Below are 69,296 nucleotides of genomic sequence, written 5' to 3'. Positions count from 1 at the left end.
TATCTGCTTACTCCAACCTATATAGTTGCTGTTATTAATTTTATAGGCTAGTCTAAGTACCAGCTCTTCCATCTTTGGAGAGATAAACTTTTAAAGTAGGTCTACCTTCTGTTCGTCTGTCTTCTTAGCGCGGACTATTAGCTTATTAAGCTCTCCCTTCTAGGACCAGTAATTACGCTTGCCTTAGGGGAAATGGTTAAGCTTATTCTTTATAACCTAGGTTATATTAAGGACCTTATAGTAGGTAGTAAGGTCTTTAAGCATATCTTCCTTAGTAGGCCATTTCCACGTAAATATATTATTTGGGTTCTTGTATATAAGCTCTAGGCCCTACTTAATAAACTTATAGGCCTTATTCTCTAGTATATCTAAGATATAAAGGATTTAGGACTAAACTATATTAAAGTAGTCTTAGTCCTGGTTAAAGACTCCCTTAATTTTAATATGCTAGGTCTTAAAATTAGCTTATCGTTTTAGTAGGGTGCCTTTTCCGCTAAATATTAGCGGGTCTTTAGATCTCTGTTTTTTCTACTAGGTTACTACTATTATTATAGGGGTTAATTGTTTTAGAACGGTAATAGTCTCTACCTAGGAGTTAATAGTTCCTATCTAGGAAGCAATAAGGGCACTAAGGTTTTTGTTGGCTTTTTTATTGGCGGTGTTTGTGTTATACATGCACTATAGTCCTACTTTAATATTATTAAGGAACTTATTAGTATAGTTAATAAGGGTAAGGTAAGCTTTACTAGGCTTAAAGGTCTTAGGGTACGGTGGGGAGCGGCGGATTGTCCACGCGATATTAGGGTATGTTTCTGTAAATAGGTCTATAAAAACGTCGCGGGGGTTCTAAGTTTTGGCCATTTTGGCGTCGTTAGTATTGCCTATCTAGGTGCTAGGTAAAAACTAAGGATTGTTCTAGGACTATGCTGGGGATGTATTGGTTTTAGCAGAGGCGCGCGTAGGTCGTGATTGCTCTGGGGCGGAGGTTAATTGGCTAGGGTATGGGGAATTAGTGATCGTGATAGGGCGCAAATTGAAGATACTACAAACTGTCACAGTGCTGCAATGAAGTAGACTGAATAACTACGTTGTGGTATAAAGAGGGGAAGAAGGTGGAAAGGGGGTATTGTATATAAATAGTAGGGCCGGCCGCCAAGTCGCTAGTGGTGGGCTAGCTAATAGTAGGGAATAGTACGAGACAGTATGAAACAGTATGCGTTAGGTTAGTGCCGTGATAATACGGATATTAATATTACGTAAACTAGGGCCGTAAACGTCTAATTCGGCATTGGCTTAACTGTATTAATTAGATTAGTTACAGTTAAGACCCTAATTAGCTTAGTTAACTTCTATATAGTAAAAGCAGACACCCCTTTCTTACTTTGCCTTACGGACATAGATAGGTTATAGGTTTACTATAACAATATTACGGACACCTTAATCGGCCCTATAACTGCCCTAGGAAGTAAGTATATTACCCTACCAATTATATAACAATTTAGACACCCGTTTCTTATATAGGGAGAGACTTTATAGACCTATATTTAGGAATCTTTTAACTATAACCTATGCTACCTTACTAGTACGGAGATCTACTGTCTATACCGCCGTTTCGGCTACTTGTCAGCCGAAAAGCTATATAGAGTCCTTAAACGCTCTAGACACGACGACGTTAATAGGAAGGCAGTTAATTACCTAACTAAATACTGCTCCTTTTGCCAGAAATACGGACGTTCCCTAGGCTAATTTAAGTTCACCCTTTATAAGGACCTTAACTTTAACTACTTAGTGTACGTAGACATTATGTATATTAATAGCAGCCTAGTATTATATATAATTAACAAGGCAACCTACTACTAAGCCGCCCGTTAGTTGCAAAATATATCCGCAAAGCATACTTAGGATATTTTACGGACCTGCTAGATTAACACGTACGTTAAACCTCCTAAGTATATCACCCACAACGCCGGTAGGAACTTTATCAGTAAGAAATTCTAGTAGTATACTATGGCTATAGCTATATCAACAAAAGCTGTTCTAGTTAAGGCGTATTAGTCCGTTAGGCTTATTAAGCGAGCTTACCTAGCTCTATAAAGAGCTTATTAGATTATTACGGATAAGTATAAGGATATCTAAAAGGAACTGGCTTTATAGATGGCTGTAAAAGCCGTTAACAACACCGCTGGCCCTAATAGACTAGTACCCACCCTTTTAGTTTACGGAGCCTACCTAAGAATAAGCAATTTAGGCTCCTCTACCCCGTCTATTACGGAACGAGCAGCTATAATACGGAAGGTAATAGCTAAAATAGTTAAATTACGGGCTAAACAAACTATTAATAACGCCCTGTACTACCGTAACGGACCTAATACAACCTTAGTATATAACCTCCCGCTTAACTCTAAAGTCCTTATATAGCGTAAAAGCGGCAGTTAGAATAAACCTTACCGTCTACTAGCCGTAGAAAATAAGATATACTGCGTACAGCTTCCTAGTAGGCTAACTAGCTTTAGAAACACGTCTATAAAACCCTACTTTCGGCCCGAAAACACCTATAACGTTAAGCTAGATGAACTAGAAGCAACCGCTAAACTAGATAAACTAAAAACGACTGCCGAATTAGATAAACTAGAGGCACCCTTACCTACCCTAAAGGTCCCCTAGAAACTCACTAAACCTATTAAACCTACTATAAAGCGTGGCCAAGGACGCCCCTATAAGAATCCCGTAATAGAGAACTACCTAACCTCCGCAGGCATATTCGTAATGTAATCTCCGCCTATAGATATATTAGTTCTAGTATAGGAAACCCCTTTTACGGACTTACGGCGTAAAGAGATTAACGGACTACTTAAAAAGGGTATCTTTACAATTATAACGGAGAGAGACGTTCTATAAGGCGTCTATATATTTAACTTACGCTTTGTTAATAAGATTAAGCACCCTAGTACTAATAAAGCCTTTAAGAAATTAAGGCTTATTATATAAGCTTATAACGACTAGGGAAAGAACTTAGTCCTTACGCAATCGCCTATAATTTAACGGGTCAGTTAACGGATTATACTTATACTTACGCCTAGACTACAGCAAACTAAATCCGTAGCCCTTTACTTACGGGATATCTTATAAGCCTATATATAGTCTAATACCTACCTAAGTAGGGATATCTTTATACGACCACCCTATAAGCTTAACCTATAACTAGGAACAATTTTATAGGTTATAAAACCTCTTTATGGAGTATTAGAAGCCGGAAACTATTGGTTTAAGACATACTACTAGCACTACGTTAGTAAACTTAAAATGGAATAGTTGACCTATAACCCCTGCCTCCTATACAGCCCATTAAACGGCCTTAGTATTATTGGACTCTAAATAGATGATACCCTCTTCTTAGCAGACTAGATATTTATGGACGCTAAAGAGACTAAACTATAAGAAGCTAAGTTCCTAGTAAAGCCGTAAGAGTAGTTAACTAAGTAGACTCTAATTAAGTTTAACGGAGGCTTAATTATATAAAAGGGCAACTTAATCTAGCTAACCTAGGAACACTAAGCTTAAAACCTAAAGCTCGTTATAGTAAAGCCTATGGACCTTACTAGTTCCCGTAAAAAGACCTATAAGACCGTAAATATTAAGGACTAATACGCTGTATAGCGTATAAGAGGCGCCTATATTACCACAGTCTGCCAACCTAAATCTGCCTACGACTTACCCTTTACGGCCTAGGCAGTAGATCTATAAGAAGAAAATATTAAGCAGCTTAATAAGCGTATTTAGTGGTAAATTAATAATATAGTAAGGGGACTTACTTTTGTACCACTAGACCTAAGTTCCCTTAGCTTACTAGCATTTATAGACGCCTCCTTTGCCAATAATAAAGACCTATTATTATAAATCGGCTTTGTAATTATACTTACGGACTATAATTAGGACGCAAATATACTATATTAGTCTTTAATTAAGTGCAAATAAGTAACCCGTAGTGTACTAGCTTCTAAACTATATGCACTAGCTTATAGATTTAATATAGCAGCCGCAATCAAATTAACGGTCTAGAAGATTCTATAACTAGAGTAGTTACCCCTAGTTTTATACACTAATTTAAAGTCCCTTTACAACTGCCTAGTTAAACTAGGTACGACATAAGAGAAGAGGCTTATAGTCAACCTAATGTGCTTATATTAGGCCTATAAACAACATAAGATTATAAAGGTTAAATAGATTAGCAGCGGAGATAACCTAGTAGACGCTATAACTAAGGCAAAGCCGTATTAAGCCTTTAAAACCCTAATTAACACAAATAAGCTTAACCTAAAAGTTATAAAATAGGTAGAATGGGACTAACGGAGTACCTACGGTACGCCTACGGCCCGTTAAAAGGCCGTACGGCTTATTATATGGCCTATTCTACGGACCGTAAGCTATTAGGTAGAAAAACGGTAGAAAGCTGTAATGGAACTTAGTAAACTTATATAACCTGCCAAATTCTGCCATATTCTGCTATAGTAGTTAAATTAACTAATTACGATTTTCTATACCGGGCATAAAAAATCGCCATTGGCTCGCTTAGCACTAGCGCCTTAGCGGCCCTTAAAATCTAACTTATGGCTCGTCTACTGCCCGTTAAAAGGCCGTATGGTTTATTTTACGGACTGTAAGCAGGACTTACGGCTAGCTTAAGGTACCGTTTAGAAGGCAGCCTAGACGGCACCTTAGGGGAGATTTCCTATATATTTTCCTTTGTGTTTTATGGTTTTATTAAAGCAATTACGGAGGCTGTATATAGGTGGTTTTATTTTTTAAGTACTGCTAGTGTATAATTATAGCACCTATTGTACTAAACGCGTGCTTACGCGTTCGGTACACCAGGTACGCGTTTACGCGTTTAGTGCACCAACCACTCGCTTACGCGTCTAGTGCACTTATAAAGCACTAACTAATTAGGGGGGAGGTGCATCAGTATATAGACCACGTAGTCTGCTTTATATAATTGANAGTCACCATCTAAACAAGCATACAATACTACATGTATTTCGTGCCCGTGGATACGACTCACTCGTGCTATTAAGTTAGTACGAATAGGATTATAGGCGCCTTTTATAAGGGCTATATAGCCTCACTAGTAGATAACAGTTTAATTGCCTTTAATATTATATATTGCCCCCTAATACAGCGCTACTTAGCTCGCCAATACCTCTATTTAAAAGCTTATCTCTTACTCTATATATTGCATCTATAATAGAGCCCGACTATGCCCCTAATAGGCGTCTATCTAAGCAGAATACTTAAAGTCCTCTATCTAGCCACTTTAGGGGGTCGCAGCTCGGCAAGGTCACGGAAAAGCTCGGCGAGGTTATAAAGTTCAACGGGGTCAGAACTTTAAGTTTGACTTTGTGACCTTGCTTAACTTCTGACCCTGCTCAGCTTCCGACCCCGCCGAGTTTGTGCATATGCAGCGCATATACCCAAAAAAATTAATATATAGAATTTGAAGTATTTAAAGTATTTAATAAATAACGAATATAATAAAACACTTTATATGTATATGCAGGGCATATGTATCCCCTAGCTGCAGTATAAAATACGCGAGCTAAGTTATTAAAATATGGCCTGTGCATACGCGTCGTATATTTATAACAACAGCGGTTATACTATAACTTCTCCACGACACCACACGCCACGGGTATGTTCTGTATAACCTATATATAAGCGTTGCATATGCTGATATAGTGCTAGTTAAATTTGACTACTGAACTTTATTCTTGTATACGCCCTGCTTACGCTTACTATAAGCCTTTTAATTGTTGATTTCGATAATCCGCAGGTAGCTGGCGCTAATAACCCTAGTACCTTCGGCTACTACTATGGTAAGTATATGCTTTATATATGCCTATAAGAAGCATATACTAATAGAAGTATATAGGCCCGATCCCTAACCTTAACCCCGACTAGGTGACACTAGGTTAGTTATAGAGAACGCATATGTAAGGCATATGCTTATAGTAGATAAAGTACGCGCCGTAGCATTAGTAGCTGGTGGAAGGCGTAAGTAAACTAAGCGCCGCATATCTATAGTATATGCTAACCTTATACAGCCCTAGCTGTGACGGTATAGGACAACGCGAGTAGGTGCTAGAAGAGCTTAATGTAAAGAGTGTGTATATATTAAGCGTAAACTAGACCTACCTAATCCCGCGTCCGTGTTGTCTGCTATTAACTTTATGGTGTAGGTTGTATATCTATATCTTCTATATAGCATATGCTGACAAAAAACATAGCTGTGATATTGTAGTAAATGGCACGTAGATATACGGCTGGGTCTTTACTGCCTAGCTAAGCGTATATTCCGTATACGTATAGTATCTGCTTTATCTACTAATATAGTTGTAGTACCGCCGCTATGTTTGTAACGAGCACAGCGGTGCCTGTATGTATTACCGTATAATAGTAGCTAAGGTATATGCTTACTATATATAGTAATAAACCCTTCTACTACTAATACGTTGGCCGCGGAGCTGATTGCGGGAGAGAAGTATGTGCCTAGTATATGCTACGTATATACAACGCTAATGCAATATAGCGCCCTAAAGTGTTTCGTTTTGTCTGGCGGCTAGCGGGATACTAGGTACCTATATAAGCCTAGGTAGGTTATATATATGCAATATATATATAGTACTAATACTGAATATAGCCGTGGCCCTTTGGGGTTGAGGATTGCGGAGTATATAGATGCCTGCACTTTAATCGCGTATACTTACTCTATACCTAGTATATACCTAGCCTAAACTAATTGGATATAGTGCCTAAGACTAGGGGTTTGCCGCCTAATTTAGTAGGCAATTCTATTGCAAGGTAAGAGCACTAGTGTCGCTTCTGTATATGCGCACTATACCCTAATATGTCTATCTATTTATATATCTATATACTTATTCCCCCTAAGTTTGATTTTAGACCTAATGGTACTTATAGGCCTAAGGGTAGCGTATATAAGGGACAATTACGGCTACTACTGGGACTACTGCCCGATTCGGAAACAAATACTCGTCTCTATATTTAGGATACTGGCAAAGTCCGACTTTATATAGGCCCTGCATATACGTTACTAATACCACTACTTAGTTATATTGCTAGCTTATACGCGTATATACTACGTATATACAAACCCCTAATGTTTTCTACTAACTATAGATTAATATATGCTTATACTAAGCGTATACTAATATAAGAGAAACAGTGTATTGGCCCGTCCACTCCTTTAACTGGCTCGAAGCGCAAGGTTAGTATTTTACCTGTATATATTTGGCATATGCTAACTATGTGCGCAGCGTAGCCCGACTCCCCCAGGCGACCGCGAGAAGTCTCTCTCGCCGTCTACCCGCCGCTAAAGGGGTAAGTTTTCCTTATATATACCCTATATATACACTACTAATATTTAGTAGTAGGGGGCAGAAAACTAGCCGGCTGTTATTGTGGTGGTAGTGAGAGCTCTAGTAAGTCTAGTTCCTTCTATTGCGTATATTATGCTTATGCTTTATATAAGCTATAGGCGGAACCCACTAGTCGTCCTGCCTCTCCCGCACTATATAGGAAGCTAGTATTAATCTTTAAGTCCTGGCATACGCTAGGCCTATATACTGTATACGTAGTGCGCAGTACATATAGTTGGAGTTTTGGTAGAGTTTATTTAGTGGATAGGCTAGGCATATACCTAATATAGGGCACCGGCTAATAGGCCTATATTAATTAATTCTTTATTTATGGTAATAGAACTCTACGTGATATTTGCTATATATATACCTTGCATATATACCTATATGCTAATACTATGCTTTTACGCCCACTTCTTAAGCTCTGCTAGTTCCTTTGCTTTATTATATACGTCTTTAGCCTGTTTTAATTTGTTAATTTGTCGCTTTATATTTTCTATATATAGCGTATATGCCTCCTTTTTTAGCTCCTCTGTAGATAGGTAAGACCTATACCTCTTACCTATAGTCCGGGGGGTTTAACTTTAAGATAGTAGTAGTATATGCGCTGTATATGCGGTGGATATGCGTGACGTATCCGATACTAATGTAATATTATTATTTACTGTACTTATCTGTAATATATTCTGTCTACTAAATATAGTAGGTTTAGGGGTGTTAAATGGGTTCTGAGGATTCTAGGGAAGATTTAGCCTAGGATTTCTAGCTTGCCGCTTAGCTGCTTTCCGCTGTTTCTGCGCTGCCTAAGCTTAGTATATACTTTATATTTGCATCATATATATATATATTGTTTCCATAGCTATACTACTATCCGCTTTAAGTTGTAATGATTTTTCTATATATTATCTATTCCCGCCTCTTTATATAGCTCTTATATATTGAATATTTCTTATATATAGAGTTTAAGCCTTTACTAAAATATTAGAATATGTGGTGTATATGTAGAGCGTATATATTTACTATAGCACTGCGGTAAGTACGCATAACTTTCAACCGGTAAAGTTATTATCTTAAAAGTGACTACTTTTACTAATTCCAGTATGCTTCTGTGTATATGCTTACTACTTATAAGGGACCTTTAACTTTTCCTTTATAAGCCTGGCTAGTATCTATGTTTTCTTCTTATTGTTTATCTAAGACGTAAGCTCCGGATGTAGTGTGCATATGCTTTATATACGCGCGATTAGTTTCTGCTTTGTTTTCGCTTCCTATATCTGCTTTATAATATATCTTACTTTATAAGTTGGAAAGCGCTTAGTAAAGTTCCGTTTAATGTGTACTAGGCAGAATATAAGTATATATTGAAGGTGTTTATCCTATTTATGGGATGGGTTAAGTGTATATAGGTAGTCCTTAAAGCCTATATATTATAAGTATATGCTAGGCGTATATAAAGCGTATACCGAACGTATATTTACCGCTAGCTTGTTTCTTACACATATTAATGGTAGCTGTGCGAAGTCCGGTTCCGTAAATATGTGCAAATTGTATAGATAATTAAGTAGCATTACCTAAAACCTTAAATACTAGCTTAAATGTTTTTGTATACGTAGCACGTGTTTTTAGGTTAAGAAAGGCGTATACCTATACCTTAATTCCTATTATCGGTATTAGCGTATATATGGCATATATATAGCATAGGGCATATATACGTTTGGAATTCTTATCCTATTCTATAATTAAGAATAGATTTGTTTTGCCTTAAACCATCTTAAATAATAGGTCCATTTCTATACATATTACGCGTTGGAATGCCTTGGCTTATGTGTACGTATAGTATATAATAAGGAAATGCTTATTGTTAAAGTTATAAATTGCCTGAATCTATTGCTTGGTGTTCTCTTTATATTAATTAATAGAGAACTCGCGTAGTATACCTACTCTGCTTAGTTTTTGTATATGCTTAGTATGTGTCTAACCTATACTTACCTGTATATACCGTCCCCTCTAGAAATTATACTATCCTCTCCTTTCTAATTAGAGTAGTAATTTGATTCTTAATATTAAGACTACTATATACTGTACGTAGTGTCTGCGCCCTATACTTTCTATATAAAATATAGTACTGCGGTAATAGGATAAATTGACCTATATAATAGTAAGTAGTTTTATTTGTATATACTATGCATATATAGGGCATACGTGTAGTAAGGCTTAGGACTTCCACCTGCCTTATTGCCTTAACTACGTCATTAGCAAGGTTAATTAGTAGCTTTATTGGGTACGGTGGATGATGTATATAAGAATTCCGTATAATAAGGTAAATGTAAGGATATTATGCTATATTAACAGGAATATAATAATCTAACTATGCACCGTATGCGCGGCCTATTACCCTACCTTGGCCTTATGGGTGGTTGAATCCTATATATGCTTAGCATATGCATAGTATATGCAAAATATATATATTACGTGCCGCAATATTTTCGCTTTAATGTTGCATATTTAATATAGGTATATTCTTGTTTAATTTCCTAAACTCTATGTTTAATAAGTAGATAAAGGTATTAAATATCTACCTAGGCAGTCGTCGGTGATAAAGGCCAGGCAGTATGCTATACTTTAGTATTACTACTGCTAGAACAACTAATAAACTCTACCTGTATATAATAAGCATATATTATGCATACGCTGGCTATATACGTACTTTATGCCAAAAAAATATTATTAGTCTGCTTTCACTATATACACGTTCTTATGTACTAGGGTAGATATACTACCGCCATAATTGTAGAATACTATGGTAGTAGCTATATATTATAAGCATATGCCTAATATATATAGACGACGCTTACTTCTCTGTGCTTTGCTTAAGCTTTTTATTAATCTCTACTACCTAGTATAGACGACTACTACGCTTTTGGAGGTTGTTAATTAATTTAAGCTTAACCTGATTATATGCCGAGTATATGCGGAGTATATCCTTATGGGCGTACTCGCAGTGTCTAATGCTGCTGTATTTAAATGCTTAGTAGAATGCTTTTCTACTCTCCTGATTATTAGTTTCTCTAAGGAGTTTTAGTTGTATAATTTTAGCGTTACTAGTTTAATGGAATGAGAATTAAATCTACTAGAGATATAAATATAGTATATACCTAGCATGTGTATAGCTTACCTTTAATATATACTCCTTAATAACATCGCGTATTGTCTCTTTATCTGCATCTATAGATAGTAAAGGTGTTGCTTTATAAATAAAGTGTGCAATTCCTTTTTTTTTAGTCGCTGGATATTCTGGCATTATAATATGGTCTATTGCCTCTTAGATAATAACTTAATGCTTACTATTGGAGCTAATAAGTGCTTTATAGTCTTAGAGTGTGCTTTGGCTATTTTAAGCATATGTATAGCCTATATATAGTGTCGTATATAGTCTTACCTTAGAGAGACCTATATAAAATAGAAGCCGCTATTATATACTATCTTGACCCTCGCCCTCCTTAGCTTCTTTATCTTTAATTCTCTCTCTATTAATTATATTATTTTAAGAACTATCGTCTTTGTGTTTGATGTTAGGTACGCTCTGGAGTACCTGCGTATACTTAGCATATACGTGGCATATGGTGGTGTAAATTTACTAGTAAGCCGTTTAGCTACGCTGCTATACTCTCGTTTGCTTTAGTATTGTTTTTAGTTGTTATTAATATAGTGAGGCATATATAAATGCGCGTCTATATACGTGTGTGTGTATGTGTATATTTGTATATCCGTGTGTCTATATGTCTGCGTGTCTGTGTGCGTATGCGTAGCATATACCCTAGGTATTTGGTTTGTGTGGTTGCTTAAGTTAAATGTGGCTACCGATGCGCGTTCTGTATGGGTAAAAGTGTGACCCCGCCGACCTTTTGCCGGTGGTTCCATCGGTGACCCCGTTCAACTTTCGCCGACCCCATCGGTGACCTTGTTCAACTTTTCCGTGACCTTAATCAGCTGCACCCCGCCACTTTAGCCAGTCTAGTCTTTCTAGCCCGCTAAAATACTTTATCAATATATCTAAGGATTCCTCTAATAGCGATAACTAAATAGATAATAACAACCGACCTAATACTAGCGAGCCTAAACCTCCCTTATTAAACCAAAGCATAAGATAGTAAAGGCACGCGAAGAAGTTATAAGCTATGGTTAATACCCTAAAACGAGAGGGTTAGACCTTTATATTATTTCTATCTGCCTAGGTTAAAGTAGACGATGTAGATAATAGGGGGGTTATAATTAGGCACCGTTGGTACGGTCGCGTTAAAAGACAATAATAAGCATTATTAGATGCAGTTATAAAAAATCCGCAACTTAGCTATATTTAAGGGGCAGTTATACTAGTAGGGTCTTTTACTATAGAGCTAGACCGTCTTATCTAGGAGCTATACTTTAATATATTTAATAGGATATTAAATATAGAGGACCTAAACTTTAAAGTCGCCTTCCGCACTATATAAGATATTGCCCTAATATAATATATAACTTTACTACAGCTTCTTAATAACTAGCGCGCCTATAGAGTAAGTTATTAGGTAGGAGGTTAGAAGATAGGAGGTTAAAAGGCGGGAGGTTAAAAGGCGGGAGGTTAAAAAGCGAGAGGTTAAAAAGCAGGAGGTTAGAAGGCGGAGAGTTAGGACACTTTAGTTAGGCGGGCGTATACTATTACTAGTATAATCTGTTCTTCTAGAGCTAAGAAGCAGTTAAATTTCTTTACTTCACTTATAGATATCTATCTTATAGGCTCTAGGGTAAAAAGGAGGGTATTTAAAACGCTATCTGGCTTTAGGCTATATTATAGCTACCATTTAGCAAATCACATTATAAATAGTATTACTAAGGAGGCAGAGGTATATTAATTATCTTATATCTATCTCCTGCAAACTTCTATAAACTCCTAGGCTAATTAGAAGAGCTTCTATAAACTTCTACAAACTCCTAAGTTAATTAAAAGGGCTCCTATAGACTTCTTTAGGGGCTAACATTTATAGAGGTATTTTAAGACCCTAGCGTACAACCCACAAATAGTGGTTGTATACAATAATGTAAACTTTAAGGACATAAAACGCGATGAATTGCTTAGTTATATATCTGTTATGCGTTTGCTAATAACTACTACTATTATATTCTGTCTAGAATTACCTTTATCTAGGCTATGCTAATTAATATATAATCTAATAAAACCGCTATAACTTAATAATATCTTCTAATTACCTAGCTTTATTAAAGACGAGTTAATAGTAAAGATTAGCTATTACCTTATCACCAACGTAATAAAGGGGGTTTATCTATATAGGGTGGAGTGCGTCTTTACTAAAAGTAATCTTTTCCCTTAAATACTAAGTATACACTATATTAACACCAAAAAGACTAAGTTTTAGCAGTTTAGTGCTATAATAGAAGATAAGGGTACTATCTAGGGTATATACGGCATCTATAAGAATATCTTTCTTAACTAGCTTAGACTTTAGGCTCCGGATAACCCCTATAGCTCTATATATAACGACTTTACTAATTGGCTCTGGCTTACCTATAGTAACTAGCTTACTGTACATTATATTAGGTTAGTAAAATAGGAACAGGCCTACGCGGGTTGTCCTTTTAACCGTCAGGACTGGCTCCTTAGTATACCTTTATAGTTCTATATTAAGATAAACCTATATAACACTATTATGCGCACGTATTTAGCGCCTAAGGACTATTAAGAGAAGGTATACTATTATTTAAGATTTAATGTTACTCTATAGAATCGTGCACTATTTATACAGGAGAACGCTAAGTACTATTAAGTGGTACTAATTATTAAGTAGGGCTTTATAGCGCGTATAACAGCCCTCTTTTATACGGCTATATAGCGCCAAGGTCTCCTTACTCTAATACCTAAACTATTTAACCTATCTAATCCGTTATTGTTAGAATGCATAGAGAATATTACTTAGGTAATTAGTTGCCTCACACTAAAGCAGTTCCTAGAAATAGTTAAGGATATTTAGTTTACTGCTTTTACTATTAAAGCATAGAGCGGCGTGGACTTAAGTAGGCGCGCGTACGGTAATATTAAGTTTTGGATAATATATCGCCTGCTTTAAAAAGCCGAGCTACTTCTTACTATTCGGCATGCTGTTAAATATACCGATATGGGTATACTACAACGGCTTATTAACCCCCTTATCGTCTACTTCTTTAGCGCGTTACAGCATAATTATAGCCGCGAGATACTGTTCTATTAGTGGAATCTTACTTCGGTAAATTCGCCTAAACTTTAGTATATAATACTAGCTTCGGGGGTTATAAACTGGCTTAGGTCTCCTAACACGTATAAGGCCATTAATCTTAGACTAGAGTACCTAAGCGGTAGCTATAAAATTAAGATAAAGTATTATAAGAACTCCACCCACGATACTAATATTATATTTAACTAAGTATATCTATTAAACGCAACGGTTAGGACGGTGTGTGGTAAAATAGAGTATATATTTAGCAAGGAGATATTAAGTGCTTATATATAGGCTTCTACGGAACTTAACATGTTCCTACTTACTTATATAATCTATTTAAGTAATCTAGCTATACCGCGAGGCCCCAGGCAGCTGGCAGGCTTATAGCTATTTAACTTTTATAATATTCTCTGTACTAGTATAGATATTTTAGTGGAGAGGATTAAGTAGTTTAACTAGCTCCATATATAGGACCTATATTTAGCCACTGCTTCCTATCCTCTTCTAGATACCAATAACCTAACTGGCTTTATAGATATATTGTGACGGCTCAAACCATCGAACAAATGTCTCGACAGAGACTTGAACGAATGCTTGCAAGATCAAGCGAACGAATGCTGTATTACGAAGATATTAAGCTAAGGAGCAAGAGAAGGTGGTGAGGCGACGTCTATATACACATGCCAAGTCTTACGCGAACCCCTGACTAGGTGACGCGCTCCAGCGCCGTCACATATATAAGAGTTTACTAATATTATTAGCAATAGGTTAGATAAGGTAGATTTTACCTCTAACTAAAATATAGGCTAGAAGCTAGACGTCTCTTAAGCTCCTTGCCTAGATATTACCTAAACTACTATAAACTCCTAGGCCAATTAGAGCGCGCGCTAAGCCCNTTACTACCGTTATTCCCTAAGGTCTTCTAGCAAACTACTATAAACTCCTAAGCCAATTAGAACGCGCGCTAAGTTCCCTACTGTTGTTATTATTCCCTAAGGTCTCCTAGTAAACTACTATAAACTCCTAGGCCAATTAAAATACGCGCTAAGTTCCCTACTATTATTATCGTTCCCCAAGGTCTCCTAGCAAACTGCTATAAACTTCTAGGCTAATTAGAATGCGCGCTAAGTTCCCTACTATTATTATTATTCTCTAAGGTCTCCTAGTAAACTACTATAAACTCCTAGGCTAATTAGAACACGCGCTAAGTTCCCTACTATTATTATTGTTTCTAAAGGTCTCCTAGTAAACTACTATAAACTCCTAGACTAATTAGAACGCGTGCTAGGCTATAAGCTTATATACTTTAAGGGAGTAGGAATAGTTATAGCATATTTAAGCGGTAGAATAAAAACAACCTCTATTTTAATACTACTACTCTAGAGCAGAGGCCCGCTATACTTACTCTCTCTATCTACCTATACTAAAGCAAAGGCCCGCTATACTTACTCTCTTTATCTATTTATACTAGAGCTACTAGAGCAGAGGCCCGCTATACTTACTCTCTTTACCTATTTATACTAGAGCAGAGGCCCGCTATACTTACTCTCTTTATCTATTTATACTAAATACCCCTCTAATTTAAACCTAGATAGGAAGTAGAATAAGGGCTTTTATAACGCCTTGCAGTTGCCTATAAAGAATAACTTACAGTTAGGCCCGCCTAGGATACTAGCTTCTTTACCTATATAGGATCTAAACCAACTAGAATAAGGTTAAAGCTTACCTATAAAGAGATACTAGTCTCCGCTATAGCCGTTAATTCCATATTATACCTTCTTATACTATTATACCTAAACCCCTAGCTCCTAGAGGAGGCGGCGGCGGCAGCCCCTTTAGAAGAAGAGACTAAAGGGGAAGAAGCGGCGACTATAAGCCTCTCTAGGACTTGCGCTGCTTTAATAGACTGCACCTGCCAAAGCGGGCCGCTATATAATAGCGAGCATAGGCGTTACTAGGCCTACTTACCTACTAAGAACCCTTTTTAGAGTAGGCCTAGTACTCCTTATCCCTTACTTAGTAAGCCAAGCACTAATTCTCTCCTATAAGCTGCTTACCTAGCTTCGTCTCTATAATCCTCCTAATATAAAAGGTATTCTTAGCGCCTACCAACGCCAGAAGGTCCGATTACTATTTACCCGCGACCATAGGCATATAGTTAATAGTGGCCTTCCTATAGAGGGCCCAGTTCCACAGGAGCCGCTATTAGTCTACTTACTAGGTAGTCGCGAAGCCAGCCTAAGCAAGGGGCAGCAACAGGGCCGCGAGCGGCAGTAGTGGTGGTGGTGGTGGTAGTAGTATTAGTAGTGGTAGAGGAGGAGGTAGAGGTAATAGTAATAGTAATCTATATGCTATATTAGCTAACGTTTAAGATATAAGGTATTACAAAACATATAGTGGATTAGGCCACTAGCCAACACCGTTATTATTATTATTATTGTTGTTATTACTACTAAGAGGCAGTATAGGAGAGGGATAGGGGATAGGGACGGGGATAGGGATAGGGGGAGCGCGAGCGCGGTAAGGGCGAGGAGGGCTATAAAATTGGTTAGCAAACAGCCTCTCTAAGTAGGGAAGTAGTTAAAAGCTTAGGTTTAATTTGCTAAAGCTTTAATTAACCACTTAATAAGGAAAATACTTATAAAGGATGCTGGACGTAACCTAAATATAGGGCTCTAGAATAGAGCGTAGAGGTAGCAGTAAGAATAGCTTTCTTACTAATTAGAAAGTTTACTAGGTGCGAAAGCACCTAGGCTATAGGGGGGGTTATTATTAGTATTAGTATTATAGAGAGAAATAGGGGGCATAGATAACTATAAGTACTAACTTATTTACTTTACCTTTATAAATATTTACCGTAATTTAATACTTATTTACCTTATATTATTAAGTTACTAGCGTAAAACTTCTAAAGACTTCTATAAACTCCTAAACTAATTAAAAGACTCCTATAAATTCTTAGGCTAATTAAAACACGTTATAATATTTTAAGTAGAGGTTATAGGTTAATAGGTAAGATTCTATATAAAATCGCAAACTCCTACTAACTGTCACGGCACTGACCTAACGCGTTGTTATGGCTACGCGTATGCATAAGCACGGACCTGACCCCTAAGCGACGTGTATATATACCACCTCACCTCCTACATAGATCCTTACACGACATCGTTTGTCAATTATACAGTCACCTTATACCTCGTACCTTGACAGTCGGCACGTACTATAACAGTATGTCGTGTCATCTTATACGCCCCTAGTAGGGCTTTATTTCCACCGTTCCAAAGCCAAAGCTACGACCCTACCCCAGGCGGGATTCTTACCCTCGTTCTATAACAATCTCTATACGTTAAATCCATTCAAACTAGTCTCCTCTTTGAGTTTCTAAGCTGGTAGCAGGGAGACACCCTACGGGCTATAGTTTCTCTTTTCAATCTCTGAGTTTCCTAGGCCGGCAGCAGGGAGACACCCTACAGGTTATGGTTCCTCTTCTTAGTCTCTAAGTCTCCGTATCTAGCTATGCTACTACTTTACGTCTAAGTTTCCAAGCCGGCTATAGGGAGATACCCTATGGGCTATGTTCCTTATGTCTTAATTATAGTATAAGACTATGGGTTACGATCTCGTCTCCGCCTTTATCTCCGTCTTTAAATTTATATAGATAGTACTTTAAGTTTACCGCGATAAGAATCTACGTTTTAACCTTAATCTCCACACCCCGAGCCTTTTAAGCCTGTACTTCAACCTTAATCTCCGTAACCTCTGAGCCTTTCGAGTCTACGTAATAACCTTAATCTCCGTAACCCCCGAGCCTTTTAAGTCTACGCCTTAACCTCAATTTCCGTAACTTTGAGCCTTTTAAGAGTCAATATCCGCAATACGCCCCACAGTTACATTTTTTTTCCGTCTCCCCCGTTTTACCCCTTTACCTTCGGCTTTATTTAGTGCTCAAAACAAGTACTAGCGGAGAGCGATGTAGTAGGGATATAGGTAGGAGGGTTTAAGGACTATAAGGACGAGGACCTTTAAGGACTGCAAGGACGAGAACCTTTAAGGACTGAAAGGATAAGGATATATAGTCTATTTTTTTTTACCTCTATATTTTTACTGCCGTCACTTAGCTTATAGGAGCTCGCCTTATTAGGGAGGGATATACTATTACAGCACTGACCTGACGTGTTATTATAGCTACGTGTATATATAAGCACGGACCTAACCCCTAAGCGACGTGTATATATACCACCTCACCTCCTATATAGATCCTCACACGACATCGTTTGTCAATTATACAGTCACCTCGTACCTCGTACCTTAACAGTTGGCACGTACTGTAACACTAACTTCTACTAACTCCTACTAACTCTTACTAACTCCTGCTAACTCCTAAACTAATTAGAACGCGCTATTATATAAAACCCTAAGCTATCTCTATCTATAATTCTATAAGGAAATTCTCTTTACCTTTTAGTGTTGCTTTCCTAACACGCCTAGATTTAGTTTTTGGAGTAAATATAAGTACTATATCTATATTTACATCCCTCTCTTATATAACTGTCTAATGTTTAGTAGGTAAGTCCCTTTAGTTACTAGCTTGTCTTTTCCGGCTAGGCGTTAAGACTACTTATAATTAAGATGCAGCTAGAACGGTAGGCTAAGAATTAAAAATAGCGACGACTTAAGAATTAAGACTGGCCGTATTTTAAAAGTTAAGAACTATAGTATTTTAAGCGTTAGGAGCAGCAACATCCTAAGAGCCTATAGTAGACGTACTATGCGTTATAGGCGTAGAGATTAGTTTTTAAACATCCTTAAGTACCTACGCCGCGCGTTTAATACCCTCCGGTATAGCTAGAATTAAAGTACTAGATAAAGAGCCTAGCGCGCTAATCCTACTAGTAACCTAACTTTTAAGTGGCGAAGCTGGTAAGTTTACTACGCTCTATACTGCCTTCTATATAGTAACCTAGATAGCAAGGCTATCGTCCCGTTACTAAACATACGCAGTATACTCCGCCGGTGTAAACGGCTACTCTAGTAACTCGCGCACCACTAAGGCCCCACCCTAAGCATCTTTTACCCGTCTTTACGCCAGATTATTCTTATAGGTACTCCTAACTATCTTAACTATACTCTTTAGTTGCTTAATTAACTAATTGCTATAGGTATCGCGATATTGCTATAAGATAAGTAGAGGAGCTATACTTTTTAGGGAATCTATTATAAGTGTCTCCTAGAAGGTATTAGGCGTTTTCCTATTATATAAATACGTAAGCTGCTAGTAATACTTCTCTTCTATAAATATAGACGATAGCATAGGGAAGCGTTAATATTTGCTAGCGTATATTAACTCTACCTGCTTAATAACCTAATTATTAATAAATCCTAATATAATATTAGGCTGGGTGCTAGCCCTTAGCCGATAAAGTAGTGCTAGTACTTTAGGGGCTAATATAAACTTATGAAATAGTAAAGAGTTGTATTAATTACAGCACTAATTAGCTAGCGCGCGAATAATATAGTCTAAGACTGCTAGTAGTAACCTATCCTCTCCTAGGAAGGTAAAGAAGGCCTTTTAATAACATTTACTATTTACTATATCCTTCTATTTAGCTAATAGCTTCTTATAACTAGCTATCTTAGCCCTTATCTAGAATAGAAGGTTACTATTAGCTATAGGTACAAAATTGTGAGTTACAGCCGATTTCTCTAAGGTAATACTCTTTGTATTACTAATGTCGCTAGGTATAGTACTCTAGATAAGTTTACTCTGTCTATATCTAGTAAATAAGCTATTACGTTCTCTCCAAGGCGCCTAGGTTGGCGGCTCTGCATATAATAGTGGTAGTAGTTTCCGTCCTAGCTTATCTACCCCCTTTATATTAAATGCCTAGTACGGTAGGAAGATATAACCTATATTAGTGCGATTCTTCCCTTATCTACCTTAACTAATTTACTACCATATATTACCCAGGCTATTTATAATTAAAACCCTCTAAATAATTACACGCTTAATATTTATAACATTTACGCCTATACTAAGTAAGGTTATAGCTATTATAATTTAGATAATAGAGAAGGGCTTCTTAAACTCTATATACCGCTAGTTATAATTATACTCTTATATAGTAGTGGTAAACTTTTAAATTACGCTACTAATATAAAAGGCCTTATTATCGTTATTAGTCCCTTTTATATACGCCTTAGACTTTTAGAGTAGTATATTCTAAAGATACTCTACTACCTACTAAATAGATATCTGACTATTAATAAAGACTATTATCTTTAGTATCTATTTAGGTATAGGTACTCTATTACCGTTTATATAGTTATCTAATAGAAAGTATAGGTTTTCCTATAAGTCTACCTTTTCTTTAGGAGTTGGTTATATATATATAGATACATTTAGACAATTAATAGATGTTCTTATAACCTTAGCCTAGTATAGATAATAGCTAACTACTTAGAACCTAATATATAATAGGACCAGTTTCTCTACCTTCTTATTAAGAGTTATAGAACAGGTAAACTAGACTATACTTAGGTAAAGGATTATCCGCAGCTTACCTAGTATTAAATAGGCTAGTTAAAAGCCTTCCCATTCCTTTATAAGATAATATTTATTAATTATAACTAGCCTAATCTAAGACTATAACTCTAGCTCCTTTAAGGCATCCTAGAATAACTTTATTAACGCCTACTTAGGTTTAAGAAGTATATACGTATACGCCCCCTCCTAGATCTTTATAATTAGAGACTTCTCCTAACTTCTTATTTTAGCGTTAATAAGAACCGGATAAGAGCTATCTATCTTTTTAATATTATCTAACTGCTTATTACCTAGTTTATTTAACAGGATTATTTAAATAGTAACCTTCCCCGTAAGGATAGAATATATATAAAAGATTGGGCTTTTATTAAAGCCCGTATAGGTAATAAGAAAAGTATTACCTTTCCTAAATATAAGCCGACGTAGAGTGCGCACCTACTTATCGCGTAGCTTAAAGTTATTAAGCTATAGGCAGGTCTAAAGTATAATTTACTAAAGGTAGAGGTTAATAACCTTATACTAGAACGGTATATTCTCTATATACCCTACCTACTAAATAACTAATAGTAATTCTTTTACGCTTAGTCTCTAAATTAACTAAAGAGTCTTTAGGATAGAACCACGATTAGCTAATATCTGTGCTATAGGTAGCTCTACTACCCTACCCTAAGCTCTATACCATTAACTCCGGCAATCTATATTCCTACTACCTATCTTTTTTTTCCTTCTAAATCTCGCTATCTAATTAGCCTAAGAGTTTATAGAAGTTTATAGGAGCTTATCTAATTAGCTTAGAAGTTTATAGGAGTTTATAGAAGTTTCTAAGAGAGCGTACCTAGCTAATAACGCGCCATAAATATTATATAGGTGTAGTGTAATTAGGCGAGCTATTTCTAATAGGGTATAAAAGGCGCCTTATAAAGTTTAATAGTAAATAGAGTTATAATAATAGAGTACGGTTGCTATATTAATAAGGCTAGTTAAGTAAAACCGGGTTTAAAAACGCGTCTTTAAACTTTAAGGCTATACTTTAACCCCTAATATGTTAGTTAGCTAGTTAAATTCACTAGAATATACTAATAGAGGATATTATAATTTAATTATATTATAAACTATAACCGTAGCTACTAGATTAACCCTATTATAGTTGCTTAAAGTTAACACCCATTAAGGATCTCTTAGACGCTTTATAGAGGAATTTAGGGGTTGCAGGGGGGGTAGGGAGTAGCGCGATGTTCTATTGGCTTAGGAGTTCGTAGGAGTTAGTGCGCGCCGCTGATTGGCTCAGGAGTTCGCACGAGTTGGCAGAGTGGGGCTGTGGCAAGAGAGTGGGGCCATGCAACGCCGCAAATTTCTTGGAGAAGCGGCTGAGGCACCTGAGATAATCACTAGCCGACCGGCTTCCAAGAACTCGTTCTGACATTCTGGTTATAAGATCCGTAACAGCTGCAGTTATAAATTTATTTCTTTTAGTGGTAAAGTTTATCTAGTCGCCCGGTTTTTCTGATCGCAGACCTATTCAACTTGTACCTTAGTCTTTATTATAATACTCTTAAGATTGCAATGAGGAGCATTACACGCAATGTATAATGGGCGTATTACTGTAACTGCAGGCTCTCTGATCACATTGACGGCATACGAAGGTTTTTACCTGTCGCTGCTTTAACTAGATTGTTCTCCCATCTCAAAGGTTCAATGCAAATAAAACACAACACTAATGTCCGCCTAGTCAATCGTCGATTAGGATTGCCGGGAAAGGAGTCATATATTTCAAGTGTTTTATGAAAGCAGCTTACAGGCCACTAGATTTCACACTCTGACTTTTCAGATGACCGAAACACCTAGTCATGTCCAGTAATTATCAACATCTTTTGGTAATGGCATCACTCATTCCATTTAATAATCTATAGCACATAGGCCTCTCATTGCCGCGATCCAGTCTAGCCTTTCCAACCCAACCTCCTCTTCGTCCATTGCAAAACGTATACCAGCGCCACAAGCACTGGCACCTCGATCAACGGGCCTACCGTACTAGCCAACGCCTGTCCACTTCCTGCACCATACACGGCGACCACCACCGCAATGGCGAGCTCGAAGTTATTGCTCGCAGCAGTGAAACTCTGCGTGCAGCTAACGCGATACCCAAAGCCGAGTTTCCAGCACAGGAATACGGTAGCGCTAAACATGACGAAGAAATAGACAATCAAAGGCGCGCAAACGCGCAGAACTGAAGTAATTTGGCTAGCGACATGTGCGCCTTGCGATGTGAAAAGCACAATGATGGTATAGATCAGGCCGATGAGGGACCAAGGGCTTATATACCTAATGAAATAATTCTGGTACTTGGATTCCCCAAGAACAGATCGTAGCGCGAGACGCGTTACGATTGCCGCGCCAAGTGGTATACCCAGGAAGACAGCTACACTGTTTGCGACCTTGGTGTAGCTTACGGTTAGCTTGTTTGAGGAGTTGCTGACAACTTTAATGTAGAAGACCGCGAAGGGGGCGAAGAGGACGATTTGGAGGATCGAGTTGAAGGCAACAAGTACGGCGCAGTAGTCTCCATCACCCTTGGCCAAGTCTGTCCAGATAAGCACCATGGCAATGCAGCGTGCGATTCCGACGAATATTAAGCCTTCTCGGAGGTCTTGTCTGTCGGGCAGGAAGGCCCACGCTAGGCCAACCATGAGGAGGGGTGCAATGATCCAGTTGAGCACAAAAGATATAGCTACCTGGACCCAGAGGGCGCGTTCACGGAGAAGTAGGTGGAGGGTTTCGAAGCGGACTTTGCAGAGGATAGGATACATCATGACGAGGAGGCCGATGGCTAAATTCACCAGGTTTAGCAGTATCCTGACGGGATTCCAGAGAGCGACATACCTATGGGGAAGCTGACGCCAACAAATGTATCCTCCTGCAACCTGCGACCAGCTGAGTGCACAGTACTGCCCAATATTATGCCGATCGCCATAGCAAGAATGATCCATACGACGAGAAATCTGTCTAGGAAAGACAATGCCTTAAGGGGTGGGAGGTCGTCTGAAGCTTCGCCACCTATTTTTTACCTTATTAGCTAACACACAGCGTAGAACAGGCGTAATTCTTGTCTGACCTAAAGATTCCGCTCTCTCTGGCGCGCCGGCGCCTTTTTCGACATCCAACGCGCCTAACGACACATCTTGACAACCCCTTCCAAGCCCAGCACTAGGATTTGGATCTGAAGCAACGGAATGCTCCAAAGTATCCATTCTGGCGGCTGAAGAGTGCAGTAATAACACCGGCCATACTTGTTGCCCGAAGAGTATTTATGTTGTAGTGAAAACTGTTGAGAGTCCAATGATAGGAGAGCAGAATGTCACCGAGGCCAAGCTTTGTGGCAGAATTTCTCGCCCATTCTCGCCCCCCGGTGACATATCGCCGCGAATGATCGCATCTACGGACAAGAACTTGACCGCTCCAAATTATCTTGCGTGTCATCTGTTAGGTTTTACAGTGGACATTAGTGCGATATGTCATCACGGTGGCCTTCCCGAAGCTGCTACTCTCTTGTTGAACCACCTGCAAGCTTTTCCTGATGGTGATCAAAGATTTCGCCATCTTCTTTCCCTTTAAAATTTGTACAACCCGGTCTACATTTCACATACGATCATAGGTACCAGAGAACGAGGCGTCCCGTCCGCTCCGCCCTATCTAAGCTGGTAACCGGCCAATCAGTAGTTAAGTGGGTGACCATTAGCGAATCCTGGCTGTCGTATGTTTTTGCATGCGCGTCTTTTTTTTTGGGGGCTTCTTGGCATGTGTCGATGCTGGGTCCGAGGTGCCGCATTTACCTTTGAGGATGTCTAGAAGTAAGCATATGCTATTCTCTCACGTTCTCATAAACTTTTTCCCTTCAATGATGAGTAAAGCTGGGGCCATAAGAGCCTTTACCGCTTCCTAGCATCCTCACAGGACAGTTTGGAGGCTGGACGAGGGCGATGGTTTCGGAAACAGCAATTATTTCTTCTCACTTTTTCTGACGAAGGCCTCTAAAGCGTCCGCATCATATCCTCTTGGTTTACGTTTGCAACTAAAGCTGACTAGCATTACTTAGGCTTCGAAGGCGCCAACCATTAGATCATCTTTTCATTATACGTCGATCTAGGTCAAGCATTTGTTTTACAGATCTGCGAGGGGGTAAGTGGAGCATAACCATGGGTTTAATACCAAGTAGCTACCTATTCCTTCGTGCTATTGTCCTAGTGTTGGACTAAATCCACCTCGGCCACGCCGTGTGTATAATTAACATATTTGATAAAATGTAATAAGGTTATTTTACTGCATTCCGTCGTGTTATACCCATCCATTGCAGATCTGTAGTATTCCTTGAATATTTGTGGAGATTAGTTCCAGACCTGTGTTGTAATTTTCGTTCTGCGTCATTGCTGAGATGCGTTGCTTATTTTGTCAGCAACTCAGCGTTAAGAGTTTCCAGGTTGTGACGATCCTCTCTAGGAAGCCAGGTTCAGCCCCGTAAGGCGCAAACTAATCCCTGCCAGATGGCCTTCGCTGTCCTCCTCTCATACGCGAGGGTTCTATAATGCTTCTACTGGCAGCAGCCTTAAGCGCATTCATTGTTACAATTGCAACCACAGCAACCATAGCCACATCTAAGGATCACGTATATCAGCTTGCCTTCACGCATTCAGAAAGCGCTCGGCGTTTAATCATTTAAATAATCACCTTTGAAAACGGATACGACTTTCCTTTCTACATCTTCCGATATCTCGAAATGACTAAGCCCGGCCCTCTGTATTCTCAGCACTTTGTTCGGCATTCATGCCAAACGCACATTCCCTCCGCATCAATTCATCACCACAAGTCCCCAATAATGCCTCTGGCGTTATCGGCCACCATTTTCTCGGCTTCGGGATTGAAACCGCATCATTTCCGGACTATACTAGTATACATATATTCGAGACTCTAACATACTTAACTGCTGACCGTACTAGGCAACAAACCGCACCAAAATAGCTTCTCTCTAAATACGTTCTCTACAATAGCAAATAGAACAGGATCGCCGCCGCCTATTCGCGCTGGAGGCACATTAATGTATGTAAATGCTCTCCATCTATAGTCTAACTATGACACAGAACTCACAGTGATCACAGTGACCATTCTATATTTGACCCATCCCAAAACCAAGCGGTTACCTTCCCCGAGGACAAAGATGAAGGTTATCACTCGAATATGACTCTCAGCGCCTCGTGGTTCGAAAGCTTTACACTACTAGAACAGGTCAAATGGTCCTTAATGGTCCCTTTAGCCAGGAAGAACCTCTCCAACGCCACCGAATTCGCAAACGCAAGTCTTGATTACATGGCAGACGGCTTCGACGCGCTAGAAATCGGCAACGAGCCGAATCTGTACCCGAACGCAAACCGCCCCCTAAAATATAACATCAGCAATTTCGTGCGTCAGTGGACACACTACGCCAACGTACCGAGCGGGAACCTATCCTTTCCTGCGGGCCCGAATTTCTGGGTCTTGAGCCTCTCCTCGAACACCGACTGGAAAGTAGAGGACGGATTCAACGCGGGCCTGTCGGACGAGACCGGCAAGATCAAAGCCATATCGCAGCACTACTACTAGACCTTTGACGGCGACCCGCTGCAAGACACGCTGCTCAACTACACGCTGACGGCATCCAAGACCTCAGGCGCCTTCCAACGGCCGATCAACTACCTCGAGAACCCCACCGACCCCATCCCGTTCGTCCTCGGCGGGGTCGGCTCCGCCATCGGCACGGGGCACAAGGACTACGCGCTCCAGGCCTCGCTCGAAGCGGCTGTCTGGACCGCCGACTAGCTGCTTGTACGCCGTGAGCGTTGGCGTTCAGGTCGTGGTTCTGTATGAGGAGCTCTGGACAAAGGAGTCTGAGACGGAGCGGCCGAAGCGCAATATCACGCTTAGGGGATTGGGAGGAGTCGAGAAGGTTAGGGTGCAGGGGCTAACAGGTGACAGTGGTACTGCCAGCATAACGTTAACTGGGCTGGTCAAAGGTAGAGTCATGAGAGCGAGGGTCTTCCAGTGCCGGTAGGGAATGATACGACGGTTCATGATGTAGAAAATCGGACGGTCGATGTAAAGGTAAAGACGACGGAGGGAATACTGGTGTCTCTGCTGCGCTAGTATCTTTGCTGTTATGCTGTTGAAACCGACTGCTGTACACGGCGTTCATAATTGCCCAAAATCCACGCATTCAGATGGGCGATGGAAGGGGCTTATTCAATCTTTCAAATGCTAGTAAGGCTTATACTTCCGGAAGCCTGGAAGGAATGCAAACATAGTGAACATTATTAAGGAAGCAACACCTTGCAGTATATGGCTAGGTAAAGGTCGCCGTCGATAGGTGTTGCAGTCTTTTAAACAGACTGCGCTTAAGCCTGAAAAAGGAAAGACTTTTTTAGAGAGGTCAAAATTGGTCGCTGAGTATGGCCCCACGTCAGATAATTCTTGGATCTCTAAAGAGGCAAGGAGGTAAAAAGCTCCTGAAACTACTAGACTTTTTGGTGGTGATCATGCCATATTTTGAGACATTCAAGAGTATGCCAGACCTTCAGTAATTATAACGAAGTGTCAGTAAGCCTGGACATGTTTGAGGTTACTTCTCACCATAAACTCAACTCCTTTAGTTTTACATTTAATATATGGTAACTTGAAATTACAGTGATCGTCTGTATTTGGCCTTAATCTAATCCTAAAGTGCTGAGTCCTATGAGAATAGGATAACGAAGCATTTTTTAAACCAGCCAGTTCCCTTGCCTTAACTAGGGGCTGCCCATAACTAATGCAATCTCAAAGTGTGGTGGTATCCGTCACGTCTGGGGTGGTCGCATCCCTACTAGCTGTCCGACGGACAAGTCACTGAGGAGAACTCTGTTCCATTGCAAGGGTCTCTAGAGACTCACTATTACACTAGATAGGTGGCAAAAGGCTGACGACGACGATTGCTACTATAGACGTCGCTACTCAGTCGGTAATAGGTAATGGAATTAGGTAATAGAAATAAGTAGTAAGACAGACGATGGCAAGAAACAGGGTGGTGAGTCATAAGGTAGTGTACCTAACAGTGGCCTCGACGGCGGACACTAGCCCCTAGACCCTTGTGTATAACTTGACACTAAGGCGAATGTCACCCCATGGGATTATCAGCGCCAACTGTAGATCATCCGACCATCGAGACCCCGCAACCAGTTTTCCCAAATTTCCGAAATAGGGGTAGTGCAGTATGACCTAACTATCAGGACACCGGTAGCCTCTTGAGATCTACCCGTGCCGCTGTCACAAATGCACTTACCTCTGGTAAGTGCCGGCCAGCTCAGCGACTAGTACCCAGCTCAACGTTAGATTTATTTAAAAACCTAAATAAATCTAAAAATATTTTTCCTTTTAAAGAAATTACTAGTCTTACTTTTTACTAATATATTATCAAATAAAAGTACTTGCTTTTTTATTTCTTTATTTATAAACTTATTTTAATTTCAAATTTTTTTATATAATATAAGGTTTAAGTAAATAAAGGTTTATTTATATTATAGACTAATTAGTAAGTCTTGGTAAATCTGGCGTTGAGGTGGGTTCTACTCATTGAGGTGAGCGACACTTACCGGAGGTAAGTCGCTCAACATGGGTAATATATGCGTCTATTGTTAATGTAACATTTTCAGCGGTGTGGTAAGCCTAATGCCGGATCCTCAAGCTCTGAGGCTCGGGGTTGGATGAGTATATAGTCTGGGGAGGCCGTACCGCTACGGAGGGAATTGGAATCTTGTACTCCACGAGCGATCAAATGGTATCAGACCATTCGAACTTCATATTGAAACACTATCTTGAATATTCAAAAAAAAAAAACCGCATGCCAGTTTCGATCCATACACTGCGCGGGAGGAAGCCGAAGACCATACGACGTCCCATTCTGGGCATGTAGAAACAGCGATGAGGCTTCTGAGCGGGAAAAGGCTAGCATCAAGTGCTATGAGGATAATTAGGATGATTAGGATGGTACGTTTACTCTGCCTCTTCCCCAATAAATAATTTCCCTCCCCATTCTTGAATCTCTCATTCTTGCGTCGAACAACGCTAAACTGTTTTTCGTGCCAGGTCTACTCTGGTACAGTGCAGGGAGATTTAGGCAAACCATTGAACACACTACCTTTTCTTAGACCTCTGAGAACTACAAATGGCCACTTTCCTATGTGACCACAGAAGTGTCTGTCTGACTTCCCATACTCGCAGATTCACCCACAAAATCCAGCTCTGACCACGATGCTGATCCCATCCCGTCCGCCAGCTCGTGGGACACATGTGAATCTGGGCGATCACTAGGTCATTCCTCTACAAAGAAGCGCTCGTGGGAACCATGTGAATCTGGGCGATCACTAGGTCATTCCTCTACAAAGAAGCCTAGTGGTCAACAGGTCCAATGCTGTTTACAATATCGCTGAGTAGGGTGATTCGTGGTTATTGCTTCTTAGGACGACGACTTAAGGGACGATTCAAGGGACGATTCAAAGAACGAGGCAAACGCGTTACGGCTATTGGGTGTTCCAATAGCACAATATGGCACGGAAGACGGTGTTGGCAATGCCTGAAGATAACGAGAAATGGAGCATTGGACGAAGACGCTAAATTGAGACAATAATTTGGCAGAAACGCTCGTGGAGATAAATCCTAATCCTGGTGAGAGAGTACTTAAAAATGGCACTGTGAGCCGTGAGGGAGGGCATAATAAACATATCTACAGGACATTACGAGAGCGCGAGATGTTGCTATTTTGACATTTGAGAGATTGGCCCCATATAAATTGCTAAGGGAAACTGCAGGCAATGAATTGAACTCATTCGTTATTTATTCTTAGCTCCAAATCTTGCAAAGGTAAACCAGCAAGATTCTATGAGAGAAGGTTGCCTATAAACATGTCCTAAACGCCGCCAATTGTTTCCCCACAGCGCTTTGTGCAGACGCGTTGTAGCTGACCGTTTTACCATGAACTCCGGTGTACAAGAGTCGGGCCCAATAAGAGAAACGAGAAACGAAATGTTAAACACGGGAGAGATCAAGAGGCCTATCCCTTTCGGCCTCGAAAGCCTAGGTTCGATACTTTTACACCCATCCCCCAGGGAATAAATGCGGCCCCAAAAGCGCCACAAAAACGCAATTATGATGTTGCAAAACTGCAGGACACAGAGAGGAGATCAACTTGATGGCAGCTCATCATCGTTCTGCCGCAAAAAGTTGCTGAGAAACGTCCTGGATTCAGGTAACGTTATGGATCCTCAGATCCCTGACATACTGCATGAGCGAGCAGTCGTCGCATTTCACGAGCGCTTGCAGAGCCTTGACCCGGGAGCGAAGCAGCTGGTTTTCATCTTGTAACGACATCTTGTCCTTCTCCATCTGCTTGATGTACGCAGTTGCACTGGCCAGAACGACCGCCTTGCTTGGTTTTGATGGTGCCGGTAAGTCCTCAATATCCGCGGCGTCACACATGCGCTGTTTTTGCTGTAGTGCTGGTACAACCCGCCGTAATGACTCTAGCTGTGTGTTCAGACTCTCGCGATACTTGCGCTCAATCTGGTTGTGCGGTAGCCTCCGCCGCGTTTTACCCTTTGCTTCGTCGGCCAGCTGCGATTGCACCTGGTCTGGCAAGTCCTCGCAGGACTCCCTCTTGGGTAGAATGTCGATGGAAGTGCTCTTGCTGAACTGACGGCCCGAGGGCTCACGAGATGACTCGCTTTCGCTACGCTTAAGCCGCGGGCGGATCTCTACGATCCCTTCTGTTATTTCCTGTGCGTTGGTATTTTCATTTGGCAATTGCGAGTCGGGCATTGGAGTTGGAAGATTGTTTTCTGGAGCGAATAGGAAGGGTGCGCAGGCACTTCCACAACTTGAAGGATTTGGTGGGGGGCCGTCATCGCTGTGATTTGGGCAGAGTGGGGATGTCCAACATGCGGAGAGAGAGTCCTGCTGTCCCTTGGTCCGTTTTGAGGTGGTGTTTCCGCTTGTTGACCGCGATGTGTTTTCCATTACGCTCGTCTGGGTGTTGGGGAGCCCCAAAGGTCCGTTGGGAAAGGTTAGATCCTCTACAAAAGCAGACTCTGGAATATTGGGGAGCGTTGATTCATATTGCGCCGCTGGAAAAGTTTGCGGTCGTTGTACCGTGGGTTTCTGCGCTGAGGTGGTTGCCGGAGACTGACCTGAGGTTGTAGAGGATGTCTGAGAGCGTGAAGAAATTCTGTCTTGGAAGAGAGTGCTGCCAGTCAATGCAATGCCAGTGGAGGGTTCGGGTGATGATTCTGAGGTTGAGTGACTGGCGCCTCCAATGGTGTCACCGAACGGTTGCAAGATTTCTAGATCGCTAAGAAAGTAGTCGCCCGGACCGTAGTAGGCGTCGGACAAGTATGAGTCTTGACTACTTTGACGGAAGGGTTCTTGAGGGTTGGTATCGGATGAATCTAGTGCGAGACTAAGTGACTGGCGCTGTGATGTAGTCGAAGGTAGCAGGTCAGTCGAGCGCCCTGCGGTTGTTTGTGGAGTATCAGCCCACCGATCGTTCGGTAGGTTCAGGCCTGCATCGGTGAGGAAGGCGCTCCAATTGAGTGACATAGTGATCACTGGTGAATCCGTCAAAGAAGAGTCTGGTCGGGAGAGAAAGGCGTGTGCACGGTAGTAGCGCCAAGTACTTGTCCCCAAATGATGAGACTGGGCTGATATATACCTGGGTAGATACTGCCAAGGCAGGTGCAGGGTCAGAAAGCCCTCAGATTATTCTTGTTAGTGCTTGTGATAAGATGGGGTCAAGTAGAGTGGTGAGATGGAGGCGGATAAGCCCTTGTAAAGATTTTGCTACTGTCCGGGAAGGCATTTGCTGGGCCGGCAGGGGAGAGGGGAGAAGATGTGCTTATGGGTGAAGACGGACGGTTTCGCAACAGAGCGGGATGCTTCGGGGATGCTTCGGCGGGAAGCGCTGGGGAACGGTAGAGGCTCTAGTTGCTATTCTGGGCTGTCTGTTGTGCTTCCGTAGTCGCAGCGAGGCACTACTGTGCCAATGTGCCAATGTGGCATCGGAAGCAGACGGTCGATCGGGCTCGGAGGGGCCCTGTGAGAGATCAGGCCACATACAAAGATCGACACGCAAATATGGCGTGATTCCATAATTGTCGTCTTTGAACACCCACCGACGGTCCAGGGCTGCTCCTCAGTAGCCGCATTGCTGCCTTTGTATTAATGCCCTGGGTCCTGCGCCTTTGGTACTTGAAGGCTTTCTATCGCCATCGCGACACTGGACGACTGTCAAGCATTCAAGAGACGGAACCGCGAGGCTGCGAGTGCCCCTCACGAGCCCCCTGTCGCTTGGGTGATAAGCCTGTGGCGGACGCACGGGGCAAGGGACGCCGTCGCCAAGCGATCAGCAGTCGAAACCCATCTCAGGAATTTGTGCAGCGCTCGAGGTCTACGTGCCCAGATCAAGGCCTGGGACATGTCCTTATCCACCATTATGGGAATACCGCATCCCCGCCCCGACAAGAGTACCAGAACTACACGCCGCAATTTCAACCCAGACCCTTCCAAGCTCCGTTGGAGATAATCGTTCGAATATTCTCCAGTTGAGAACGCGAAGACTGATCCATATGCTTCTCCAACCTAGGCCTGTATATTGCTGGAAGTAGAAGCGCCAGTGAAACTGCCAATTTTATTTCCACCCTGGGCTGGAATTGTGAAGTCGCATAAGCCCACTCTCGCACGCTCATGAGACTAGCATTCCGGTCATGAGCCTAAACTGTGGCGACAATTGCATCGGCACATAGCAAATGACCTTGGTAAGCAAATTTTGCATTTTAATCTCCGGAGCTCGAATCATGTCAATAAGACCCCTGCTGTAGGTGAAAATGCCGTAACCGTTAATTATTGCATCCAAGGATTTGCTGGTAACTAACGCAATTTGCGGAATGGGCGGATCTGATGAAGATAGTCCAAGCGACTTGAAATGACACCAAGAATTTTACAACGTTTCTGCCCTCTACTTACTTCTAAGTTTGCCCGGGTGCCTATTATCACCTAGGGGTGCTAACTGCGACTGACTTGAAATACACCTCTTTTCCCTCTCTTTTACAACGTTACTCCATCTTGGCAACCAGTCGAATAGCATCCAAATACTAAGCTTCGTCCCTCTGTGTGACCGATGCTTGTTTGAGCCTTGCCTCTATTACTCCGTTATGCTCTTTGCTCTGCGTTGCTGAAAAAGTCAAATTCTTACCAATTAGACAATGGTGACTTCGCCTGAGAACTAGCCATAAAGCCTAGTTTACCCTCAGACTCGCTTCTCTATTACAAAAAAATTCTCCAGAATACCACTACTCAGCTTAAGAGACTCTAGTTTCACACCATCGTAGCTGCTGACAACGTTCTGGGGTTCTCATCGCCTCGACCACTTGTTGCCGCACCTTTCGGTGACTGTAGAATAGGACGGTGGCAGAGAGGACAGTACTCGTTCCATCGGGAAAACCAATCATCCAGACACTGCTGATGGAAGACATGCAAGCAGCCCAACCCCCGGATCTGCGCTGCCTCTTCAATCTCCTCCAAGCAAATCACACTGTAAACGCGGATCCGTTAGCCATGTTTCGGCCCTTCTCTAGGAAGTCTTAGCTTACCAAAGCGGCATTCTCGTGATGGCCAAATCCGGATGCTCCTCGCTTTGTCTTGACATCCAGTCTTGGAAATTTTGTGCCTTCACAGATTTGTCGAGTTTCGCCATGCGCTTCTTCTGGCGTTCTTCTTTCGACTCAGCTGTCCCTGCTGGATCAATCCGCGGCAGGACGAATGTTCTGTGAACGCAGACAAAATCAGCCATAGGAAGCAGGCATTAGAGACTTGTTGTAAGATTATGCCCACATCACGAGAAGGGTAATGAGAATGATTGCAAATAGCGACGGCAGCACAATTGCAAGTGCTGTGCTGCCGCTAATTGCGCTGTTTGCCGCCGGAGCTTGTGAGAACTTGTTCGTAGATGGTACTTGTAAGCCTGTTGCATTCATCTTGATGAGAAGCACAACTTGTAAATATGAGGGTCAGAGGCAGAATAAACAAATTGACATTTGTTGATTGTAACAATACATTTACACCGAATAATCAAAGATCAAATCTACATGTCCTTAGAGCGCAGGTCTGGAGTCTTTCTGGAAATTTGAAGTGCACACGAGGGACTTCCTCAGCTGATGGTCGAAAGGCTTCTACGGCCTAAAATCACACCACTAAGAAAATGCCAGCCATGAGTACGCGTGATCAAGCCTCACTCCCCGCCCTCCTGCTGTCCAGATAGACAAACTCTGCTGGGGATTGGAGAGGGGCAGTTAAGCTTTTGTGGCATTGCCGTTTGTTGATCCATGACGTGGCCGAGCGTGCAGTGGTTCGCTGCGGGAGCGAGCGAGGTACCGTGCAGAAAGCGCGCTTTCGGCCATCGAGATTCGGATTTTGCCCTTTCTCAAGATCTGATACGTTCCATCTTATGACGCCTCTTCGTGTCATAATTCGTGACGTCGCGATAGTGAAGGCCGACTTGCCCGACGGATTGGAACCCAACGCTAGAACACCACGTGAGGGCGTTAGTTCAAACCTTAAGTATCTTTTACTCTGACCTTTCCACATCCTTAACTGCGGGCGTTCGAATAATGCGTCTCGTCGCCGTCTCCGTCGTTTGCTTCCGAGCGTTACTCATTGTAACCTGAGACTCCGGCTGCCTCATTAGAAGCGTAGCGTGGGACGCACGTTTATGGGCTCCTTCTCCCCGGCTTTGTTGTGCTCAAGATTTAGCGCTTTTATAATGAGTCTAACATACAACCAAGGCCAGCGAGCCCGAGTATCCTCAGGAAACTGCCTAGCTGTTAAAGGCGCTGTGAGTGTAAAAGGTGGTTGCTGGTACAGTAGCGTAGGCGTGGCCGCTGCAGCGTCGGTCGCTAGTAGGCTAGCGGGGGAATATTCCGAGGGTTCCATTCAGGGACTCGGCTCTCGAGAGACTTGCTTCTATGATATAGATTTCTCTAGAACGGCGTCCGAGGAGTACGAAGCTTTTCTCATAATTGGCTTTGAATCAACGGTTTTCCGTATGAGATATCCTTCTTTATCGTCTTCGATGCTGTCTCTGAGCTATAATTTGAAATGCTCTTCGGTTCCTTCGAGAACGTCATGCCACTATCTAGATTATCCGTCGAATTGTGTTAACAGTAGAAATGATGTGCTGAGAATAGAGGCACGGGGCATGGAAGAGGCTCGTCTCACTACGATGGGGCGCGAGAGTGGGGGAACATGCTGACCGTTAGACGGGTGCTTCGGCTCACTATTTTTGGCCTTGGATGGAACTTTCAAGAGAATGCTTATTCATTTCCAATAAAGGCAAGAAATAACCCAAAGCACCAAAGCCTTATCTATTGACAAATATCCCCCCTTAGAGCCTAGATGATTACACACCCGCACGTCAAGTACCTTTTTGTACTCTCCAGGGCCTCTCGACTGCAGCAGTTGTAGAGATCTCGCCTCTACCTCCAACAGTGTGAATGATGACGTTCTCGCCGTAAGCTTAATCTTCCTACCCATTGTACGCGTTAACTTTGACAGGTAAAGGTCACACCTTCAGCTGCATCCATGTCGAAGAAGCTGCTACCATGAAGGCTCCATTCACTGAATCTGCCATGCACGTATTAGGCTCTGAGAAATGACCTCTCTTACCCTTCCCTGATGATGGTGTTCTAAGCAACTGCTTTGAACTCTGAGGAGTTGGTATAGGTGCTGTGGTTTTCAACCCTTAGGAATACTCCTGTTGCATCGTGCTAAGTACTAGCCAGTGTCTTCTTGAAGTAATACTGCATCTCCCTGATTGTTGTAAACGGGTTGAGGAAGGGTAGCTTTTATATACGGATAGGTTGAGATCACCTAGGGGAATTGAAATGAACCGAATATATGATTTCTGGGGTAATATATGTGGTGAGCTAATAAAACTTAGGTCATATCGGTAGAAGAGAGCTCAAAGGCCTTTAGTAGTTTTACGTGTAGGAATGTCGAAGAGAATTCTTTAGCCTCTTAGCATCGCGACCTGACAGCTGGGTGAGTTATTCGCTGGGTACGGGTCTATTCAATTTTCGCAACTCCGCCCTCAGCCCATAGCGTAGTGCTCATGCAAATGCCCTCTGGCACTTGATGAACACTTCGGATCAGATTACGCTGCTTCGTCAGCTACATCGTAGAGTTCAGACCTAGGAACGCGAGACTGTGTAAGCATAAATTTGTATGGGGATTCCGAGATGAGAAAGGCGAGTGAAGCTTTGAGCCAGACTGGGAAGAAAACCCCACTATCCCCACAGATGGATTCTAGGAAAGAAACCACCCAAATAAAGGGAATCGAAATCTGTAAGCAAAGGGCGTGAAAGCATATAATCCGATGGAGAAGGACCTAATATTCCTCAACCATGACCTTGGTGCGATTTTTTAGGCTGCGTATCTCCGGCCGTGTGACAAAGGCGGTTCAAATGATGGAGTCCTGCCGATTCGTTCCCAATCAGTGTAAGGTGTGGTCGGTACCGCTTTCATTCAACGATGAAGACGAAGCGGTTACCACCTGTGTCCGAGGAGTTCGAAGGTTTCCCGGCTACTGAGGTCGTACGAGACGGCACCGGAGCGCACAAATCTTCGTTCCCGACGACATGCGTTGTACCCACTTGAATCCACGCTTCTTCCCGTATAACCTAGTATATCGCTCTTTGAGTGATTTTCCGAGATATATTATGAAAACGGCGACTCGGCGAGAGAGACGCGATCGGCAAGGGGTGGAGCTACCAGAGCTGCCTTAGCTACCCAGAAAACAACTCGGCAATCAATTCTTGAAGGTCTCTCAACGCCACTTCAAGTTTTCGTCCTACAGCTTCTTAGATGGTATGCGACTTATTTGACTGAACTTCGAGGAGCGCTCAAAGAGACCGCAACACGCCATCGCAACGTTTGACTACTCTAATCATTAGCAGCTGCTTCTTAATGCGCTTTACTGAACTCTCAGGCTTTTACTGACCGTTTAAGCTCTCAGCTCAGCCCCTCTGCCCTACGGCACTCCTCGTACTTAGTATCACGTTGAGGCGGCCCCGTGGAGAATAGTGAAGAGCTTGGAGACGAAAGAATTTTTCTTGGGGCTCAAGCTGCGCAAGGGTCGCACTCTCTTCGTGGGTCCATCTTCGACGACTTTAGTAACATACATGTTCTCAAAAAGGATTTTATTTGGTAAATGAGCAAATACTATTACCACGAATACCATTGAATGGCGAACGCAGTTCCTTGAGTTTCTTAGCTACCGAAGTTATTAAAATGCTGGTCTCCCGGTTTAAAATGGCTGCTGCATGAAACGGGACTACGATCGGAAACGCTTGTCCTCTAATGCAGCATCAGCCAATAAGAGGCCCGTCAGCATGTCGAAGCGACCCCCTGAACCCCTACAATTGGCTTCTTTCTCGGAGACAAAGCTATGTCCATGGCCATGCTACCCCACGATCTAGCGAAGCGTCGACGGCACGTCTGGCGTTCCAGATAACGGGGAGCTTAGGTAACTTCCTTTCTCAAGATAAGCAACTTCAAATCCTGCAAGTGGTGGAATCGCGTAAGAATGCCACGTTAAACTGCCTTATCACGATGACGCTTGTATATTTGTCTGGTTAGTTTCCCTAGCTGCAGGTCCGGCATCATTCTTATTGTCGACCATCGCCCTCAAAGATTAGACGCAAAAATTGGTGATAGTCTAGACTGAGAGGGTTTTTTCTTTTTTTTCCAATGCCCGCGTACGACGCGTCTACATAAGAAAGCTTCTCCTTCCCTAACTGCCAGCAAAGCTTAGGACAGAAGCCAAGAACGAACGCCATCTCCGCAATGCTCGATTCTGAGCCTCAGCAGGTCAGCGGAAGGAAGCCCAGCGTTGAAGAAGAATTTGAAAAGAGGAGGGGAACTGTTGTGAGCTTCGAGCAAGGGATTCCCATTAACGCCTCTGGTCATAAAGACCAGCTCCAGCGGCAGTATGGCTTGCTTGGAATATGCGGCTTGGCATTGTGAGATGGTCCTATGAAAGTAATCTTGGACGTGGGATATTGTACTAATGTCGTTCGGCTTCCTACAGGACGATTGATAATGCGTGGATAGCATTAGGGGGCTCAATTGCAGTCGCAATATGTAAGTCTCGGAATTATCGCAGGTTGTAAGTTGCAGATACGAGACTCCAGCCTTGCTGTGCAAGTAGGAGGAATGCGCAAGACCGGTTTTGCCAAGACCACCGATCTGCAACCCACAACCGGGACTTTTATATTTTTCTAGGACTAATAGTATCGTAGTTAACGGCGGCCCCCCTGGTATCCTTTATGAGCTTATAGTAGCTTGTTCCTACTATGGCTTGATTGCTGCATGTATTGCAGAGGTGAGTGTTTCTCAACAAAGGTTTGGGCGTAATTTTCCACGGCGCTCACTAAAATCCATTTAACATAGTTGGCATCAGCTATACCCTCAGCAGGAGGCGTCTACCATTGGGCTTCGGTCACTCCTGGTCCTAAGTATGGGCGTATTCTCGGCTTCTTCACAGGGTCGCTGAATTTCTTCGGTTGGATTTTTGACTTGGCATCTATCGTGCAGATCGTCTCCAATGTCGCTGTCCAGATGTACGCTGTTTTCCACCCCGACTTAGCAATTCAACCTTGGCATGTATATGTTGCCTTCCTACTCATTACCTGGGTCTGCACTGCCATTGTTATTTTTGGGAATCGGTTCATTCCCTACCTTCAGAATGTTGGCCTCGTGTTAGTCCTTATCGGCGGTCTGGTGACTATCATCGTTGTTGCTGCGATGCCGAAAACCCATGCTAGCAATTCTTTCGTGTGGAAAGACTGGTCAAACCAAACAGGGTGGAGTAGTGGTGTAGCTTTCCTGACCGGTGTTCTTAACGGCGCGTTCACAATTGGTACAGTGGATGCCATCACGCACATGGCGGAAGAGTTTCCAAATCCCAAAACGGATTTACCAAAAGGAGTTGCGGCACAGATCATTTTGGGATTCTTGAGTGAGTGTCATGCATTCTGTTTTAACGATATATCAGTAATTAACGGGCCCGTGTAGCGTCTTTCTGCTATGCCATTGCAATCCTCTACTCAATCTCGGACCTGGACGCCGTCTTGAATAGCAATGGCTCCTTCCCTCTTGCAGCAGTTTATGCTCAGGCTACCGGAAACAAGGGTGGCACCTTTGGTCTTCTCTTCATAATTTTCCTTTCGCTCTTAATTTGCGTTATTGGCACTTTCTTGACTGTGAGTGATCATCTATAAATGCTAAAGCGGCATTCTGATATGATAGCAGGTTAGTCGCATCTGGTGGGCTCTTGCACGAGATAATGCTACGCCCTTTTCGCACTTCTTTACCAATGTAAATGAGAGACTCAGTTGTCCTATTCCAGCCACTCTTCTCGCCGGTAAGCTTGACATATCCTCCGCAATAGGAAAATCTAATCAACGACTACAGCTGTTCTTTGCACAGCCTTGGGAGCTATTCCTCTCGGGAGCAAAACTGCCTTCTCAGATCTTGCTGGCTCTTTCATTATCCTCACCACGACTTCCTATGCACTGGCAATCGCACCGCATCTTCTCACTGGAAGAAAGAACATCCCCCCTGGCCCATTCTGGATGGGCTCTGCAGGCTTTGCCATCAATGGCATAGCTGTTGTACTCATAATATTCTTCAACATCATGTTTTGCTTCCGTAGGTGTTCCTTGGGTTCACATGTTTTGCTTCCGTAGGTGTTCCTTGGGTTCAGCAAGCTCCCCGCACAATTTTGATATGGCTAACAATGCTTAATAATGTAGCGTACGCAATGCCTACCACCGTCCAAGCAATGAACTACAACAGTGTGATCTTGGTGGGGGTATTAGTTCTCACTACTATCTGGTGGTTCATACACGGCTTCACCAAGTATCCTGGTCCAAAACTTGCAAGTTTGTATATCGATGGCGTGGAGAAGAGCTAAAGCTGCTTCCTATTTTTGGATACGAAAGAAATGTTTGGGTATTATATCACCAGCGTATTGCTATAGGACTCACATCGAACGCTATTATTGCGGATACGTTTATAATACGTCCTATTTCTGGCTTCGCCCCCTTGCATTTCCCCGCAGGAACTTTTAATACGTGCTCCATCCCATTCATTTTAGCAAGATGCCTCATACTCGCTGGAAGCGAGCTATATAATTTTGCACTTAGGATCCTAGTCAAGAGTCAACAACGGGTTGTAAATTAAACGCATCAAAATAATTCTTAGTAGATGAGGTATTGCGAGTGCAAGTGCTGTCGACGGGGAGGGCTCCTAAACGGAAGCGGCGCAAGACAAGAGAGCACCCTCACAAAATCGAGGCTCAAGATTCGAGAGTACAATAAGGAGATTTATAGCCCTAGGGAGGTGGAAATAGAACTAGGCTAGCTTCAATCACCACTTTGTTGTCACGGTGCTTGGTCAATACCGCATTTCATGCTAGCAGTGTTACTATAGGCGTTAATCACAAAGGCGATGGCGCCCAAGACACGACTGACAACGGCTGAAAGGTTCGGCCCTAGAAGAGTTAAAAATAGTTAGGGGATGCCAGCGTAACATTAGGATGGAGGGACATAGCCTCTGTAGGAAGAGCCTTAAATGGAAAGCGTTCCGCAATAAGGCTGTGAAATACCTTCTGACTAATAGACATCGTCTTTACGCCGTAATAGAACGCCGTTAAGTTTCGTTGTTGCTTCAGATATCTATCTTCAAATACATATTTGGACATGTGTGCTAGCAATAAATGGACAGACCGAATAATTTAGCCACAGTTTTATGTATTTTAGGAAGTTGCATTTTCTTATGCCCGGCCCAATTACCGCGTTGTTCACTGCCTTGTGCCTTTGAAATGAAGCGGATGTGATAACTGAAAGAGAAACAAACGTGTGAAGAGCACATTCCGACTAGTAATTGCTTCTAGTATCGTGGCCCTAACTGACGTACTTGCTTCCCTTCGGTCCTATTTCTGAATTACTCCCTTCCCGAGCTTTGGCTTTTTCCCTTGCATCATCTCCGAACGTGAACTCTGCACCCATCAGCACTTGAGAGCACTAGTGTGAGCTTCTGCCGTTCCGTTCCAGTTTTCTCAACGTTTTCGCCTAAAGGTAGGAAAATATCCGAGGTCTCCTGTAGCAGTCGGATAATAGCGTAGGATACTTCCATCAAGGCAAAATCTTGGCCCAAACAAATACGTGGACCTCCATTGAAAGGGAAGAATGCCCATCCAGCGCTTGCAAGCTCCCCGGTCTCCCATCTCTCGGGGCAAAATTCGTATGCATCTTCGCCGTAGAGGTTCTTCTTGCGCGAGTTCACGTATTGCGAAAATATCACAACCTCACCCCGTCTGACAAGGATTGGAGAATTTCCATCCGGTCCGCCTCCAGTAGGGAGAATAGTTGTTTTTAGCGCCGTTCGGTTATTTAGGGGAACTGGAGGATAGAGACGGAGGCCTTTGGGATTTTGTTAGATGAGAGATAAAACTATCAATGCAAATCATCTTACTTTCTCTGATAACATTCGCAAGGTATGGCATTTTCCGGACGTTTTCTCGGCTTGCATGTTTTCTGTCTCCCATAACTGAGCGAACTTCGCTCCGGAGCCGTTCCAATGTTTTAGGATGGCGTACTAGAAGGCGACTAAAGGGGAGATAAGATGCCGATTAGCATTGTAAGCTAACAGGGTCACTCACACGGAGCACGTACAATGTCCAAGACAAACAACAAGCCGCCGTATCCCTCCCAGCTAGGAGAACATTGAGTAGTTGATCACGAAGATCCTCGTTAGTCACTGATTCTTCTTCAACCTGGTTAAGGAAGCCATAGAGATGCTCTGTTTTAATGTTGTTTTCCCGTAGTTGGTTCCTCTCCTGAATATAACCCTCGACGAAACGATGCACGATTGAGCATGCACGCCTGAATTCTGGAGGATTGTAGAGAAAGTGCCAGGGAGCAATTCGAAAGCGCTTTGCTAGACCCTCTTGAGCTATATTGAAGCTTTCCGCAAACAGTCTATTCTCCCGGTCATAGGCCTCATCCGCCTTCAAACTGTACACCGATCTGCCAAACAGCAGGGCCGTTGCTACGTCCATAGTGAGGCTGAAAAACAAGGGTTGCAGATCAACAACGCCGTTAGAGGGTAAGCGTGTTATTAAGTTGTCAACATGCTCCTGAAAGTGGTCTAGATTCTGGTATTGTGTCCGAGCAAACTGCTTCCGCAGGAGCTCCCTGGAATGCTTCCAAGAATGGCCTTCTTGAGTGAAGATGCCGTTACCCAGGAGAGGAGCGAAAACTCCCCGACGAACGCCGAAACCGTAATCTAAATTGATGTTCTTAGTGTCGTAATTCGAAAAATAGTCTGTGGCGCATTACCTATGAAATTAGTTGATAAAACTGCCTCCACATTTTTCGGGTGCAACGTATGAAAGACGCGAGGTCCAATCAACATGAATTGAGACAAGTTATTGCGTGGTTCATAGTCAACTGCGACTGAGCAAAGAAATGCAAGCAATCGCCCGTCCCTGTTTGAGTCCCATAGTTCCTTCAAGCGATCAACACCTAGTGGCCATCTGTTGGGAAGCTGAGGTGGAGGTTGGCAGCCATGGCGGGCTCCAAATGCGAGATCGGCCTTCGAAAAACGTTAGATAAAACGGTGTTCGTCAAGAACAGGAGCTAGGAGCCATCTTTCTCTGCTCCTACCTACCCGATACTCTAAAAAGGTCGTAATTAAGTAGTATATGAATTGTGCCCCCAGTAGAAGAAGCACTAAATAAGGAAGCAACCGTACGAGACTCGAGGGTGAGAAGCTGTCAAGGCTTTGGGCGAAGGGAGATTGTTGCATGGTGAGGCTACCGCATAGGGATTGAAAACCCTAAGACCGTATTTGTGGATGTCCACAGTTATCTGGGGAGCGCCCTTTTTTCTTGGATAACGTGAACAAGAAAGCTATTTGAGTATTCGCATCGCATCTTGTTGCCGCTGAGAAAACGTTCCACTGCTTGTAGCACTGTTTCATGCACGGTGCAACAGCCGTGCTGTAGACCCATGATTAGCGCCTATCATCCCGCACTGAGCAAGTGGTGCGAGCTTCCTGCCTGAACGCTTGTCGCGTGCTGTGCCTCACGCCGAGCCAATTTCTTCGTGGCCTTCCGAGGTTCTTCCCATCCAACCCCTAATATCGAACCAATAAAGCAATAGGAATCTGCGAGGCAGAACTTGTATGCAAAAACTTGATACAAGGAGAAACCCGCTTGATTCGTCTGTGAGGGGGGGTTTTGATCTTAACCGGAGCCCCTCCGCATGCCATTGATTCCGAGTGTGCCTTATTATTCTTAGCAATATTGAATCGCATACCTCGCAGGCCGGGGAACTAAGCTCGTTATATTCATATCTCATTTTTTGCCGCAGTCGCGACTTTGCCATTCAAAATCTTTGTTCTGCCTTAAGCCATCACGTATTGCTGATAGTTCGTATGCATTTCTTTCTACGTAGTCGTCTCGTCAAGTCCTGTCGTTGGTAATGGCAGCCTTTACCAACCGGGTCCCCGATTGATTCAGAATATCAACCTTGAGTTAGCGGCAATGGCAAATACCTTACTGCGACTCGACAATAGGGATGAACTTGGAAACGAGTTTGACCGAGGAGATATCGAACTATCGGTTGAGTATGGAATAACGCCACCCGGAACTGACCGTCGTATTCTTTTGCTAACCTTTACCCTGCATGTAGTATTGTTGCTGTTCATGGCCTTAATGGAAATAGCACAGATACCTGGACTGATAGATCGAGTGCTGACACCGAGACATTGTGGCTTCGGGATCTGCTCCCGAAGTCCATATTTATTGCGCGCGTTTTAACGTACGGATACAATGCGGATGCATTCTCCTTCTATGGTAGCGGCTCTGTTGACAGGATTCAGCAGCAAGCCGAAACCCTAGTAGCCGTTTTACAAGCCGACAGATCTCTGGAAGGCTGCTCGCAAAGGCCCATCATCTTCATTTGTCATGGCCTTGGAGGAATACTTGTGAAGAAGGCACTGGCTCATTCATCCACACAGACTTCCAAGAACGTTGTCCATCTGCATTCAATATTCATCTCGACCTTCGCGATCCTGTTTTTTGGCACGCCCCATAATGGAGCCTTGAAGTCCAACTGGCTTGTACCGCTACGCGGTAGGGACACTCCGGCTCACATTTACCAAAACGAGATACTCTCCGTCGTCAAAAAGGACTCGGAGTCATTACAAATGATAACGGCTGAATTTTCTCCACTCATGAAGCAATTCCATATTTTCTTCTTCTGGGAGGAAGTTCCAACCGATTTGGGCAATCGCACTGTATTTGTTGTGGAAGAGTCATCCGCTGCCCCGTTAATGTACAACACAGAACGATCAGGTATTCCCGCAAATCATGAAGGAATGGTTCGTTTCCCTAGCAATAGCTGCTCAAGCTACAGGACAGTCATCGAGGCGCTTAAGCGATATTGTCGCGAGGCTCCAAAAGTAGTCGTCGGGCGGTGGAGACAGACAAACGATTTACTCGCTCGAACTCGGTCATATGAGGCCTCAGAATTGGTTGGGACTGGTTTTGACGTTCATAATGATAACGAGCCTTTCTTTTACCAACCAAAAGTTTACGAGAAATCACGCAATAAGCACTTTTATCCTCCACAGCCCGTCAGTAGCATTTTTACGGGGCGTGAGGATATATCTGCAGTCGTTGAAAGCTCCTTGCTAGCTGAAAATGATTCTAGCTCACCTCGTCAGCAGCGAAGGTTCATCATTTACGGTATTGGTGGATCAGGGAAGACACAGTTCTGCTGCAAATTTGCTCAGGATCATCGTGATAAGTAACTGAATCCTGCACCCCAGGATCTTCGACCACTTTCTAATAGCCCGTGATGAAGGTTTTGGGCAGTATTCTCCATCGACGCAGCCTCTATGGCGACAGCAAATCAATCACTTGCCAGTATAGGGAAAATCGGTGGTCTTGAAGCAACAGCAGAGTCAGGCAAGCACTGGCTCGCTCACATTGAGGAACCATGGTTGCTCATTATCAACAACGCGGATGACCCTAGCCTCAACCTACCAGATCTGTTCCCGGAGGGTGAAAGGGGGCATATCCTGGTCAATACAAGGAACCCAGAGTTTCGCATTCACGAGACGGTTGGCTATGAGGATTTCAAAGTGCTAAAAAAAAATGAGGCTCTCCTTTTATTACTCAAAGCAGCTAAGATTCCGCGCCCGTGGACTCCAGCTGACGAAGAGTCTGGCAACCGGGTTGCAGCTGCTCTCGGGTATCTTGCATTAGCCTTGATTCAAGCCGGGAACCACATCCTAGAAAGGCTCTGCCAGCTAAGAGATTATCTAAGTTATTATGACTACTTTCGCAAAGAGAATAGCGTCAGACCACGTTCGCCTGAAGAAAAGGCCGATGAGCATGATCACGTTTATTCAATGTGGGATCTATCACTAAAATCTATCCAATTACGCTCTAGCCAAGCAAGCCGAGACGCAATCCAGTTGCTCAACATCATCGCCTTCTTTCATTTCGAGCATATCCGTGTGGATATATTTACTAGGGCACTGGACAATCGACTGATGACTCTCGAACCGCTTAGAAAGAGGTCATTTCCGGCGCGGTTTTTCGAAGCGTTTCGAAGTCGTTTTCAACCACCACCGGTACTGCCAGATTTCCTGCGGGGCCCCGTCAAAAGATCATCGTTGGCGTGTGAGCAGAGCACTAAGACAACTAAATTCCTTCTCTCTAATAAGCTACGACGGCAAGGATGAAAGCTTCTCGCTTCACCCGCTTGTCCGCGCTTGGGCCCGAGACCGACTTAGCAAGAGCGAACAAGCTCTTTGGGCACACGTTGCGGTCAGTACTATAGTCGAGTCTATTTTACTTCCGCCACGTGATATCGGAGAGGTTCATCAAGACTTTCGTCGTGATATTCTTCCTCATTTTGACGAGTGCCTGAAAGCCTCTCCTGTTCACATCCTCGACTACAAAGTTTACTTCGGAGGCTGTAAGCTCCCTCTCGCAATCTGCTTTCGATATCCCACTTTGATTTTATTCCGCGATCAGGTCATAAAAGCTGCCAAGTGCGGATATGTCTACACTGAGCGGGGTCGTTTCAAGGAAGGAGCAGAGTATTTCTTAATGGCTAAAGACGCTCTAGTGGCGAGCAGAGGCTATGAAGATGCAAATACAATGATGGCAACGCTAGCATTGTCGCGAACCTATTGGGGGCTTGGGCGTTTGGATGAGGCCGTAGCATTGCAGAACCTTGTTGTCGAGGCTCGCAAGAAAGTTTACGGGCAGGAACACCATCTCACGCTTCTAGCCATGAACGAGCTTGGAAGATCTTACTGGCTGAATGGGCAGTATCACGAGGCGGTAAAGCTTCAGACACTAACTACTGACCTGATGAAGAAAACACTGGGTGAAGATGACGCTGATACCCTTGCGTCTATGGACAACCTCGGCGTTACGCTTGGTTCCTGGCACAGATACCGGGAAAGCGAAAAGGTCCATCGGCGGGTCCTGTCATTTAGGGAGAAGAAACTTGGTTCAACTAATGTCGAGACGCTGGAAACAATCAATAATCTTGCTATGGCACTATTGGATCTTAAACATCCTATAGAAGCCCATACTCTCATGATCAAGGTTTACGAAGAACGAAAGCAGCAACTAGGAAAAGAGCATCCTTGGACCCTCTGGGCTCTCTGCAATCTCGCTAAAGTTCGAACGGAGCTTGGGCAGCTACAAGAGGCGGAGAAAATGTTGGTGAATGGGATAGCTGCCGCAAAGAGGAGCCTCGGCTCTAACCACCTCGGAGTACTCATGGGCTGCGGAGAGCTCGCTCGTATATTAGCGCGCCAACGCCGGTTTGACGAAGCAGAAATCACGACTTGCGACATTATCGAGAGGCTCGAAGAGTTTCATGGGCCAGAACATCCAGACACTGTTTACGCTTTGTGGAAAATGGCTAAATTGTACGAATTACAAAGCAATCTAGAGGCGGCGGTCAAGACATGCGAGCTGGCGCTGGAAAGGGCAAATATGAGGCTGACAAGATCACATCCGCTTGGTGAGGAAATATATTGCTACTTCCATGAACTTACCAGCCGCTTGCAGCTTCGGACACAGAGAGAAACGTCTACAGAGATCCGGGCGGATCGAAAGCCCGTCCGACTGAAAGATCGACAAAACTTCAAATTCACTAGAGCGGCTACTCGCTGAGCGGCTCCAGGCAACTTAATGCATACAGAACTCTTCGCCATCTTTGCCGGATATACGGATCTCTTTGAACCTGTCACGCTCGTCATACACGCCGGAAGACTCCAGTAACGTTGTACTACGGCTACAGCCATTCGGAAAAGCCACACTCCTTTTCCTGAAGGGAACAGAATGGCCGCTCGACGATATACGCTCAACAAAAGGGGAAATTTCTCTTGCCTCATCAAATCTCTTTTCCTGCAACATGGCGTGCATTCTATCTAATCTCAGTGAAACGACCTTCGGCGCCTCCTGACTATACCTTCTCAACGCCGCCACCACTGTCCGAAAGCCTTGATCTTCGCCACTCTCGAATCTGCACATATTCCTGTGGTCGGCAGCGATCCCAGATCTCTCGGTGTCGCCAAGTATAGGCGCAGCACTAGCTTCACCAACAATATATTCCCCGGTAACCTTGAGGTCCGTCTTCTCCTGTTCCCAGAAGAAGAAAATGCGAAAGTTCGACATGAGCGGGGCAAATTGGTCGGTTATGTTCTGAAGTGTCTCGGAACCGTCTTCGAGCGCCCTTAGTAGACTCGACTCCGTCTGCACAAAGTTTCTGGGGATTGTTAGAGAAGCGAGCTTCTGGAGGCTGTGGAGGAGGCGGGCTTTATCGGTGCCATTATGCGGTGTGCCGAAGAACGGGAGAGCGTAGGTGCAGGTATAGATTCTGTGTAGATGACCGTCTTTCTTGCCTGTCCGACTTGCAGTGTATGCCAAAGCCTATTTTCGGAATGCAATTAATACCAAGGAAATAGTTGACTGCATGACATAGCGAACTACGAATAGATTGAACCCTTATTTACGGTGTCAAGGATTTTGAAATATCAAATTGATTATGAACTCACCCTTTTGGCTATGATACCCCCAAGCGAATGGCAGAGGAATATAATCGGCCTCCCTAAGGCATCATCAAACTGCCCTAAATCAGCGAGTTTACGTGACGGTCATGTTACGCTACAATAGTAATGATTGCGAGCGTCGAAGATGGAACCAGATGGCTACTCACACCTCTCTCTGCGTCGAGTTGTGCGACAAGAGTTGAAGCGTGTTGCAAAATTCTCTCTGATGAAGTGTTTTTCCCCATTAAGGATGTGGCATAGGCGTTATAACCCCAAGTTAATATACGGGCTCGCTTGAGGTACATAGGAAGAAGCTTTGGATGCTTCAACCAGCAGATGCCCTGCTCTTGAGACGTCCAGGTTTTGATTCGGTCCCCATTGAGGCCATGGACAGCAACTATACTGCTTATACAATGAGGTTAGACCTAGACTAGAACTCTAGGTCGGTGTTCGTGCTCTGGAAACTCGAGTGCGCACTTACTCTACTTCTGGCTCACCATCCGGACGGTATAGTTCTGAGAAACCGTAGTTCTCCATGATTTAGATATAAAGGTAGCTGTATATGAAATCTTTAGTATGGTTCTTCTGGTATGTAGGTATTCAAAGAGTTGAATGGCTAAGAAAATGGATCCAGGTTGTAGGCTGCCACCGCTGTGCCACACTCGTGGAATGCCTTAATCACGCGACTATATGTCTCGCAATGGGGGTACTGGCATGCTTCTATGCATGGCCGGATACAAGCGCATAGCAAAGTGAAAAATGGGTTGAAACACCATCAAACTAGTCGTTTGATATCAAGTATTGCATGAACGCCTACGTCTCTATTCCGGCGGCTCTAAGGTGCATGAAAAAGGAAACGCCAGAGGCGCAGGATGACCTCAGAGCCTAAAGAAAGCTTCAGATACCTTACCGCGGCTTAAATAGCAATTCTTGATTCAAAACTGGTGCTGCACAAGTTACCATTCTCAGCTGATGTGCGTCGTGCACGTGAATGGATGGATAACGCCATGACGCACTTGTCTTCAGAGAGCTTGTGGAAAACCATTCTAACCTTAATTCTAACCTTCGCTCTCATTATCTAGAAATTCTGCTAATTGTCACTCTTCGCCGATTCTTTTAACAGATGCATAACTGGAAAGTGTTTTGGGCTACAGTCCCGAACCCACATGAACAAGAGTGATCGGGCACCTTTGCTTTTGCCAGCCTATCCGCACCGCCATGTTAACTTGCATGAAGCTCTACGGCACGATGCCTTAACAAGCGTTACACGTGCAAGCCACGTCCGGGACATGGTCGATCTTAGTCCATGCAGGAAGGAGCCGGCTCTTGTTCATTGCGAAACACGTGAGATTTCTCGGGCAGCTAGCTGATAAACTCATCGCCAAATCCTTCACACTATATCCTCGAGCAAGGAAGAAGGATCATATTGCCGGTATCTTTTCTTCGCCTCCCTTATTTTATATTGGGGGCCGCTACGGAACCTTGAGTCAGCCACCAACCAAAATGAAGGGATAACAGAAGATCAAACGATTGCCCGATGGCTGCGCCACTCCCGGAAGATGTAATCTCGCTTGATTGGGTGAAACGCATGAACCTCATCCTATTTTCGGTTCATCGGACTGGATTCCAAAACCCCGATGCAGGTCCTAGTTGTTTCTGCAAGGCTGTCACGTCGTCCGAGCTTTGCTACGCCATCCCACAAAGCGAGGCATAGCTAGGACCAATGCCCGTGACCAGTTCTTACATTCATATTGATACTCCCCTCACAGCTGGGAAAGCTTCAATCGAATAGCAAATTCAAGTGGCATGCACTCATTCATCCAAAATCCATAATCTGGGTACAGGTCGACTTCAAACGCTCTCTATAGCTTCAATTGTCCTAAGGCTGCAACGTCCGGCCGAATTGGACAATAGCCTTTTTGGATGGCTGGAGAATACAATTATAACCGACTCCCTCCACTCCATGATCCACAGGACGTAGCAGAGTGAGCATTTACAATATTTCATTTCCTCACAATAGGACTATGTTAACATCTTTCCAGCAGGCATGATATTCCGTTCGATTCGGCGACCACTCTAAATTCCGAAGCCTCTCCACGATATTCACGCTCTTCGCCTGTTAACGACCAGCGTAATGACCGCGCGAGCATAAAAAGCTTCTCAAGTTACTCTTCCAGCGGAAGCCTAGAGAAGATAAAACATGGCCTAGGAATCCGTCGTCTCCGACGGAAGCTAGTCGGAGGAAGACCTTCAATAAGGGAAGAATACACATATGAGACCGAATTTGCGCGCATCGGTAAAGGATGGTGGAAAGACCAGCAGCTAGTTGACCGGTCCATTCGGTCCATGGCGCTGCTCACGGCCGTTTTTGCAATCGCAATAGTCATCGTCTGCGCCACAAATGTGAAATTATTTGCAAAACGGCCGAATTTACATTCAACATCGATTGGAGGAAACAACAAGTCTTGCAAGTCGGTTGAGCGGACCAATACGGTATGAAAAACTTACCTTTCGTACTGAGGAGTCCGATTCGATGGATGGGATCCCACAAAAATGTCGCGCCTGTTAAATAGAAAGTGACCAGAGGAGAAACTAAAGGGTCCGAAATTCCCACACCCCTGAAAAGCTCTTTCTAAAATGGGTACTAAGTTGTACGAAATAATTCCTGAGTGTATTTTCAATACAGTCAGGTTTGTAGAAAACTTGCTGCTCTCCATAGCAGGACAGCGGGATCGTGCGACCATTCATCTTATCTGTTCTCCAGTTTTACTTTCTTAAATAGATACTGACAAATGTACAGGCACTCCTTCTCATTATCAACGTCGCAGCTACAATGATATTGGGGATGTCCAATACCTATCAACAGCTTGTGACATCTTTAAAGATCAGGGATATCAAATGGGTTTTGCAGAAATTCGGAGACAGTCGTGTTGGCACTAACTCGCCATTCTCAATAAATCGCAAACGGGAGGGCAAAGTTTCTTCATGGTTGGCTTGGCTGCTCCTTATTTGTACATCTATGGTAAGACTTTTCCTCCTGCGTCTAGCAGCTCATGGGCTGATAACCATAAATAGCCAGTACACTTTCTTGCTAACTCGTTGATCGGCCCTTCACTTATTCTCTCCCCCCCTTCAGTAATTGAGTTCAATGCCACCACTTCTCTTAACCCCACCAACTACTACCTTACAAGCCACCAACTTTCTCTCCAAGACCCGGCCTCCTTTGTCTGTTGGAGTGCTTTTCGGACGGGGATAGCACATTTCCCTATGAATACCACTAGCTTGAGTGAGGATACAGACGGTATCTATGGTTTCGACGCTGATAGTCTCGGCATTTTCTATACGCGTCTTATGGTCCGTTACGGGAAGGAAAACTGCACTCAACATGCTAATCAAACTACTGACGTGAGTCACGTTGAAACCGAAACCGAATGGGCGGCAAACGGATATTACTATCTGCAATTCGGCATTGGTGACTGTCGTATGGGGACAGATGTTATCTGTTACATCGACAAAGATGATGTAAGGCCTTCACAATGTCGGCTGAGCATTCGTATGCAGGCGGCCTTCATTCTCGCAGGTTGTCTTGTCATCAAAGCAATCTACATGATCATGGTCAACCTCAAGGCACGCGGGGAAGTCAAGACTCATTGCCTGACATTTGGGGATGTAATAGTGGCGTCCGCATCAGACCCCGAACTCCGGGTCAGGGGTGAATGCCTGGTTAACGCCGAGGAGAATTATCGCCATCATACAGAACACTCATGCCACAAACATTGTACGGCCGAGTCCTCCGCAACCGGCGGTAAGTAAGCGAACCACTTTTGGCCTTCAGTCACTTTTCGACCAAACAAAACTAATTAACTTCAGACGAAATTGGGCACTGTCAGAAGTGCAAGAGATACAACATCGTCAACAAAAATGTCGGATATCCTCAGCCGACTATCGCGACGAAGTTCAAGAAATCTCTAGTGGCTAACATGGGCAGCACTGCCCTAACTCAAGTGTAGGTATTCCCGTGTCTGCCTATCAAGGATACTGTTACTGATAAGTCGTGTAGTGGCCTTTTGACGGCTTGTAGCGTTGTTATGCTAGCAGTCTCGCTTTTTATTGCACTGTTAGTAGGTGAGGCGTACTCTTATAACAAAAAATACTGCCAGAGAAATAATGAGGATTGGCAATACTGCAACATGTCAAGTGCGGCACAATTTGCTTCGGAGTCAGGTGGCTGGGGTGGTTTTAATTCCAGCTTAGTAGCCGCCAGTTTACCTGCAGATCGTCTAGGGAGCGAATTCTTGAGTTTTTGTATCTCGAACGGGGCTCAATTCATCTATTCGCTTCTTTATCTGATGTTAATTTACAACGTTACCTTGATCTGCCAAGAGCGCGATTGGGGCAGCCTGGAAACCGGCCGTCGTCGATTGCGTTGCACAGTTGTCAAAGGAGAATCGTTTTCGCAAGACTACCTGTTGCAACTGCCGAAGATGATTCTTTTTCCACTCATGGGCTACAGCGTTCTCACGCATTGGATGCTTGGGCAGGCACTTCAGACTCAGGAGTTGATCTGGCTTGACGACAACTATGCTCCAGGGCAATCCGTCGAACACTCGAAGTATTACGTGAGTAATATAACATCTCTTAAACTATTCCAGTCGCTAATTCCCGCAGATTGTGTATGCAGCATACCCTGTATGGCTCGCAACCGTTCTAATCCTCGCCATGACTGGAGTTTGTTGGTGGGCCTTCACATACAAGCGAGAGGGCTTCCTGCCGCAGATGTTCGGCTCTATCAGAACCTGCTGCGCTGCGACGACGAACCTAGATGACTTCCCATGGTAAGTTTCCTCCCCCAGACTTTCCACAAAACTTGCTCTAACTGAATGCAATTAGGTACGGTATTCAGTGGGGAGACTTGGGAATGGGCAAGCAGTTCCGTCATGCTGGTCTCTCTGCTGAGGCGGTGGAGAATATTCACCCGAACGAACTCTACGCGGGACAGGAATCGGAAGATGATCTGCAGAATCATTTTCACGAACGTGAGCCCCTCGACGGCAGAGGCTCCGGCAACAACATTGCTGGGTGGGGCACATGACTCTTGGAGAGATATTGAATGCCTCGTTACCAGTGGTATTGCGCGCTAGAGTCTCGAGTTGAGAGAAGGACTTGCGTAGGGAGTTAGATATTCAAAGAAAACGGAAAGCTTGGTTTCTAAATCTGACGGCTCATGATGATGACTGAGATGTACAACAGCTCCAGGGGCATTAAAGGCTAGGATATTTCGGATTTTTCTTTTTAACTAGACAAGAGAATGTCTTGTTGATACCATACATATAGAATGAAAGAATTTTTGGGCAGGCGATTGGAGCACTTTAAACGGAATTTTTGATCGCATGCCTCTTAATTACCTTTTAGAATGACGTTGGTTGTTCTTAGTATACCTGGGTGGACCGACGAGACGTTTCTATACTAGCAGCAAGCATGGGAGGCTCCTCCTCGGTGCCGGGTTTTCAATCGTTGCCAACCGGCAGTTCTCATTTTGCATTTCTGAATAGATTCAAGATGGTTAGCTGAGACCATGAGAAGCAAATTACAGCCTTAAGGAAGCCTTTTGCTCACGTAGGAAAGTTTGTATATTTCACTCTTAAAATCTTCGAGGGTTCGTCCAAAATAAGAATACTACATCACTAAGTACATCCCGCCTTGGCCCCCACAAGACTGGACAGACCAACATGATAGGTAGCAATCCGCAAGGGCGACACCCTTGTATCCAAGGATTATTTTAAGGAGGATTCGAAGGATTTGAGACTCGTATCGCACAGTCGCCACTACCGAGGGTACTTCCCACGTGCCGTTAAAACGGGCTCACCGGCTGTAACGCATCTTTAACTTCAGGCACATGTGAAGATCAACCAAAGCACGATTCCTCCTTGGTCTTTGGTAGGCGTTGTGGCAATTGATCACCCAGATGGCCTAAGGTTTGTTCGGTTGCAAAACCGTCAGATTGAATTCATATGAACTGAAAGTCTGGCAGAAAGAACACGTTCCCGATTTGACACGCGTCTGTGGCTCTACGGGTTGCGTGCAAATCTAAAGCCTTTATTAAGCAAGGAGCTTCAAGCTCCATATTAAAATGACGCTAAGAGCTTTATTTTAGAAGCTGATACGGTAAAGTTGCCAATGTTTTAGTGTGCTATTCTAGCGTTTTACGAGTGGTGAGAGGGATATTAAAATTTTGAGGCTGTGCAGACAAAATCACTCCAAATCAACAGATTATTAACTGAATCTGAGGCCTCCATATTAAACCGAACAGCCCCCTAGCTTGAATATCGGAGTTCGGAATGAGCTAGGTATATTGCACATCTCGCGAATAGTTTAGTCGATAAAACAACCTCACCTCCCGGCTCCTCTGCTGCTTTCTTAGGTACGAATTCAGACTTCAACTCTCACCATCGATGCACAACTTGATTCGGAATGACCTCCTTTTACGTTCCATGAGTAATTGCTCAATCCTCGATAAACGTCAGCCGTCCAGTCCCCTTTTATTTTTCTCCGAACAGATCCGGCTTCACATCTCACCATCAGTACACAATCTGAGAAAAAAGCCCATTGAATCCAAATTTTCATGCTGTAATTCGTCCTGCTAGCGTATGTGTGGTCTGGGTATCTGAAGTAAATAAAAACTGCTGCTGCACATCTCGAGAGCTTTCACCAACGCCTGAAAATGCTCTCACGCCAACCCCCGAATCCTAGCCCCAATCCCCCATCCTCAATCCCCAACCTGATTACCAACCCCTTAGGAAACCTAATTTTGTAACCCGGCCATACCATCCAGACCGGTTATAGGAATAGAGCCGAAATAAGCTTAGAAAACAATCGTTCTTTTTACAAGACGCAGCCAAACAGGCGTCTCCAACAACAATCCAAAAAAATATAAAAATATAAAAAAATATAAAAAGAATAAGATCCAGTACCGTGTTAACAACCTGGCACCATTCCAACAACCCAGAAAACCAGGGAGGAAAGAAAAAAGAGACAAACCCCTCCAACCTCTCACCCAGCAACCTCCACCCCGGCGCCCGGCGGCGCCACCACAGCAGGCGCAAAGTACGCATACTCCGGCGGCGGCGCCACGCTGCGCGGCTCCCACATCGCGTCCGCCTCCGCGCGCACCATCTCCTCGGCCAGACTCGCCCGCAGCACCGCGCTGCCCTCCTCGCTGCCCTCCGCGGCGATCTGCACGGGGGCTTTGAGGCTCAGGCTCGGGTCGCCGACGCCGGGGCCATGGACCGAGAGGTGCAGGTTCAGGCTGTAGACGCGCGAGATGAGGCAGGTGTGGAAGGTGGGGACGAAGTTCTTGGAAGCGGGCAGGGTGATGGGAACGAGGATTTTGGCGGTGTAGAAGCTCCGGGATGCGTGGTGGGATTTTGAGGGGCGAGGGATGCTGCTGCTGGAGGGGGAGGTGGTGGGCGAGCAGTCGGAGATGCCGGAGTCGCGGCGGGCGAGGTCGGCGGCGTTGGCTGCGGCGGAGGTGGAGGCGGTGGTGGAGGCTGAGGGCGGGTGCTGCGTCCACTGGGCCGAGGCGACGCAGAGCGTGGACAGCGGGACGGACTCGGAGTAGTAGCCCTGCGTGAGGTCGATGCCCATGCTGGCGCGGGAGGGGAAGGCGTGGCGCGGGGCGCTGGCGTAGAAGGTCGCGACCTTGAGCTTCGTGGCGAGCGTGTTGAGGCGCGGGGGCTGGGCGGCCTCGCCGGCGGGGTCGAAGCGGAGGAGCACTTGCGCCATCGTGGTGATGGGGCCTGCGGTCGTCGAGCGCGCGCCGGGGATGCGGAGGGCTTTCGGTTGCGTGCTCTCCATCACCAGCGTGCCCAGCTTGCCCTTGAATAGCCCCTTGCGGATCGTCTTCTCCTGCCGCAACCGGTACTCGTCGTCTTTGGGGTCGATGTTCAGGGGTGGCTGCTCGTCGAATGCGGGCTTCACGCGCACCTTCCTCATCTTGTCGGCGAGCACGACTGCCGCGCCGTCAGAGTCGCGGTATTGGGTCACCTTCACGTTTATGCCGTACGTGATGCGGGACATTTCGGGCGCGAGATCATCCAACAGCGTGCCGCCGTGCCCAGCCAGCTCCGGGTCTCCCAAGCTCGGCGGGAGCTGGAGGTGTGTCTCGCGGACGTGGTCGCTTGCGGTCTTGTGGATGCATGCTTTTGGGAGGAGCTGGTTCGGGACGACGAATGTGAAGGGGAAGGTGTATGTCTTTCCAGCGGCAGCGATGCGGGGCTGTGGCAGGAGCGACTCGTCAATGGGTTGAGTCAGCTTTAGAAAGCGGTGAGTCGCCTCTGTTCGGCCCGATATTGTTGGTGCGCTTGTGAGCCGGTCGACGTGAGTCTTGGCCACGCCTGGTTGGTATAGTCGTTAGCCAAATAATTGGGACGGAATAATAAAATAATCTGGAATCCACAAACCAATAAAGGCGATCTCGATATGGTCAAATCTGATGTCGTTAACTGGCGTTACTGACACGATTCCCTCTATACGGTCCATGGTTGAGTAGCTCGTCACGTAGGAGCCGTGGGCCCCGTGAGCGTCCTTAAGCTGAATGTCGACCATCGGCCTCCCCATCTGGGCGAGGTTCCGGACTTTGTATCCAATCTGATTCCCGATTGAATGCATCGAAGTAGCGGAAGAGGAAGCCATTGCGGCTTTAGGGGTGAGAGGGGAGAAGAACGGACAAAGGAAGTGGCACACGGTAAGAGAAATGGCCAAATGCGGAGTAAATCCGGGGAGGGGGCTTCAACAGTATCGAGCAATAATAAAGGCTGACTATAGACGCGCTTCTTTGGAGATTTTAAATCCTGGGAAAGAGGGAATATGCCAGGCTTATATTGTTGGAGAATGCCAACCACCGGTTGATGATGGATTTGAGTCATCCTGACTTTCTGCGATGCGGTTCATGGGCGCATGGACGCATGCATGCACGAGGCACAAGCCTTGAACTCCGCGCGTGGGATAGCGTTGAGCTTGGCTCCTCGCCTGTTATGTACTGCACTGCAGGGCGTGCTTTGAAATTCGCCAATTCCGCGCCATCACTGATAAGACTAAGCCCTAACAAGGCCGAAATCATGTTGGAAAGGCGTGGGAATGACGCCTCAAGTGCCCCTCCCACTGCAGTCCACTGCGTGAGCACGTTGAGCGCCATCTCCTCTCACCAACCTTGGCTCGTATATAGTGGATCATTAGGTAGCGAATTGCACCAAGCTCACTGTCATCTCCCTAACAGCAGTTTGAGCCTTGGAATTGGTAATCGCTCACTTCCGCGACAGTATACGTTAAGTCCAAACGCTTTTTAGCTCCACGAACATGCGGCAAGTGGATATACGTTGCCTTTACTATTATGAGGTTGCATGTCAACTACTCCAAATAAAGAATGCGGTTGAATTTTCTCTCAGTACCTTGATGGCTGATTGGCGAGAAAAAATTCCCCCTGTAATTGGATGACTCCCGAATCTTCAATCGCGCTTCCATTTCGCGGCACGCCGCAGCAAAGAATGTTCCCGAATCCGAGACTAAATTGCTAGACCCTTGAGGCGTCTGGCAAAGCAATACTTGTAATTCGCAAGGCGTCAGCACGTCAAGCCTGGCGTGAATCGATGAAGCCCCCGTGGTCGTGAGAACCGTCATAGTGTCAATCGAAGGGCGCGTTTGTGGCGTTCGTGTGCCTGGAGCATTAATCATCAATTGCTTAGGTGATGCCGATGTCGGCAGCGAATGGGCGTTGGACTTCGATGATCAACTCTGAGCCTTCGTGTCCCCTACTCCGAAGCCTGGAAATCATGTCCGCCATCTGTCCATTTATGAGTCTTCTTGACCTTCTCTACTTTAGATTCATTGCGGTAAAGACTGCATATGAACTATTCCAGCCCGGTCGGAGCAGCAGCCTATTTGGTTCATCCCCGAATTACTGTTATGTATTCTTTTTGAATCCCCTGGACGACTGAACACCTGGGGTCTGTTTGAATCAACTGCACAATTAATCTCTAACTTTACCTTAACTTTTGTCGGCTACTTCCACCGCTTCACTGTATTGGGAATAGAGACTTATAACTCCATATTTTCCCCTCTTCGCAAACTCCTGCACCCAGATATTCGTGACTTTCAGGAATTCCTACTTTAATTACTTGTTCACAATGCTTTTACTAGATGATGAGGGCCCTCTATATCAACCCCGACGACGAATGGACTTAATACAAATAGATTCTACAAACATGAATATTTTACCAATACACAATCTCATTCTCTACCTTACCTATCTTTCAAACCACTTCACCGTAGGTCTTGTTATACAATTATTACCATTCATCAAGATTCCCGACTCTGCCAATTAAATTTAAGGCTGCTTTATTTCTTTCTCAGCTTCACTCCCCTCAATCGAGAGGCCCTTCATATTACAGTGATCAGGACTCACCAACTCATCCGTTTCCATGCTTCTTTACCCCCCACGTCAATTTCATTGTCATTAATCAAGGCCTTCGATGAGCATGAAAAGGAAGTTACGATTCATCAGCAACTGTTTACGCCTGGCTCTACAAAACTTTACCTCCGCAGACTCGCAGACTCTCAAGCCAACTACTCTCTCGACACCTAACCCTTTCGGCACAACACCTGGCAGTCGAAAGCACCTACGAGCACCGTGCCCCGTCACCCGCTGAATCGTACCAGCACAGTCCGATCCGGTTGGCCCCTTTTCGTTAGCCGCTGGGGCGGAAAACACGACTACGGTTCGCAGATAGCTGGCAAATACAGCTCTGCCGGAGGACTCAACCCGGTGGTCCTATCGAGGTTGCTTTATTAACTGAAGACAGCCTACTAAGATTCGCATCGTCCACCAGCTATTGGCGTTAGGGGGCTGCGTGGTGTGGGTAATACCGACGTCTCTGTAAGAGCGGAAGAAGAGCGGGGACGAGAAGGAGGGCGAGAGGAAGAATAGGAGGAGGAACCATTACTCCCGGTGGCCGTACGACAGAATCAACGCGCCCGGCGTGATTTACATGTAGAGCCGATTTCCATATAAGGTATGAAGAAACAGAATCGGGTGGGAATGAGGGATGGGATGTAGATATGCAGGAAACACTCTTACCCCCGTATAAGAGATCCTCAACATCACGCAGATTTAAACCCGAGAGGATGCGCTTTTGAGGGGCTAGTTTAAAACGAGGACGGAGAGCTATATGCCATGTTCGCCATTACCGTTTTCCTTGGTTGGAATTGCTAACAACTGGATGTTAAAACAGCATTTCTTCATGGAGATCTGGAGGAGGAAGTATACGGTCAAGCAAAAGCATCTCAGTAGCCAAATAAATTGACGAGGTCACAATGAGTATTACTATTCTGAAACATCTTGAAAGGACCACAACACCACAGATCGGAGCGTTACGACGAAGCAAAGCTGGACACCCCATTCATGCACTTGGAGGACATAGGGCGTGGGAAGTTTTGACGTTATCTATTCGTCTTGTAACATAGATTCGTTGTCTTACAGAATTGGATAAAAGGATTATGAGTTTTGGCACGTTGTCTACTAGCATGTCCTCAGCAAATCAGCCGCACAGACAAGGTCCTTCAAGCTTAGGATGATCCTGCGCAAACCAGCACTATAATTCAAATGATTGATAGGTATCTTGATGGAATCGAAGGAGCGCCAGAAAATTCAACCAACCAATCTTTTAGTACCGCGACAGCTACTGCTATGGGCTCGTTACAGGATACAGAGGAGGCCGAAGCCGACGATGAGAAGTATGTTGATAGCGGGAATGATAGTTCTACTCAGACTTGCTGAAAAACAGACCCCGTTTGCTAGTTTGTTTACTTGATTGCTTTGTAATCAAATAACTAATCAAGCCTAGAGGCCTGATTTTAGTAGTCAATCAAGCCCTATATCGTCCCGTTTAATTAAGTTAGTTTGCTCGTTTAATATATAAGATATAGGCATTGCTTTTAGTCAAGAGTAGTATATATAGGGTTCTTACTGGTTAAGTTTTAGGTAGTTCTATAATATACCACGATCGTGATATTAATATACACGTCGAAAATAAATATCTAAACGCGTCTTTCTAACTTAAGCCTCGTCACCTACGAATACGTGTTACGGACCTTATAGCAAGCGTGTCACGACTACTTAGAGACGAGTTGGACGAGCTACTGGACGTGTTACGGCACCGTTACGCGTAATATGCCTAGTGTTACGGACGCTTTAAGTACAATGTTACGACTACTAGGAGAGGAGTCGGAAGAAGCTAGTTGGTTAATTCAGGCACGGTCTAGGATGGAGCCGATAGAGCCATGTGACGAGGAATGGTAACTAAGGTCACGTAAGGTGATCTGTATAATCTATAGGATCTATATAATCCGTGACAGAGCAGATAGAGCACACGTATATTACGTATAAGAAGGATTTTATAGGAGTACGGTTATATATTTAAGGACCCTTAGTCCCTACCTAGATAGTTCCTTCCTTATAGTAATTCTTAGAATATAATTAGAGTTAATTTATTAGGCAACTACTTTACTAGTTATTATTACGTTGTTAACTTTAGCTTGCTTTACCTATATACCCAGCTTAATAAGCTTATTGTAGTTCTTACTACAAGGTTCCGTTATATAATCACTACCAAGGTTATAATAATAAGTGTAGAAAGTTAAACAACATGCCACTAAAAGTAGCTACTATAACGCTATTAACGGCGGCAACTACTTTGAGGTTAGGAGGAGATACCAGTATAGCAGACACTAACTCTTAGCAACCTATAACGGTTAGATAACTATAGGAAATAGTTAACCAGTTAATAGAAAATAACGTAGTATTAAAAAATAGGATTAATGGGATAGGCGCAGTAAAGGTTAAGTTACTATTAATTAAGAGATACTTAGGAAAGAAATTAAAGCTTAAAGGATTCCTTATATAAATGCACTTTAAGGTTACGCAAGAAGGAGCTAAGCTAGCAATACCTATAAATTAAATAGTATATATAGGATTGTTCTTAATAGGAAGAGTACTTAAGTAATTTAAGCCTTACCTTATAGAAATCTAGGTAAATAGAATAATAACTATAAACTAAGAGGTATGGTTTATATTTTTAAGCTAAAACGGATTTATAGAGTAACTTATATAAATATTTAGAGACCTAGAGGCAGTAACTATTGTCGGGAATAAGGCAAGCGGTTATCACGTGACGCCGCGACACTAGCGTGGCGAGGAGTCTTAAGCTCCTCGCCCTCCCTCATTCCAATCAAAAAGCTTTATTAACCAATATCACTGTAACCCTACTCGAGTAGTTGTTATTGGTGAGTCACCCTATATAACTAATACTGATTAGTGGTTAAATACATAGTTAACCATAGAGCAGCTAGGTTTTTAAATAAAAGAGACAGTCTCGTATAGGGGTGCTATATACGCTTATATGGAATAGATTCCGGCAATACTATACTACCTTAGACTTGCGGAAAACTAGTAATAGAAGTGTTACTAAGTACTAGGAGATACTAAGTTGCGTTTATTATGTAGAACAACCACGTTTACAAAGATTTGGTTAAGTACTTTAGGTCAGAAGTGTTACTAAACCTATAGTCCTAAGTTAACGTCCGAAACGCGTTAAACGATGTCTAAAACGCGTTAAACAACATCTTAAATTACCTACCTCTTAACAGCAAACCTACGAGATCCTATAAAACCGAGAATCCTACCTACCTTTAACGTACGACACCCCGTCAATTCTATACCTACTATAGCGTTAACCTATCTAAAGAAGTATGAGAAGGACATTAACCCGGAAATATAGAATACCAATATAACTAACTTTATAAATGCTAAGTAACAGGACCTAAACGGATTCTTATTATACTGTATAGCATACTATAAAGACAGCGAATATAACGACACTATGCTATAGTACTGTGTAAGGGAGGACTTTATTAGATAGATAAAGGAAATATAGATTTCTATAAAGAAGGATATTATATAAGACTTCCGTAACTTCTTATAGGAGTATAGAGTATTTATACCTATAGATAGGGGTACTATTAGAGACAATATTTAGGAGCAGGTTATTAACGTAAAAGAAGAGCATAAATAGACTCTATAAGAGATTAAGTACTAACTACGCACTATAAGGAAGCTTAACTTATAATAGAACCTAAGCAATATACCTCTAAAGACAAACCTACCTCTGCCTTTAACTCCTCTATATCTAATTTAACCTAAAACCTTAACGTTAGATACTATACCCCAATGAGAGCAGGTATAGGATCCTATTGCTTCGCAATCTAATAACCTTTAGACTCCACTAACCAGACCTATATCCCCACTGCAGCCTATAATGTAATCCCTACCTCCTCTATCTTAATCTTAAATCGGAGGTAGTTTAAAATTGCTTATAGAGCTTACGAAGCTCTATTTAGATTAGAAGAAGAAGTTTAACGGGGAATTATATAATGTTCTTAATTTAAAACTACGTATCTTCTATAACTATTGCTAGAAGGTAAAAATAGAGTCTAATTAATACTATAACGCCTATTCCATTATGCTTAAGGGCCAAGCTAGTACCTTCTATTATAATTATTTAGCAGGAAAAGGATATAATTTTAACTATATAATATATAAGTTAAGATGCTACTTTAAAATAGAAAAGAACAAGTAGCAGTATATATTAAAATAGAGAGAGACTACCTTCTTAAGGATTATTACTACAAACCCAGGTATCCCTTGGCTTAATTATCTTCAAAAGCTCTTTAATTAACTTTAGACGATTTAGCGTGGTTTATCTAAATTATATTAAAAGGATTTCAGCCTATATAATTAAGTTATTAGCGTATGCTAAGGTGTTAAAGAATATAACCTTACTTTCTTTAATCCTGCAAATACTTATAAAGGAGTGTATACTTAATTAAGATCTTCTATTAGTACTACTTTACGCTCTTAAGAAGTATAGCAATTTAACGCCCAACTTTAACCTACTTTAATTAACCCACCTAACTAATATAATTATAACTAGACTAATCGAATATATAGTGGCCGGGGTAGGTAATACGGTAAAGGGTATAATTAACGACTATAAGGTAAAGGTGGAGGTCCTTATAGAGGTTTATTTCGAAGTAATCGCTAAAAGAAGTGCTATGTTTATAAAAAACTAAATTGCTAGTTAACTAGGCATTCTCTTAATAAGTAAAAGAAGGCATATAATAAGTTTCGCTAGAGTGTAAGAAACGTCGGAAATTGTAGGGTTACTGTGGCCTACTTCTAAAGCTTCCTGGCTTAATATAAAGGCGTAAAAGATCTTAAGGGTAAGGTTAACGAGGCCAAATAGCTCCTTATAGATATAGAAATTGAGAAGTACTTACCTAACCAATACTTTACTAAGTATAGTGAGGTAGATGGCATATAAACCGTTACTATCCTTAATAACCAATCTATGCTCTATTCTATTATAAAGTTAGATATCTTTAATAAGCCAAGGGAGAGTTCCGCGTTCTCCTTTAATAATAGATACTCGGTAAACGTCTTTTATAGTATTATGCTAGATACTAGAGCCGCAGAAGTATCTATAGTAGGAGAACCTTAAGTTTAAGCCCTTTAGCAGCTTAATAGCTCTATTTAGATTAACTATTTAACGGCAGGCCAACACACGATTCGTTTTGGTAAGGGTACTGCGATCTCTTTTAGTATAATTAGGGTCCAAACCCCTTTAGGGTATATTACTTTCCACGTTATCCCTATAAATACCCCGTTTCTATTTTGCATTAAAGATATAGATAGATTAGGCGTTAAGCTTAATAACCTTAAGAATATACTCGTTTAGGGAGATAATTGGGTACCCGTTATGCGCAAGTGGGGTTACCCCTAGTTACTCCTTTATTAACTAAAAAAGAGTATTACTTGGAGCCATTTAACTAAGTTAGAGTTATGTTAACTACACTGTCGTTTTAGCCACCTATCCGTTTATTAATTGCTTAGGGTTCTTTAACAAGCGGGCTATAAAGTTAAGGTTAAGGCAATTAAATATCTTATAAAGTACTACTATTACTACTAAATAAACCAGAAGTCCCCTAGCCGATTTAAGTTTACTNTTAAAGATAACTATAACTTTAACTTCTATATTATTATTAACGTTATATATCTTAGCGGTAAGCTAGTACTCTAAGTTATTAACTTCTTAACCTCCTTCTAAGCCGCACGATTCTTAAAGGATATATTAGCTAGAAACGCATAGGATACCCTTTANTTATNCTANATNNATNTCTACNTAGGACCCCCTAATTAAATCGTTTATAATATAGGAAAGAACTTCTTATCTATAGAGTTTTAATAATAGATAAAGGCAATAGTAATCGAGGTTAAGGAAGTCCCTGTTAAGGTATATAACAGTATTGGAAAAGTAGAGCAATATTACGCGCCATTACGCCGCGTATATAAGATTATCTCTTTAGAACTAGAGAATGCTAGCAAAGAACTTACCTTATAAATAGCTGTTAAAGCCGTTAATAATTCCGCTAGCCTAGATAGACTTATACCCATATTACTAGTCTTTAGCGCCTACCCTTAAATAACTAACAATTCTCTACTATCTCCCTCCATCGTATAATAAGCTAAGGCTATTCGCAAGATAATAAAGGAGGTATAATGTCTTTACGCTATACGCTAGGTTAATAACGCACTAGGAATAAGAAACGGCCTAAATACCTTAACTACGCTTAATCTGCCACTCTAGTCTAAGGTACGCGTATAGCGTAAAAAGGGAGAATAGTTAGGCCTATATTAACTTATTATAATTAATAGCCAAACTTATACTATTTAGATGCCTTATAGACCCACTTAATTCCGTTTAACTGTTATTAAGCCTTTATAGGATGCTATAGAAGATACCCTAAAGGAGAGCTATAATTAACATACTTTAGAAGGCGACTACAATTCTAATATAATTATAGTAGAAATGCCACAACTATAACGCGGTAGGGGTCGCCTAAAGGGATTATAAAATTGCTAACATCTTATTAATTTCGAAGAGTAATTTATTGCCGCTATTAAGAATAGAGTTGAGCTATTAATGGCCTTTATAACAGCTAAGGAGAAGGCTAACTTTAAACTCGCAAAACAGCTCTAAAAGGAAGGTCGTATTATAACCCTAGAAGCTCCTTTCTAAGTATCCGATAAGCAGGAGATCGACGGTCTTATTATAAGAGGAGTCTTTAAATTTAAGAAGTATAACCCTACTAAATTTAATAGAGTTCGCATCTTTAAGTTAAGAATAGTTAATAAGATTAAGGGCAAAGCTACTAACGCCCTATTTAAGAAATTAAGGCTTATTATTTAAGGCTATAACGATAATAGTAAGGAGGTAATTCTTATACAATCTTCTATAATTTAACGAGCTAGTTAGCGAGTTATTATTACGCTAGCTCCCTCCTTAATAAAGAATAGAATAGCGGTTTATTTATAAGATATTACTTAGGCCTATACCTAATTAGAGACGCACCTTTAGCGCTTAATATTAGCATACCTTCCAGAGTAAATTCGCTACTAGTATCCTAAAGATACGATTATAGTTATGCTTAAGCCATTGTATAGAATCGCAGAAGTAGGAACTTACTAATAGGCTACCTACAGCAAGCACTATAAAGAGAAGCTTTTAATAACTACTTCTATATTTAATCACTGCTTCCTTATTATAACTATAGGAACCCTATTCGGAATCGTTAGTATATAAACTAATAATATAATTATCTTAGGAGACGACCAATTCTTAGCTCTTAAAGAGGATAAGCTAGTAAAGGCAAATCTTATAGCAAAGCTAAAGGAAAAGCTTAATTTAATAACACCATTACTTTTTAATAGATGCATCCTCTCCCTAAATGAGAATTCTATTGCTTTGCGCTAGAAGGGTTAAGGTAAGAAGATCGACGTTATTAACGTTAATTCCCCAAAGCAAGGATATATGGAGTAACGCGCCCGCGGAGCTTATATTACTTCCATCTGTTAACTTAAGGCTTTATTTAATCTCTCTGTTACCGCCTAACACTAGGAACTAACTAAGGACGACGTTCTTACCCTAAATAAACGTCTTTTCTGGTAAATAAACCATCTTAATCGGGGACTACTCTACGTGCCTATTAATCTTCCTACCGCTAAGCTCTTTATATTTATTAATAAATTATTTATAAATAATAAAGATTTTAGCTCCTAGTTGGGATATAAGATTATTATCGCGAATAAATTTACTAGAGAGAATAACTTTATAATCCATAGCAATCTTATTTATTAGAGCTTAACTAAAAGCAAGCGCGTTACCTAAAGTGTTCTAGCGTTAAAGATATATAGAATAGTTAGCGGAGTTAATATAGTAATCGCAATTAGAACTACCCTAAAGATAATTATAGATTAACTTGGACTTCCTATTATCCCTATAATCGTATGCACCAACTTATATTCCCTCTATAAGTGTTTAGTTAAGCTTGGTACCATAAAGGAAAAGCGCCTTATAATTAATATTATAGTACTTTAGCAATCCTATAAGCGTTAAGAACTCTTTAAGATTTAATAGATTAATGGCCAAAATAACCTAGCAGATATAATAATAAAGGCGAACCCAAACAAGGCACTAGAGACGTTTGTTAATATAAATACTCTACGTATATAAGTTAAAGGTTAGGTTAAAAGGGAGTTCCTAGAAATTTCTTAGTTACGTAAGGTCTTAAGATATCTAGGAACTTTAACCAGCGGTTAAAGTTATTTAATTAGTTAGATTCTGCGGACCCTAACTTAACCTAGCTAATTAGGATTTTCTATCCCTAGGATGGAAAATTGCTATTAGCTCGCTTCTAACTAGCGCCTTAGCGGCCCTAACATAATATCTACCTACGACTTTAAGTAAGAAAGCACCACGTGCTAAGAGGCAAATTTTAGGACAGCGAGACTTATATTATAATGGCAATAGTAAGTAAGGAGGATTGATATTTATTATGCTAGTTAAGCAGTATTTATATATAGATGGCAACTATAAAAGAAGAGTTGCTAGTGTCGGGAATGAGGCAAGCGGTTATCACGTGACGCCGCGACACTAGCGTGGCGAGGAGTCTTAAGCTCCTCGCCCTCCCTCATTCCAATTAAAAAGCTTTATTAACCAACATCACTATAACCCTACTCGAGTAGTTATTATTGGTGAGTTACCCTATATGACCAACAATTATAGTGGAAAGAAAACTCTAAGATATTATGTAATAAACCTTAGCAATTAAGTATATAATATAGTTCTAAATATTAGTAATATAAGTAGAGTGGAATAATAAAGCGCTTATAGCACAGTATAAATAGGGACTTAAGGCTAAAGTCTAGGACGTAATTATCCTAATAAAAGATACGGAAACCCTATGGGATTTAATAGATTAGGTGATTAAGATTAATAATTAGATCTATTAAAGGGAATAGGCTAAAAGAGGTTATAATAGAGTTCTATAATTATATAAGATATAAAGTATATAACGACCAAAGCTAAGTTAAAAACTATAGTATAGTACAGAGCTAATAGACCTAAGTGGTACTAAAGAAGCCTATAAGAGATAGAGTAAAAAACTGTAAAAACCTAGAGGTTAAGGATTTAGTAATTATAGGACTAAGGAGCAGAGGCTAAACCAGGGATCTTAGTAGTAGAAGATATTTAGGCGGACTCTATAGTAAAGTTAATAGTTTAAAGATAGAGCTTATATAAATTATGGAAAATAAGGTTATTTTATAAGGGATTATAAAGACGGTTAAAGTCACTATATAATAAAGGGAATAAGACTAGTAGTAAAAGATATATATATATAGAGGGATAATAGTATACTATAAGGAATAAGAGAATATTTAATTAAAAGTTTTATATTTTGTTATAATAACGCATACCAAATTTATAAAGACGCTAAGTATAGCGTAAGCTATTAGCCATAGGAGCTAAAATCTATAGAGTATAGAGGAACTAACGAACCAGTCTATAAATCGGATATTAAAGATAATAAATTCAATATAAGCGAAATATTCTATAACAATAAGGTAATAAAGGCAGCTTACTAGAAGCATATAGACCTTAGAGATGTTATAATAGAGGTAAAGGATAATTCCACTATAGAACAGGGAATATTAGTAGGGATTAAGACCCCACTAAATATAATGTCTATTACTTTGCGAGACGTAAGAGAAGTAGGACAGTAAGCCACTTTAGCACTTAATAAAGACAAAAAGCCAAAGGCTTAAGATTCTTAAGATAAGATAAGAGATGACTAAGATTCTTAAGATAAAATAAGGCAGACCTAAGGACCCACAATAGATAGAAACCAATAGAGTAGGGTAGTAGCTTAGTTTAAAGATATACAAATGAGCTTAGGATAGAGTTTCCTATAGGCATAAGACTCTTAAGATAAGATAAATAAGATTTAAGACTCTTAAGACGAGATAAGAACACTAAGTAAGCCTAGTTAAACTAAGGCTAAAGCAAAGCTTAAGTTAGAAGCAAGCTTAGGATTAAGAATCCTATAGAACTAAGACTTTAAGATATAAATAAGGACTATTAACAAGATTAAAGAATCTATAGTATAAATAGTAACTAAACTAGGAGATAGATATATAGACCTAGAAGACTTACTAGGAAAATGCAGTGTTTAGCCTAAAGATTAGAAGACCAATATAGAAATTAAAAAGTATAAGAACTTTAAGAATCTACTTATAAGACGTAAAAAAAAAGAAACTATAGAGGAATTTAGAGTAAGAATTACCTTATAGCAAGAATAGAAACTAGATAAGAGATTTAGTATATTAGGACGTATTAAGGATAGAGTACCTATATAAAGAATCACTAATAGGCCTAGAGCAGGTATACTAAGAGCTAAGTGGCTTACTAAACTAGAATAAGAAGAGAATCTAGGGATTTTAACTAGGTTTAAAGAATAATATATAAAAGGCTGTTATAACGCAGTAATAAGAAGATACTTCCTTACAGATAAACCGTATATACTCTAGCAGCTATACCAAAAGTAGTATAGGTAAAGGCACAATAATAAATAGGAAGATTTCTATATATAATTAGACGAGAAAGTTATCTAAGACCACCTAATTACGGAAAAGGCGATAAATTATATTAAAGGAGCCTTAATTATAATATTAAAAGATCTAGAGGAATGTTTAGAGGACTAGAGAAGCGAGAGGCGTATTTTAGTACCTATAAATAAAGTTATAATGTTTAGATTAATATAATAGAGGTTTAAACTTAAAGATAAAGACAAGTTAAGAGTTAACCTAAATCACTAAGTATACTATACGTTATCGTGGATTGCGTATATAGATAATGCGTATAATATATATAAAGCACCTAAAAATAAGTATTAAAAATACCCTATAAGAATATATTAGTTAGTAGAAGAACAGAAGTATTAAAACGCTAAATATATATATAGCTGGCATTTAGTAGAAGTTTAGGAGTTAGGAGACTTAATACTTTAGCTAGGAAGATTTCTTACGGAAGAATGCCTAGATAAATAATAATGGTGGGAATACCCAGAAAATATATATCTATAGTATATTAAAGATAAAAAGCGAACTAAGTATTCGCTAAAGATAGACTAAGTATAAATAGGATTAAGTAGCTAATAGTTAGGAAAAGTAGAGGCCTATAAGACTAAAGGGAGCTAGTAGTAGAGCCTTAAACCCTTAAAGGAATTTAAGGATAATACCTAAATTTATAAGTTAAATAGCAAGATTAGCAGTTTAAAGTATTAATAAATAGTGGAGTAATAAGGAACCACATC

General features: G+C 42.4%; 12 protein-coding genes across 12 annotated transcripts; 5 read left to right on the top strand and 7 right to left on the bottom strand.

Moving 5' to 3' along the window:
* Positions 1-22,165: 22,165 nt before the first annotated feature.
* On the bottom strand, positions 22,166-23,473 carry K441DRAFT_680139 (arsenical-resistance protein ACR3; the record flags this gene model as incomplete). The annotated part of the gene is made up of 3 exons (XM_067651344.1): positions 22,166-23,052; positions 23,106-23,270; positions 23,308-23,473. 3 exons carry the CDS (start codon positions 23,471-23,473, stop codon positions 22,166-22,168), a joined length of 1,218 nt encoding a protein of 405 aa, XP_067500254.1.
* A 1,544-nt stretch (positions 23,474-25,017) lies between these two features.
* K441DRAFT_665702 (glycoside hydrolase family 79 protein) lies at positions 25,018-26,014 on the top strand. Its single transcript, XM_067649538.1, has 2 exons — positions 25,018-25,652; positions 25,708-26,014. Exons 1-2 carry the CDS (start codon positions 25,455-25,457, stop codon positions 25,753-25,755), a joined length of 246 nt encoding a protein of 81 aa, XP_067500253.1. The 5' UTR covers positions 25,018-25,454; the 3' UTR covers positions 25,756-26,014.
* Positions 26,015-26,023: 9 nt separating this feature from the next.
* K441DRAFT_665701 (uncharacterized protein) lies at positions 26,024-26,503 on the bottom strand. Its single transcript, XM_067649537.1, has one exon. It carries the CDS (start codon positions 26,464-26,466, stop codon positions 26,248-26,250), a length of 219 nt encoding a protein of 72 aa, XP_067500252.1. The 5' UTR covers positions 26,467-26,503; the 3' UTR covers positions 26,024-26,247.
* Positions 26,504-29,116: 2,613 nt separating this feature from the next.
* On the bottom strand, positions 29,117-31,182 carry K441DRAFT_234110 (uncharacterized protein). The gene has a single exon (XM_067640670.1). The coding sequence runs from the start codon at positions 30,870-30,872 to the stop codon at positions 29,523-29,525; it is 1,350 nt and encodes a 449-aa protein (XP_067500251.1). The 5' UTR covers positions 30,873-31,182; the 3' UTR covers positions 29,117-29,522.
* Positions 31,183-32,204: 1,022 nt separating this feature from the next.
* K441DRAFT_234108 (uncharacterized protein) lies at positions 32,205-33,671 on the bottom strand. Its single transcript, XM_067640669.1, has 5 exons — positions 33,162-33,671; positions 32,921-33,094; positions 32,619-32,862; positions 32,524-32,566; positions 32,205-32,462 (listed from the first exon to the last, which is right to left on the bottom strand). The coding sequence occupies exons 1-3, from the start codon at positions 33,302-33,304 to the stop codon at positions 32,646-32,648; spliced, it is 534 nt and encodes a 177-aa protein (XP_067500250.1). The 5' UTR covers positions 33,305-33,671; the 3' UTR covers positions 32,205-32,462; positions 32,524-32,566; positions 32,619-32,645.
* Positions 33,672-37,169: 3,498 nt separating this feature from the next.
* Positions 37,170-39,300, top strand: K441DRAFT_578268 (putative choline transport protein; the record flags this gene model as incomplete). The annotated part of the gene is made up of 8 exons (XM_067644283.1): positions 37,170-37,345; positions 37,414-37,466; positions 37,625-37,707; positions 37,776-38,343; positions 38,400-38,587; positions 38,637-38,748; positions 38,799-39,035; positions 39,140-39,300. The coding sequence occupies 8 exons, from the start codon at positions 37,170-37,172 to the stop codon at positions 39,298-39,300; spliced, it is 1,578 nt and encodes a 525-aa protein (XP_067500249.1).
* A 698-nt stretch (positions 39,301-39,998) lies between these two features.
* Positions 39,999-42,331, bottom strand: K441DRAFT_617356 (cytochrome P450). The gene is made up of 5 exons (XM_067645791.1): positions 42,060-42,331; positions 41,729-41,984; positions 41,063-41,675; positions 40,863-40,996; positions 39,999-40,810 (listed from the first exon to the last, which is right to left on the bottom strand). Exons 1-5 carry the CDS (start codon positions 42,195-42,197, stop codon positions 40,368-40,370), a joined length of 1,584 nt encoding a protein of 527 aa, XP_067500248.1. The 5' UTR covers positions 42,198-42,331; the 3' UTR covers positions 39,999-40,367.
* A 605-nt stretch (positions 42,332-42,936) lies between these two features.
* Positions 42,937-46,599, top strand: K441DRAFT_689286 (tetratricopeptide repeat domain protein; the record flags this gene model as incomplete). Its single annotated transcript, XM_067652283.1, has 5 exons — positions 42,937-43,019; positions 43,085-44,203; positions 44,261-44,980; positions 45,093-46,334; positions 46,368-46,599. The coding sequence occupies 5 exons, from the start codon at positions 42,937-42,939 to the stop codon at positions 46,597-46,599; spliced, it is 3,396 nt and encodes a 1,131-aa protein (XP_067500247.1).
* On the bottom strand, positions 46,449-48,328 carry K441DRAFT_665687 (uncharacterized protein). Its single transcript, XM_067649536.1, has 4 exons — positions 47,959-48,328; positions 47,645-47,879; positions 47,484-47,552; positions 46,449-47,358 (listed from the first exon to the last, which is right to left on the bottom strand). The coding sequence occupies exons 1-4, from the start codon at positions 48,012-48,014 to the stop codon at positions 46,615-46,617; spliced, it is 1,104 nt and encodes a 367-aa protein (XP_067500246.1). The 5' UTR covers positions 48,015-48,328; the 3' UTR covers positions 46,449-46,614.
* A 1,285-nt stretch (positions 48,329-49,613) lies between these two features.
* K441DRAFT_429479 (uncharacterized protein) lies at positions 49,614-51,083 on the top strand (the record flags this gene model as incomplete). Its single annotated transcript, XM_067641621.1, has 3 exons — positions 49,614-49,970; positions 50,278-50,499; positions 50,553-51,083. Coding segments are annotated over 3 exons (1,110 nt in total), but the record flags the coding sequence as incomplete, so codon positions are not given.
* On the top strand, positions 51,084-52,569 carry K441DRAFT_578411 (uncharacterized protein; the record flags this gene model as incomplete). Its single annotated transcript, XM_067644289.1, has 5 exons — positions 51,084-51,282; positions 51,348-51,483; positions 51,538-52,096; positions 52,146-52,312; positions 52,368-52,569. 5 exons carry the CDS (start codon positions 51,084-51,086, stop codon positions 52,567-52,569), a joined length of 1,263 nt encoding a protein of 420 aa, XP_067500244.1.
* A 2,024-nt stretch (positions 52,570-54,593) lies between these two features.
* K441DRAFT_422137 (arrestin) lies at positions 54,594-56,144 on the bottom strand (the record flags this gene model as incomplete). The annotated part of the gene is made up of 2 exons (XM_067641552.1): positions 54,594-55,870; positions 55,937-56,144. Coding segments are annotated over 2 exons (1,485 nt in total), but the record flags the coding sequence as incomplete, so codon positions are not given.
* Positions 56,145-69,296: the final 13,152 nt, after the last annotated feature.

This window comes from Cenococcum geophilum (assembly GCF_001692895.1).
Source record: "Cenococcum geophilum 1.58 unplaced genomic scaffold K441scaffold_45, whole genome shotgun sequence".
Lineage (NCBI taxonomy): Eukaryota > Fungi > Ascomycota > Dothideomycetes > Gloniales > Gloniaceae > Cenococcum > Cenococcum geophilum.
This window is presented reverse-complemented; position numbering and strand designations above follow the sequence as displayed.

What these genes read in the sequence shown, in the direction of transcription:
- K441DRAFT_665702 (XM_067649538.1), top strand. Translation starts at nt 25,455, where the DNA reads ATGACTCTCAGCGCCTCGTGGTTCGAAAGCTTTACACTACTAGAACAG. An exon ending in ACCCGAACGCAAACCGCCCC is followed by an intron (nt 25,653 to 25,707) that starts CTAAAATATAAC and finishes ACGCCAACGTAC; the next exon opens with CGAGCGGGAACCTATCCTTT.
- K441DRAFT_665701 (XM_067649537.1), bottom strand. Translation starts at nt 26,466, where the DNA reads ATGCGTGGATTTTGGGCAATTATGAACGCCGTGTACAGCAGTCGGTTT.
- K441DRAFT_234110 (XM_067640670.1), bottom strand. Translation starts at nt 30,872, where the DNA reads ATGTCACTCAATTGGAGCGCCTTCCTCACCGATGCAGGCCTGAACCTA.
- K441DRAFT_234108 (XM_067640669.1), bottom strand. Translation starts at nt 33,304, where the DNA reads ATGAATGCAACAGGCTTACAAGTACCATCTACGAACAAGTTCTCACAA. An exon ending in CTCATTACCCTTCTCGTGAT is followed by an intron (nt 33,095 to 33,161) that starts GTGGGCATAATC and finishes CTGCGTTCACAG; the next exon opens with AACATTCGTCCTGCCGCGGA. An exon ending in ATCACGAGAATGCCGCTTTG is followed by an intron (nt 32,863 to 32,920) that starts GTAAGCTAAGAC and finishes CCGCGTTTACAG; the next exon opens with TGTGATTTGCTTGGAGGAGA.
- K441DRAFT_617356 (XM_067645791.1), bottom strand. Translation starts at nt 42,197, where the DNA reads ATGCAACAATCTCCCTTCGCCCAAAGCCTTGACAGCTTCTCACCCTCG. An exon ending in CGACCTTTTTAGAGTATCGG is followed by an intron (nt 41,985 to 42,059) that starts GTAGGTAGGAGC and finishes CGTTTTTCGAAG; the next exon opens with GCCGATCTCGCATTTGGAGC. An exon ending in TTTATCAACTAATTTCATAG is followed by an intron (nt 41,676 to 41,728) that starts GTAATGCGCCAC and finishes ACATCAATTTAG; the next exon opens with ATTACGGTTTCGGCGTTCGT.
- K441DRAFT_665687 (XM_067649536.1), bottom strand. Translation starts at nt 48,014, where the DNA reads ATGGAGAACTACGGTTTCTCAGAACTATACCGTCCGGATGGTGAGCCA. An exon ending in GATGGTGAGCCAGAAGTAGA is followed by an intron (nt 47,880 to 47,958) that starts GTAAGTGCGCAC and finishes TTGTATAAGCAG; the next exon opens with TATAGTTGCTGTCCATGGCC. An exon ending in GGGGTATCATAGCCAAAAGG is followed by an intron (nt 47,359 to 47,483) that starts GTGAGTTCATAA and finishes TTCCGAAAATAG; the next exon opens with GCTTTGGCATACACTGCAAG.